The sequence below is a fragment of the Aptenodytes patagonicus genome, chromosome 12 (assembly GCF_965638725.1).
Source record: "Aptenodytes patagonicus chromosome 12, bAptPat1.pri.cur, whole genome shotgun sequence".
Classification (NCBI taxonomy): Eukaryota; Metazoa; Chordata; class Aves; order Sphenisciformes; family Spheniscidae; genus Aptenodytes; species Aptenodytes patagonicus.
In genome coordinates, this window is record NC_134960.1 from 7,700,756 (window position 1) to 7,772,844 (window position 72,089).

The 72,089-nt window shown below is 41.9% G+C and overlaps 1 protein-coding gene across 1 annotated transcript; it reads right to left on the reverse strand.

Moving 5' to 3' along the window:
• Positions 1–17,628: 17,628 nt before the first annotated feature.
• Positions 17,629–26,263, reverse strand: NMUR2 (neuromedin U receptor 2). Its single transcript, XM_076350222.1, has 4 exons — positions 25,544–26,263; positions 20,447–20,531; positions 18,988–19,113; positions 17,629–17,993 (listed from the first exon to the last, which is right to left on the reverse strand). Exons 1-4 carry the CDS (start codon positions 26,261–26,263, stop codon positions 17,734–17,736), a joined length of 1,191 nt encoding a protein of 396 aa, XP_076206337.1. The 3' UTR covers positions 17,629–17,733.
• Between the last annotated feature and the right edge of the window lie 45,826 nt (positions 26,264–72,089).

The window sequence follows — 72,089 nt, forward strand, 5'->3', positions numbered from 1 at the left end:
GGTAGGAACTGCAGAAGGAAGGGAGAGGGGGTAAGATGTGTGGAGCTCACTGAGGAGAGATTGACGCATAAGAAGAGACTGCAGAATTTAAGATTATACTGAAAACAACAGTGGTGAGATTGATCTCAGCTCACTTCAGGTCTCTAATCATCTGGTCTGATTTTTTACTTTAGGATAAGATGAATCATAGTCTAAAAACATCCGTTTCTCTTCACTGACTGTAGTCAGTGTCTAGTGCAGATGAAGTTGTCTGAACTGTAGCTATCTGTGTCTGTCGAGCTGAATCTGGCCCCATATGAGTGAGAGTAAATTTGCCTGTGCAAATTCCAGTTTGAGCACTTGGGTATTGCTTCCTCTTTTGGAGCAACCTGCCTGTATAGCTATTTCTACACTCCCAGCAGACTAATTATTACAAAAATTCTCTGTCATTGCTTTGCAACGGTCCATAGCTTAACTAATTTAAAAATGCAAATGAATGCTAAATTGCAGTTGAATCTGAACCATCTCCTTCTCCCTCTTTCTTTCTCTTTTTTTTTTTTTTCCTCTGCTGGGAAAAGAAAGGTACAGCAGACGTTAAATGCTGATGGTAAAAGTCAATCTTTCAGATTTGAGGTAATTTTGAATTAGGTCCCAGTGCCAGGGATAGTGACATCATCAGAGTTGCTCAATTGATCCATGATTTGAGGAGAAAGAGCTTGGACTTGATCCTCTCTTTGTCCTTACAGAGATAAATAAATGCTGCAGTCTTCAGCTCTTTTCAATGGGAAACTTTCATACTCAAATGATCTCAAATGTTAGGAAGACGCATTCAGGAAGAACATAAGAAAATGCTTGAGCTAAAACACATCCCCTTGTACTGCCATTGTCCTCACGCATTAAGCTAGAGCTCTGTTTTGCAATCAAGTGTGGGTGATGTGCCCAGGTGGTTATGAAGAATCAGCTGAAGGGGTGTTACCTCTTTAGCATCTGTAATTAGCTGGTTAACACTAGTTAAGCTGTTGGTACATTCAGACTCTACAACACCAGTCAAGATTGTCTCATCATCTCATGGTCCCCACTTGTCTTTACCTGCTGACACTAACTTTTCTCTGAGACAGTAATTCCGTTGAGGAAGAAGCTATACTATAGCTATGTATTTGAGGGGGACTTGAACAACATCTAGCACCATAATTTGTGGTCTTTAGCTGCAGGATCACATAGATAGTAGTAATAACCATTCATGGACAGTCTTGTTGCTTTCCTAATGCCAGCACTGCACTGTAACATCAACACTGAGATTGAATGCTCAGGAATGGGACTCAAGCATTTAGAGAGCCACTGATGGGCTCAAAGTTAGGTCTTGGAACTACTTCTCTCCATGGACAGTATATGGCATGAGAGTCTGGTAATCCAAACCGCTTACCACTCTCGACTGTAGATCCCCTTGTGGTGTAGCTGAGTTAGGTACCCGGAGAAGAATACCTGAAACAGAGACTCCTGTGCTTCAGGGTTAAGGATAATAGACCTTCTTCAGGGTTCATCCTCAGCTCATATCTTGATGATAGTCTTCATGATAAATGACATCTTGCTGAGAGAAACGTAGCAAATTACAAGAATCACCCCAGAGGGCAACTGTTGGCAGCTGTATACACAGGACTACATTGGTGTTCACAAAGCATTTCTCCTATTTTGCAAATTGATGCAAAGATGAAATTTCATGAGTGTTTGTTGACATTTGCATACAGCAGACAGATTTCTAAATGGGCTCTCCGTAGATTGAAATTCAAACTCCAATCCCCGCTGTGTCCATCGGTCTTGTATAATCCCATGACGTTTGCTGGGCTGATGTGCGATAGGAGGTAAACATGGTTCTTTGGAGCTGTGATCCCCCTTGTTGCCCCAAAGCAGATGCTCACAGACACACACATCTCCCCTCCTACATCCCAGATGAGCACAGTGTGTGTGGGAGGGACTGGGGCCAGATTCCTGGTTTTCAATTAGGATTCAAACATCACAATGATAGAGTCCTCCTAATCCTTCTACAAAGGTGCGTGTGGTTAATCAAACTGTAATGCCTCAGGCTCTGGGTAGTTTTGTTTACCATCAGCTTAGGGCTGCATCTCCTGGGACGACGTGTTCACTGGTTCAGGATGTGGAGCGTTCTGCCAGCCCTCGCGGGGCGGGGATGGCTGCTTTTGGCTTTAAGGCAGATGTAGCTGTTGCCTTGCTTAATGTGGCCTTTTACTAGCCACTGGGAGGAAGAGGACCCTTGACCTTCTCTTCAGTGCAGAAAAGCATTAAGCGTATTGGTCTGGGTGCAAACATGCTTGCGAGAAAGCACAGATGATTTTCTATGAGGACCAAATACATTCACAGAGGGAAGGAGGGGGAAAGGGGAACAAGAAAGAGTTTTTCTTTCCTGCATTTGCCCTGAGGGGGTTTCTTCTACCCTGGGTTACCCCAGGAGCTGTAGCTGAACATTAGCTGTGCCAGCCCGAGGTTTGCTGGCTCTCTGTTTTCTGGGAGTGTGGCAGCCCACGTTTACAAAGATGATTATCTAGTGGGTTTATGTTTTAGTGGTGCTCCATTATCCTGTCTTCCTGAGGGAGAGGAGAAATCATTGGTGGAAAAACTGGGTCTCTAGCAACAGGCTGGTGGTTTTTGTAAACCAAGCAAGAACCTTTTTGAGATTCTTCTGTATATGCCCATTAAACCCTCAAGAGTATCGTGGCAACTAGGGATCATCAGCACATAGTGAAGGCATGGCCTTGAGAATTTTCCCAAACGCTCCTCTCGCCTCATGTCTGGATGGAAGGTGACAGAGGAGCTGTTATCCAGGCTGCAGAAGTCCTAATGGCCAGTCATGGTTGTTGTAGTAGAGATTGCGTTATCAGAGATGCTTCCGTAGGAGCCTTTATAGCCATATTTGGCAGTTTTAATTTTGGATGCATGTACAAGGCCAAATCCTGATCTTGGTGACACCAATGTAAAACTGAAATTTATTATTATATTCATTTCAAAGTAAGCTCTAGGCTGTAGTAATGGGAACAGAATCTGACCAAAGATCCCCTTCTGGATGAAGGGAGAAAATATACCCTTTGCAGTGGAAGGGTATGAGGAGGAAAACCTTCTATCCTACCACAGTACCTTAGTGTATGGCGCAGAGTGCTGCAGGTCTGTGCGTGTCTTCTCCATGTATGCTTATGTTTGCACTTGCGAGAGACAGTCTGTCTCCATGAGTCACAGCAACTCCTCACTACATGCACAGCTCTGTCTCTTCAGTCTAGGTAGATAACTGCGCCTATAGCTGTGTGCGCATGCGCCTGTGTGTGTGGATCATAACAACCCATCAGCATGCACTGAATCCATCCCTTGAGCATAAAAGCTTATGCCTCAGAGTCTGTTTGGGGGAGAAAGACTGAAACTGAATCTCCTCTGTGGGTATGTGTCAGAATCCCATATATATGTGTGTGCATAAACACACACACACACACATATATATGTATTCTTGTGTTTCCATATTATCTGAGGGTGTTTTTTCTGTGATTCTGTGCTAGTAGGCACAAAAGCAGTATTGAAGATTAATTCCATTTAATTTTGGTGATAAAGAACATTGCAGTCACAAGAGGTTTGCCATCAATGTTGGAGGACATTAAGTATTTGGGGTTTTTTTAGTTGCAAGATAATAATGTTCTCGTGTAAATGTTTTATAATTATCTCATGAATTATTCACAGTTAACTCGATAACCCAACATTTTATGGGATATGGTCTCTAGAGTGCAAGAAGGTAGGGAAAATTTAAAAATAAATAAATGTGAAGACAGGACCCAGCTGCAACAATGAGAAAGCACTGAGGCCTCTGATTTATTTTCTGTCTGCACTGAAGGGTGGTTTCATTCTTTTATTTATATTTTTGTGGTGATGAGCCACAGAATGTAAGTAAGTGGATGAGGTTTTTTTTTATATATATATATAAGGAAAAGAAAAACTGGGAAAGAAATCAAACTCTCTTCACTGTTTTTTAATCTGAAAGTGGTGCTTGAATTATTTCACCTATTGTTCTGGAGCTCAGAGATTTTATTACTGTTGATACCATTTCCATCTGGTGAAGCGTTAGTGAAAACCCGTGTGGATTTTTCTTTATGCATATTTCTGGGCCTTTTTTCTCCCTTCCCCTTTCCTTCCTCTTGCCCTCATCCTCTCTTCTTTCATCCTTATTCTCATTCCAATTCTTTATTAATTTTCCTTCCCCCCCCCCCCCCCCCCCTTTCCTTTTCAGTTCCTGCCTCTGCTCCTCTGGGCTTGTCTTTTTTCCCCCCACCTCTCTCTGATTCTTTCACCACTTCTCATCTTTTAATGTTTTCCTTTGTCTACAATTCCCTCTTTGTATTCTCTATTGCTGACAGGATCTTAATGCTATCTGCTGAAGTCCATGAGCGTTAAGCCAAATCAGCTGAAGAAAGAATCAGACACAAAGAATAGTTCCTGCAATTTAATGAAACATGGTGACAGCTTCTGGAAGAAGAGTGTTGAAACTCACACCCGGACATCCCGTCTGAATGTCTATCAGGCCTTGATAACCAAAATGCACTGGAAAGAAATGCAGTAACTTCATTGCTATACCCCAGAGATCCACCGCACAAAATACCCAGCAAGGGACTGGAGATGTCTCCCAGTTTGCCAGATATCCATGAATCCAAATGGAAAAGAGACCATGGCAAATGGCACTTACTTAATCCCAGCATGAGCAAAGGCTGCCCTCGTACCCGGAGGAACAACTGATAGCTAATATAGGACTGAGACCTCCAGGGAGCTGTCCAGGAGCAATGTCTCCTCTATGGAAGGCAAAAGCTTGGGGCAAACTCCAAGGTCTTCTCTTTATGGGCAGTGGGAAGGGAACAGTATAATGTTTGGGATGCCTGGCCAGAAAGTCACCTGAGCTAGCTGGCATCCAGGTGCTTAGCTGTGTTAAGGTTTATTGCACTGGAGTTTCCATAAGCGTTTTCATCAATCAGGAATGCATGTACTTTTTCAAAGAAACTTTGGGGGTCTGCAGAGCCTGATGGATATGCTTATGAATTTCAAAGTGGCAATTTGAAGGGTAGCTGGCAAGACATGAGCCATTGTAGAAAGATGAATTCCCAGGCAGGACTTTTTAGAGAATGAATTTGAGAACGAAAGAGTGATTCCACTAACCTGCTTCATTCATTTATTTAAATTTATGCTATAAAATAAACAGCAGAGGAAAGCCAAAACTTGCACTGATGATTTTTCTTCTTTTTTCCAACCTTCTTTTATTTATTAAACTGCTCTGGATACACCTTTCAAAGGACTTTTTTTTTTGGCTCACTGTTTATTATAGCTTCATCAGCCTTGAAATGGGAGCTGCAGGCAGCTTGATAAATGGATTGAAAAGCTGCTTCTGCCAGAATCAAACTAACAAAACCCCCTCAATATCCATAAGTCCTTTTGTTTTAGCATTTCTAAAACAAGAACTATTTCCCTCAGAGCATCATTGAAGAGTGATGCACCAGTATCCCTCAGTGTTTCAGCAAAGGGATTTCTTTATCCAGTTATGCCCAGGGCAGAAGTTCGTCACTGGGTCATGAACAGGACTGCAGCATTGGAGAGCAAGGGCAGCTGGGGTATGGTAGAGGGGTAGAGAGAGAGGGAGGGTCCTAGGAAGACTGAGCAAATCTTGAGTCCAAAATGTGCTGGGCAGATCAATGGGATAAACGAGCCAAGATGTATGAAGTTGGGTCCTGCTCCCAGAGACTAGCAGCTGTCCTGCTTCCATACAGCTATTTTTTACCTAGATACTTTCTAAACTCTCCCTTTCCTTCCAATCCTTCTTTAAATATGGACAGCTAAAGATATCCCTGGTTCAAACCCTTTGTCTTCAGCACACTTACTAAGTTCCACAGTTGGTCCAGGGCTTTAGCTACTGTGGTATACTGATAGAGGTGTAAGTGGTTCAGTCCCATCTTTGAAGGTATGAAATGTTCATAAGAAAATAAATACCCCGTAAGAAAGTGGACCATCAGTTGCAAAGCTCCCAAACAGCCAGGTGAAGACGTTACATTTCCTGCTGTAGTAAATATCACAGATGTTGCAGCAAAGGATGGGGGGGGGGTGTGTGGACAAACAAACCCTAAAACAAACAAAAAAAAGAATGAAAATGTCTGACTTCCGAGAGGAAGGACCAGTGGTGGATCCTGAGGGCAAAATGACAGAGGTTTGTGTTCCTTTTCTCACTAACCTTGTTTCACCTCTACATGTAAAGCTGATTAATATGCAAAGCAAAGGATGTGAATGTCCCCTTGGCCTAAGCTCATTGGTATGTAATTTGCCAATATGGGTCATCCTGAGAACAGTGCATCCTACGCTCCTAACAGTTTCCAATATGCAGCAAGATGGCAGCACCCAAGGGCTGCTGCAAGGATGTCTGATATAAAAAATGGGCTTTGCCAAAGGCAACAGTCTTCTTGTCTGTGTTCCTACCCATTGCTTGCCTGGTTTCTGACCGTTTCGTCACTGGGCTGCCAAGCTCCTGGGCTGGTTAGGGTCACATCTTCCAAGTAATGACTCCAGTGCCATTGCCATACTGTGGGCTTGTTTCCAAATTATAGGGAGCCAATATTACTGAGTTACTGCAGTGGCCCCACCCTGTCTCTTTTTTTCCATCTGCTCCAGTCCCTCTTAAGAACTGTCTGGCTTCAGAAAGAACTTTGCTGTTCCTTGGAACAGGAGGTGAGTATGAGCGGAGAAGGACAGAGAGATGGAGACTGCCTTTCTCTTGCTGGAAAGATGTGGCGTGCACAAGGCCATGCAGACAGGAATACTAATGGGAATAAGAGATAAGAGATCAGAAGGTACCTTGACCCTTGGGATTCTCTGGTTGTTTAGAATGCATAATTACAGTTTGTTTAACACCAAAGGATAACTGATCATTCACAGGAAATAAGCCAATGGTGGGGGTCAATATTTCTATTGCTGTGCTAGAAAAACAGTGGAAAAAGAATGGCTCTTTATCTATTACAGCAAAGCAGAAGAAATACATGCTTAAGACATCTTGTAGAAGGGGCCAACAGAGGGTTTGTTCAATGCTGGCTGTCATTTCAGTCTTGAGCTTCAGTGAATGTGTGTGGATGATATGTATCCTGCACTTCAGATGTGGCCTGACTGGAGGCAGGGCAGAGGACAGCTCTGCCATCCTTGATCTAGAGAGAAAAATTAAGTCACCATGAAGGTGAAATAAGGAATATCTGGGCCACAGACTGATGTGTGGAACAGTAACCTGAGGAGATCACAACTGAGCACTTCAATCTCCATTTTCTATGTAGGCCATATTAATGCATATTTTTTATATAGACGCGTGAGTTACCAAGAGCAGACTTCACTTGATAGAGCCAGAGCTGAGTTTGCACTGGCACCTGTGGGATCCTGCAGAAAAGCATAGATTTTTTTTCAGGGGAAAAATTTGTTTTATCGAAACATTTAGCTGAAGGATTTTGTTTCCCATCAAATATTTGTTGACCCCTTCTTGGAGGGTCTCACAGAAGGGGTAGGAGAAGGTGACTCTTTGAATGTGGTTCAGTGTAGAAAATTTTAATTATTGGCACTGGCAAGGAATACGGCTCTCAGCTAGGTATATCTGGACTTGTACTTGTGTTGGTCGTGCATCAATATCCTGATCTCTCATCCACAGGGTGCAATCTGTATATAATTATAATGCTGCCCCCCTGTGAAACCAAACCAAAAGACTAAGAATTACCCTGAAACAAGAGTATTTTTCAGGTCAGCTTGGATGAGCAGGCCAAGTCTGACTCATCAGCTATGTGGTGCCACTGCACGCATTTGCTTGGACCTGAGGAGCACGCTGGTTTTCTGTGATCCTGCACTGCGCTGATTGAACAGCACATGCATCTCCCTTGCTGAGCTTATCCAGCAACAGACCACTGGATACTTTTGAGCAAGGAAAAAAAGAAACGAAAACATGAAAAATCTCTAAATCATAAATCAACACTGAGGGAGCTGGAACAGGTTCTCTCTTGGGGCACCGCACACGCAGGCTTAGAGTCAAAGGCTGCTGGAAATCACAGGGCACCTCGATGCCTCACTCCTCACACAGGTTTTCATGGCTCAAGACTGACCTCCAGTGGACACTAGTGTCGTTGGCCTGTAAATCTGGGGAAGATGTGTACAAATGATCTTTAGAGGCCACACGTTCAGATTTCAGGGCAGGTATTTGCTCCTTGGCTTCTTCAGGCCTTTCTGGCCTAAAAACAGACCTTAGGAACAGTCTCTTGCTGAGCTTATAAATGCAACGTGGTTACACTGAGATAGATAATTCTGAAAATGTCTTGGTGAAGCAGGGAGGAATTATCCTACCTCTGACCTCTCTCCCTACAGAGCAGAGAGGGACACAGCAAAGTGATGAGCAAGCAAGAGGCAACAGAGAAAGGGAAGAGCCTGAAGGTTTGGGGGCAGAAAGAGTTTCATTCTGAATGAGGCTTTATCCCTCAGAAAGTCCAGGGCTAATGGCAAGGACCTGACTGCAGTTCATGTGGTATAGTTTCCTCGCAGTAGCTTGTGTCATTCCCATTAACTGCATGGGTCAGTCACCAGAGCCTCAGGAAGGCTTGTCCTCTAGCTGCACTGCTACCAGTGTTCAAGTTAGTTACCTCCAGCATATGTGCATGATTTGCAACTCTACCTTTGTAGGATGAGGGGACACACATCCCAATTTAACCTGTGGTTCCACTTTCTACGGTAGCAAAGAACTGGGCAGAAGTGCTCAACTAAATGAGAAGAACCATCTGCATAAAGAATCACCGTGGCTTTCCTTCTTTCCCAGAGACCACAGGTGCCATCTTTTAACGGTAGAAATACAGCTCTCTGATTCCTCTCATAACTGCCACAAAACCCTCCCTGCCTTTTGTCGCTGGTAGGAGTTTCGTTCCCCCTCCCCTATGGCTTTAGATGGCTTCATAGTATTTCACATGCCCTCAACATAAGTCTGTTGGTTGCTGCTATCTCACAACTCTTTCCTCATTGTGTGACTACAGATCTCTCCTCATTCTTCTCAGAGCAGCATCCCTTCTACCAATGAGGAATCACTGATACCAGACAAAACTTGATGGACTTAGGAAGAGGTGTCCTGGCTGGGTAATAGTTACCTGACCTCCAGCAGAATGAAGAAGATATTTCCTCTGCCAGTGAAGAACTTTTGTGAATGGTAAGCCACAGCAGTGCAACCTTGCCTACTAGAAGGTGAGAAACCCATCAACTGCTAGAGGAAGATCCTGCTCCTTATTTCCCAAGGAAACCTGTTGTCACCAGCTAAGGAGAGGATGAGGTATGAGGGGCTGCCCTGGATCTAGTTCAGTTAGTGCATTTTTATCTCAGAGGGGATTTTCAAGGAGAGAGCTATCATCAATATATGACTTTTGGGCAACCAGACCTGCATTAATCAAGAGACATCTTTGGCCTACCAAATGTGCCAGTAATAGGAGGTCATCCTGGACTGAGTACATCCAATGTTCAGACTCAATATGACTCAAGTTTAGCTCAGATTTGCACCCAGGGCAGATTCCAATAGGCATAGACTTTGAACCTAGGCACTTTCCACCTATCTGAAGATGGTGGAAAGATTGCAGTGGCCTTGGCATCTACATAAGAGAAGCATTCACCTGGCAGTTTATAGAGATGTCTATTGTGGAGCTCAATGGTTGTGATGAACTTGGGTAGGCTGCAAAATGGATAGATGAAATGCCTCACTTAAAAGCAGCTCAAAGGTACGGCAGAAGCTATGAGCAGTTGGGAGAGGTCTCTGGAGGGAGCAGGACAGGCACAGCTGAGCTGCCTTTCCCAGAGCCTACTTAGCATAGGCCAAGGCCCTCATTTACTATTGACTGGAGGGATGTTTTACAAGTGCCCCTTCTGGTTTAGAGAGATATGAAATCTGTCTGTAATTAAGTTAATTTGGAGTTGAACATGGACAAAGATAATGAGCTGGAAATAACAAAAGAAGAGTAAGAAAGAGGGGAAGGAGTTGCTAAGAAACAGATCTATTGCACTAAATCCTCCCGCCCCAATCAAATACAACATTTTTAGGATGGCTGAGTGATGGGGCAGACAGAGCACAGGCATGGAAATGATTGCTATATCAAGAGCTCAAAAGAATGAAGGAGATAGGAGGGTTATGACTCGGAGAACAGAGAAAGGCAAAAAGGGAGAGGAGAATGATTTCTTTTGCAGGTGGCAGCTGTGGCCAGTACAGTTCAGTGGCAGAGCAGTGGCTTTGGGATCAGCAGGGTGGTGTCCTGTGCCTGACTTGCCTTCCGGCCTGAGGGAACCCCTCCAACGCTCTGAGCCTCCACTGGGAACGGCTCTGGGACTGGCTACCACCGTGTCTTGCTTATCAAAGATCAGCAAATAGCCCCTCTCAAAGCACAAGGCTTTTACCTTCTCCAGTATTTGACCCTGTTGAGAGTTCTCACTGGAGTCAAGCACCAGGTAAAGACTCAAGACTGTTTCTTTATAGCTTTTAGAAATGATATAAAAAAATAGCACGTTCAAGCCAAAAGGAGGATGGAAAAGAGGTCTGCAGAAAGGACCAGAATACTTAACAGTCAGCAAAGCATAAGTAAATAGACAAGTTATGATCAATGAATTTGTTTGAATTTGACAGAGCTTTCCTGCAAACATAGGGGAGGGAAGGGGGGTGAAACATTCCCCGCCAGTGTGAGCTGTAATAATGGACCTGCTGTTTTCTGATTCTCACTCTCTGTGAAAATTGAAAAGGTTAGCCAGGTAATTGAAATCGGGACTGGAATACAAATATGGTGTGAAAACCCTACAGCTGGCAAATCAAGTTGCAGGGAAAAGACTCAATCCTCAGTGGAATTTCTTAGAGGTGAAAGACAGGGGTGGACGGGGGGGAGAGATGATTCTTCAATATACCTGTTCCTCATGGGAGGGGAGATAGGGGAAGAAATGAGACCTGAAGCGACCAGATTGAGGCTAACGCTTACATGAGTGCTCCTTGCTGTCAATGCAAGAGACACTGTAAAAAAGTGGAGTGTGCTAAGGCTGAATCGCGTATGGCAGTCGTTGCTGCCTCTTGGAGTAATGTAGTAGGTTTACTGGGAATTGGTAGGTTGCCATGTCAGCCCCAACTTATGGACTATTTCTTGTTATATGCAGAGAGAGAGTGCTCCACGCGACTCAGCCCCTCGTCTTGGGGCTGAGATTCGTAAGCAAACTAGATGTGACTGGACCGATGTCAACTGCCTCTTCATCTTTGTTGTATGCAGGAGCACAAACTGATTTGCATTACTTTAGGCTAAGAGCACAGAGATAGAGGGTCACTGCAAAGCAGCTGAGGAACGGTTCCTTGTTACCCCACTGCGTGCTGTACGTGTCTAAGTCCCAGTGAAGGGTCCTGTCATTGTTACTGTAACGTAAATTTATACGTGTTGCTATATCTGTGGTCTGTTTTTCTGCAGGAGCAGGTAACGTGCTGGGAGGAAACAGTGGTGCAGGGCTTGGGGGAAGCGGAGGTTTGTGGTATTCGCCAAGTTTGTTCACATTCAAAAAAATCCTCTGCATGTAGTATTTCCTTAGCACCAAGCCAACTAACAGAAACTCCAGTCTGTATGTGGTTAAATAAACAATAACTGTACCTCCAAGTTCTTGCGTTGGTGTTTTATTTCTTTCCTTACAGAAAGGCTGGGGAGTTCTTCTATTTCCCAAAACCCTGATGCTTGTAGTTTTTTGCTGCAGTTGCTCAGTGCTGCCCGAACCACCTGCACTGTAGTCAACAGCAGCGTGAAGAGACTTCCCTTTGGAATCTTTTAATTGAGTTTAGGCAGCTATTTAGCATGTTCTGTGGCAGGACAGATATCTTTCCTGCCTTCACCAGCTCCTATAGAAGTAAGGGAAGGAAAACCACAAGCTTGCAAAGAAATGCTGCAAACCCTACAAGTGCTAGAGCTTTGTTTGAGTTTTCCCAGGTTGTGAGAGCATGGTCCAGGTGTCCCAGAGGCACCAGCCCCAGATCAATGAACAAAATGGTAGGTAAGCCTCTGAGGACGCTGTTCTCCCGGAGTTTTGCAGTGAGTTAGTTGTTAGCCATTTATTTCGCTCATTTGGAGCATGATTTTCCTAGTGAGTCATTTCTAAGGGGGTCTCTTGGGTTCTAAAGAAATGAAACAAATTGAAAGGGACTGACAAACATACCTGCTCTGAAACAAAGAACATACAGCATTTCAAGGTGACCTGTACCTAGCTGCCTAGCTTTGTTTTTCAGCTGTAGAAGATATGCATAAAAACTACCTGTAAAACACCTAAGGTAGGTGACTGAAATAGGTCAGATAAATTGATTTTAGTACAGCTTTTTTTTTTTTTCCTCCTTTGACTGTAAATGGAATCCAGATTTCCTCTGATGGAGCTCTTCATGTTGTAGACATCTGAGTCTGAGGGTCTTCTGGAAAACCCACTTCTAGCCAAAAAAAGCAAATAAAAGGCTGTTCCTCTGGGAAGGAATTTTGCTGCATTTCACAACATAGTATAAACTGAGGATGCATGAAAGAAAGTTATTTGGGCTTTTACAATGAAGACTTCAGTATTTCATTCATGAATTAGCTATCCTAGTGGGAAGCAAATTATTCCAACAGCTCCCATACTCCTAAAATTCTTTAAAAATGAAGTGGATTTAAGATAATTTGCTTTAAAAACAACAGATGCAATGTTTCAGGGTTTCACGAAGTCTAGACAGTAACAGAAAGTCTTCCACTTCTGGTGGCAAGCGAGCTTAGCTCTCTGCCTCTGTGTCTGGGGTATGACCAAAGCAGGCTGTTGACTAGCCAAAATGTGAAACGGAAAGAAATATGGAAGAAAACCAGCAACCCTTGACTCTCCAGGTGAGGTTCTTACACTGTAGTCCATGCTTATTTTATACATGGCAAATTCCTTTTTTCAAGTCAGGGGAACCAGTCCTGAATCATGCACAAGATGGTCACTGTCTTTTGGTGCATGAGCCCTTATGGCTTGTGATCTACCCTTATAATCTCAAAAGTGTTTATTTTCCTGGGCAGGGCAATCTGCAAGGCCCAAATTGGGCAATTGTCTGCAGAGTTTCTTTTCAAACTCTTTTATCCCCCAACCCCCTCTGAAGGACATTTGCCATCATTGCATCAGCTTGGACCAAATTCTAAAACCAACTTTTAATCCTTGCAAGAGTCCCTGGTTGTTTGATTTCTTGTCCTTTCCCCTTATTCCTCCTCAGTTTATTATAGAAAGAAAAAGTCCAGATTATTATTCTGCTTTCATTACCATATTTTTCCTTGCTTCAATATCCATTTGATATTGAAATGCTACAGCTCAGCAATTTGCTATAGATTTGCTAGTCTGTGGAACAAGAAACCTCAGTGGGGAAAAACATAGCAAGTGTCATAATGAACAGCAGAGAAAATGAAGGCAAATGACTGTAGAAAAACAGAGAGGGAGAGCAGACCTGGCTGTTGCACAGCCTGGGAAGCAGCACTTGTTGCTTTGGGACCTTCTCCTGGCTATGACAACTGTGCTGCCCAGTTTTTAACCTCCTCCCCTGAAGAAGCAGTCATGCAGAGCTCTTGGATGCAACAAACCACACTGGGATTAGTGCTGTATTTTCATGCATCTATACCAGCTGAAATAATCTGCATTTTTTTTAAAGTACTGTGATTTGTAGTAAGTCCTTAGTGTCTTGCACTTGGTGCTGGCTGAACATCCAGGGAATCTCCATCTTCTTCTCCTACTCATGTGAAATCAGAGGGAGAAACAAGAAGCACAAGGATTGCTGGAGGATGGACCAGACATAGGAAGAGATACTCTAGTATATTTATTTTCATGTTACACACAAATACATATAACCAGCTCTGCAGCTGAAATGTACATTTAGTTTTACTGACAAGCCATGGTTTAAACACTTCAAAACACAGTAGTGTCCAAAAAATCTTCATATAGACTTAACAGAATTGTCCACTTGCTGTCATGATGCTTTTTCCAGTGCTGAACCTGGCATTAGATCTAAGTATCATTCATTGGCAACGCAAGCAATTCTTCTCTCCTTTAAGTGCTTCCTTGCAGCGCATTTCGAACTGTCCATGTTTTGTTCACAGTGCTGGAGCGTTGCCCCTGCACTCCACACTTTTTGCTCACATAGTTGCATGTTTCCCAGAGGGAAACAGAAGCAGAGAAATAAATCAATAGACAGTTCTGTCTAGGAAGTCGTGCTTGATTTCAAATAAATATATTTTTATCACACTAGACCACTTTGGGGGAAAGTGAGTTTTTCTCAGCCAGTTGCCAACATTTTTCAGCACTTGGCTATGAGAGCTGCTAAATGTATAAATAAAGGAATATCATCGTCTTTCATGACATCTCTGTCTGTCTTCCCAGTGTTTTCATGTTTGGATCCAGCTTCCAAAATTCAGCCAGGTAAATATCAGAGCAGAGTGATAAATAACTCAAGCACCTACCTTTTGGGAAGAAAAGCCTCCAGTGGACATCGACTACTTTCTAGAGATCTGCCCTCAGGAACAAGGGCTGTGCTGTCACAGGGAACTTAACTCGGAGGACTCAACCTCAAGCCAGCCCACATTTTTTTCACTGCATTTATTTTATTTTTAGCAGAATTTAGAACAATTTTGACATGTCTCCCCCAATAATGCTTTCACAAAAGGTTTGGCTTGGTGCAAGACTACATGTTTTCATCTTTCCTTTTGGTATTTGGCCAAAAAAGCTCAGTAATTTTTGGTTACAGGTGTCACTTATTTTGACTGATACCAAATTAAATGTGCTAAAAAGTGCTTTTAGAACAACAAGAAAAGTTAGTTCAGAACAGGAGATGAGTTCCTGGTCATTTGCTTCTCACTATTTCTCTTCTAAAATTTCCCCATCCATGCACACTTCCTCCCCCCACCACTTCCCCTTCCTCACAAAGCCCTTTGTCTTCCCTAGGAACAAAAATTTGACCATTTTATTTAAGATCACACAAAATCTTCACCCTACAGTTTCACATCCCAGCCTTGACTGTGGGTCTGTGTGCTCATCTGCAAGTCAGAGATGCATTTAACAACCCTGAGCTTTGCAGCCAAGGTTGCAATTCTCCCATGAAGGGAGGAGAAGGGAGCAACATCACTCATGGATGGCTCTGTGCACCAACACAAGACGATGTCTGGTCCTAAATGCACAGGATGCATTCAAAGAGCCACAAAATCTTGCAGAAGAATGTCTCCATCATATGGTGGATGTGAGTGTATCAAACTATACTATCTCCTCACTCCTTTGGCTGGGTTTCTAGGACAGCGGAGAAGACACACACTCAGTGGTACACAGCTGGGATAAGGAGGATAACCCCTGGGCTCAGTGAAGGAGTTGCACAAGTGAGGCACAGGGTGAGGGAGGAAATCCCGCGCAGCCTCTGCCCAGGCAGTCCTCAGCCCGTTAGTGGGAGTACAGAGGTCAGTGCCCTGCACGGGGTGGGAGAACAGGGACCTGGGCAGCTCACAGGCAGCAGGGCACGACTGGCACAGCAAATCCAGAAGGAAAACACACTTTAATGTCTGGTGGAGGGAAAAATGATAATACAAAACTCATTAGAAATGTAAATGTCACTGATAAAACTCAAGTATCCACTTGGGGGTGGCAAAGTATTTCAGCTGTGTCTTCAGGGAGCAGGAATTGCCTTTCCTCTCCAGGGCCTTGTGTGTATCTGTTACCCTCTCCAAGGCTTGTTTCTCAAGATTGCAGCTGGTAAAATGGGTCTCACAGAAAACATGGGCTAAAATTCCCCTTGTGCTGCAGGAAAAGGTGACTCACCAGCTGCCATGAGCCCCCCCCAGGTCTCGCCTTGCCTAGGACTCCCACAGCGAGAGGCAAAACAGAAGACTTTGGGGCAAACAAGGTAAGAGCCCATTGTAGCGGGAGTATAACCCATTCCTCCTATGGTGGGAGATGTCATCTGGATCCCCAGTGACGAGACTGGAATAAGCTTTTATGCATACAGTGTATCATCTTTCAGGAACTAATGTTCTTATTCGTTATGACAACTCTGTGTACTCTGACTATGTAAGTAAGTCCCAGCCCCTTGATGACACACATCGGATGATTTTCCACATTCAGGCGTGCCAAGCCTGAGCCCAGTGTGGTGGCTAAACCTAGCCCTGCGTCATGATGCACAAGGGAGGCATTTCTCTGAAACACAAGCAGGCTTTGAAACTTGGGACACAGAGGTTTATAAAAATCTCTGTCATGTAACGGATTCACCCTGTCCTCCCCTTACAAAACTCCGTAGGGTTCTGACCTTGCAGTTAGTGGAGCTCAGGAACTCATCAACTTGGATGTAAATGTGCCACCTTCAGGATCTGTTTGCATGGCTGGGATATGGGAGAGTTTCCCAGACCTCATATTGTGCTTTGTGGCAAAAACTGAATTCAGTAGATGCAAAATCACTGCAAAACTCTCTTTTTTATTGCCTTTGTATCAGCTTCTCTGATCCTGCAGGTTTTTCCCAATTCCATTGTGAATGGTTTCCAGCCTGTTCCTGGTGGTTGTTAACCCCATGTAGAACTCTGACTTCTGCATTCCACCTGGTATGGGCAGGTGTGAAGTCTGCTGAAGTATGACCGCAGGGCTTCACTGGCAGAGACAACACATAAGTATCTGAAGTTCAAGCAATGATAAGAAGCTGTTGCAAACTGCAGGACATGGGGCATAGCAGGGACCTACCACAGTCCATTTGTACATGGTCAGGCTCAGTTCAGGCAGATGGGCAAAAATGAAGCTGTCCGATACACAGGATAAGCCTGCAAAGACTGCAGACATTTCACATTCCCTGGGCAGATACCCGCCACTAGCTGCATTTTGGGCAAAGGAGTCACACCAGGAACATCCTCAGGTCCTAGCAATGGCTATTTCCCAGGTAATGTAGATTAATTTGTGGCATGCACGTGCCATTTCAGCATCGTGTAGATATTGTCAGACATAGTATGAGGAGATATGGTAGTAACATTGAGACTTGTTAAAATTAACCCATTGAAGGGTAGGTTTTTTGACAAAGTGATTCAAGGCCTTAATCACCACTCCCCACCCAAATCTTCACCTAGCTCAGAAAGCAAAAGTTTGCTTTTCATAATTATTGGCTCCCTGGTTCTTCTGGCCCAGAAATAGCTACTGCTGGTGTCTGATGTTTATCAGCCCAGATCAGAGTTGTTGTTCATGCCTACTTGCTCATGTTGCCAAGAGCGGCTTGCAACAGCTACACCTTGAGATCGTAGGGGAGAGAAATGAGACTGGCCTGCCTAAAGCTAGAAGTGGGTAGGCAAGGCTTGTGCAGCAAGTTGCCCCATTTCAAACAAAATAAACTGATGTTTAGGCTGGTACACAAAAAGCCATTCGGTAAGACTTGGATAAGCTGTGCCTCCCTCCTGTGCTGGTAACTTTGGGAGTGTGTCTCATTTTTGTAAAGCAGCTCTTTGCTGGCATAGCTTGCAGCCAGTAAGCTGAGATTTCCAGCCTTCCTATTAGCCTGAGGGTAATATCATGCTTCTCGACCACCTGTTAAGTACAGTCTCCTTGTTCATTCATTCAAGACACGTCTGTGAGCTCTTCTTGCTGAAATCAGTCTTTTAGGGGGGTCTCTTCACTTTTTGTTTCTTAAAGTAATTTTCTTTAAATTCTCTCTCACCTGGATCACAAGATGGAAAGTCACAGACCAGTGGAGAGCTGAGAACTGCTGACAGATGTCCTGTGGGTGCCAGGGAGACTTGTGTCTTCAGCAGAGTCCACGAGATTGTGGTCCTCGACCACAAAGATGCTCTGCTGGGCAGGAATCCTGCTGGTGGGATGGTTAGGGGCCCAGTGCTTGCAGCAAGGAGAGATCACACTGAGGAAAGCCATTCTGAAGCGCTGGGACAACAGATTGTAAATGATGGGGTTCACGGCAGAGCTCAGATAGAATAAAACACCTAGGAGAACAAGGGTGGTGGAAAGGAGAGAGAGACCTCATTTTTGTGTGGAACGAACTCAGAAGAGGAAAATCTCTTCATTACCTATGCTGCTCCACCAAGCTTGGGTGCAAGGGTGGGGGCAGCGACAGCACGTCTCTGCCTGCTACCATCCAGGTAGAGGCGGAGGGATGTCTCGCCAAGGCCGGCTCAGGCACTGCAGCACACAGGGAAAGGAAAGTGGGAGAGAGTATCAACTGGAGCTCACTGTCTCCAGCTGTTCAGGAACCAGCTCTCTCTTGAGCTGTACTGACCTGCCTCCAGCACAGCCCTCATCCCCACAGCAGGATTTGCACAGCTGGTGCCCCCATCAGAGCTGTCAGAGGATAACTTCCAGCCGAGGGGAGCTAATTTCTTAAAACACATCAGGACAATTGCACGAGATTGGATTTGTCTGATCTGCCTAATGGCCACATTCAGTGTTTTCCCATGGCAGACTGAAAATAAAATTCCTTTTCGAAAAAGCTTTCATTTTATGGTTGGCAGGGCATAAACATTTGGTGATATCACCCGGTTCTGAGCAGTATGTAAGTCTTTTGTCTTGCCATTTGGTAACATTTGCTGTTTGCCTGAGAGACCCTCTGGAGGATGATGCCTACTGCTGTGTATTCATTAAAAGCAGCTGAATGACAGCAGACTTCATTTCTGAGCATTTCCAGAAGGAAAAGCAGCTGGTAATGATGTATGATATCCTATTTTTATTTTTGTTTTTTTAATTCTTTGTGAATATTCAGACAACTGTATTGGACAACATGCCCAGATCTTGAAAGTTGCAGAAATTTGCATGCTGTTTTTATTTAAGTCACGATTCTCGTCACTGTCTACCAGACCGCAAGAAGCTTTTCCATGCATGTCTCAAGTCACCTACAAAATAAATGACTACATATTTCAAGTAAACCACTCACAATTACTTTTTTTTTCCAGCCCCTGTGCAAATGGAAGAAGAAAGCTTTACCTGACACCACGTGAATTAAGTTGAATACATTAGCCAGAGGCTCAGTCCATTCCACAACAAAGCTGAAGAAGAGTCGATCTATATGGAATGGAGCCCAGCAGATAGCAAAAACCATCACGAGGACAACTAGCATGGAGAAAGGGGAGAAGAAAAACAAGTCAGTTATGGAAGGGTATGGTTCGCTAGCCTGCACAGAGCAGAGAGAGTTCAGAAAGCTGGATGAAAGACTAAATATACAAAATTTATTCATTGTTTCAAAACTTTTGCCATCCTTTCTGTCTTTCTGCAGTGGTCACCGAAAAACATTACCAGCTAAAAGAACAAACTTTCCACTGATTTCTGTGTTGGATAACTTAATGCATGTGCACACAATGACATTCAAACAGAGCAGGCAACAGCCTGGTAGTGTTGTGGCACGTACAGAGCCTAATGAAGAAACTGACAGCGAGACATCTGGATTCATCTGTGGTACCTGGGACACACTGACTCCGTTGTGCCTTGGAGTTAATTTCCTCTGTACGCTATTTGTACATGACATAGCAGCATAAGGCCATAGGAACCATCCGCTGATGATAAGTCTGTTTGGGTGCACTGTTCAGCATGAAAGAAAAAGAGTCTGCCTGCATGCGCAACTTGGCTTGTGCTGGCTCTAGTAAGGACTCTTGCAAACCCATTCCAGACTTGGGTCCTATGAACATCTGTGGTCACAGTCATGGGGCACAGAAAATCAGGCTGACTTCAAAGTACAATTTCCTACTTCAGAAGGTGACTTAAGCTGCCTAAAAGAGTAATGTTGTTGCAGGAAATATTGAAGGTGATTTATGTTTCCTGCATAAACACCATCTCAGGAGCAGGGTGATCTTTGCCTTAAAGACAGCCCTAAATCAGGAAGTGATGTGGGTGCTTTCAGGGTGGTTGGAGCACAAATTCTCCTGAATGCTATACAATGTGCAAGTCTGCCTAGGTCCTACTTTTTCTTGGGAAGGTCTAAGTAGTTAAGTCAGCAGTAGGTGATGTATGTGGCTTGGCAGGACCTTCCTGTTCATGAGCAGAGCTCGTGGTGTGACGCAAAACAGATGTACATCCTTCTTTAAAAATGTACAAGATAGATAGACTATTTTCACTGAAAAAGAGGGATCCTCCCTAGAGGGCTGCAAGAGCCAGGTATGGAGTGAGGGACATTAGAGAGTTGCCATGCAAGCATCTACCGCGTAGGTTTGCTCAACCTCTTCTTGTGCTGGGGAGGAAAATTTGCCTTCTGAGTCTTTTCATAGTTAGCCATGGTGTTTCATTCCCATGCCCTGTAAGTCCACATAAAACAGCAATAAGCCTTTTTTTTTTTTGATCACAGCTACTCATCATCACAATTCTCATATCCAGTGAATTTACTTGATACCCTGCAGGACCTGGTCACCCTCTTGTCCATGGTAAATAAAACACAAAAGGACTCTCTACTTACACAACATCTTGGTGACTGATTTCCTGGATGGTCTTTGAACATTCACAGCCATTTCCTCCACTTCCAAAGATTTGTCTCCTTTCAACTGGCAAAAGGAGGGAAACCAAAGGAGAGCTTAAACAGGAGATGACATCCCCACCAGACATAGCCTGTTTGCTATTTTGATAGCTGCAGTTTGAGAAGGCAAAATTTGGGGCAACTCAGGACTCACTGAAAAAAATCTACATTTAAATTTCAGTTTGTGTCTAGGGAAACACTGAAGCTTTAGGTTCAAAACAGCCTGCAGATTTTATGCATCCGAGACTACATATTTACAGCAAATTTGTATTTCAGTTCCCCACTTGTCCTTTCTCAATGAGTCAATATTTTGTTCACAGTTTGTGTTCGATTTCAACAGCATTTTGCTAGGCATTATTTTCTCCCCTAGCAAAATATTGTTTGTTTGTTTATTTTCCTAAAAGGGTTTCCCACAGTTAAGCACAAACCAATGATCAAAAAAATACCCAGAGAAGCCTCAGTGAAACACAGCTGTAATCACTGGAAAAATTCCTGTAGAATTCAAGGGAGTTCATTTCATGCCCTGAGTGTTTGGACTAATTGATATTCAATCCATCTAATGAACAAAATACATATACGCTCTCTTGCAGACAGCCGGTGTGCCTGATATGCACAGATTCAGCCACATACTGCTCAATTACAACAAGGTGTTTTTTTTTTTCTCCCGTAGTTTTTCCTGGACTTCTGAAAAATGGTCATAAAGAATAATAATCTGATCCTCCCTAAAATGCTTCTCCAATATGCTTACGGCGAGAGCACTGGTGCTCTGGTGATGAAAAGACCCGGGCTAGATAATCAGGACAATTGCTTTGATTATAAAAGAAATTCATCTATAGAGAGTGCATAATTGGACCCAGCTTCCTGAAGTGGGAACTTCTGATTAGCCAACAGATTTGGAGTGATGTTTTTTTCAACTGAGAGAAACTGGAAACAAAACTTTTAATTACATGGGAAAGAGTATCAGGAATGAGGGAAAAGACAAATCAATCTCGATTTGTAAAAATCTTGTGAAAACACGCTAGTTGTGCCATTTTCTTTTGCCTTTTACGCTGTGACTTTGCTTCCTGATTTTTGATTAACAATACTGTGCTGTAAGGATGATCAAATGAGACCTTCTTTCAATGTTCTATTTATTAATAAAACCCATAAAAGGGAAACATATGTAAATCAAATTATATTCAATTATAGTGCAATTCAGCCTCTCATGTTTTACATTATTCCCTTTGTAACTTTTAGTCATAGCCACAGTTGCTTAAGGAAGAGACTCAGTTGATTTGAAACACATCTAGCAATAAATGTCTGCTCAGATTGATTATAATCCCTAGTTTCCCTTCAGTGGTTTTCAGTCTCAACAGTAATCTATTCCAGGCATATTCCAAAGCCTCAGAGAATACAGTGCTCTGATGCTGTAATAAACCAGACACACATGTATCTTTGTTTTTCACCTTCCTCCTGTCATTTTCATGATGCTATAAGGCTCCTCTTTAGCCTCAAGTGATAATAGATGGAGGTGTAACTAGTCAGAATAACTCAGCAGTTGCAATTTAATAAAACAATGAGTTATGACAAAGTGGAAGGAAAAAAAAAAAAGAAACGAGTCCATGGCAAAGGTTGTAACTTGAGTTTATGCCAATGGTTTGATACAGGGAGAACTCCAGAGATGGTAGCGGTTACTTTTACATCACTGTGGATGTATAAGGCTATGTTGGGTTGTCTGGAGATGAATGTTACCCATTCCCTGTAAAAGAATTAAAAGTGTCTGGAGCAAGAAGCTGAAAATTGGATTTCCCCCCCACATCTTTATTAGTTACAGCATGCCATACTAGAAATCAAAAGGCAGAGTGAAATTAAGGCCTCACCTATCCCCAGGCAAACCTAGTGAGGCCACTCCGCGAAAGCAAGAGAACTGTTTTCTGCCTTGGCCTGTCTGACACAAGTGGTGACCAAACTTTCTCTCCAGCTGATGGAAAAATTGATATTTAAAAACCGCATGGCTTGCGCTAAAGCATGCAGTCCTGCCTATTTCAGTGATTTGGCTGAAGCAGTTGCCATGTGTCTGCTGAACTGCAGCCTGGGTGTACTCTTAGCTTACCCTCATTGCAAAGGAAAATGTGTTAGTGGGTGCAAGATTTGCTGAACAACCTCCATGGAAAGGGAACAAACTCTTCCAGGAGCGTGCTGGGCTCTGCAGAAATTAGCCAAAGACAGTCACTGTCCACAGATGATTCTGGTTTTAACAACTGGGCATTTAGGGGGCAAAATAGATTTTGATGATAAAATCTGGACCAGCTGTGCATTGGCAAGAATAAGTTGTCTCGATTCAAAGACAGCTGAAATAAAAATTACCAGTGTGTCCAATGTGTTACTGAGGGGAAGTGACACTAAAAGAAGTGTTGGACTCTTAACAGAAGAATCATCCTGCCTAGTTGAGGTCAATCTAGTCCCATCTGATCATCTAGATCCCCGCACAGATGTCTGAAGTAGGTGGGATAAATAAGTCTTTGGACTCTCCACTCTCTTCATTCACTGTCAAAAATCCTCGTTAAATAGAGTCTGACTTTTAGACAACCAGTGATAACCACCTATCCCTGTGTCCTTTTAGAGATCAGTTTGAAAGAAACGGACAGGGACGTTGCACTGAATCCCGCTGCAATGCAGACTTCTTCCCAAGCAACGCCACCCCATCTCTATCAGCGCTGTGGGGATTAGCTTCTACCAGCAGCCATTTCCCCATGTTCTCATTTTCTCCCTCTCCTCTTCCTCCTCAGCTTTTTGGTTATAGGTTGCAACCAGTTGCCCAACAGCTGAACTGGGTTTAAAGAAGAGCTTGGCTGATTTAGGGATTGGTCCTAAAGGCACCTGTGATGAGGACCCCATGAAAGAGGCAGCAGGAAGCTCCCACAATCACATCTAATGAGACTACAGTGTAATCATCAGTGTCCTCTTCTTTACACTACTGCTGGGACTATCTGTTGACCATAACATTGCAGTATTAAACCATCAAGCCTTAAAATTATTTCCAAGTAGATCATGAGGTAATTGATCATGAGGTAATCAACTGGCAGCTCTGTTAGCAATAAATTTCCCAGTGAAAAACACAAATGTATTTTTTCCTTTTTGCAAGGAATAAAATTAAAAATTAACTCAGCTACCGTATGACCCATGTTTGCTACCTTCTCACAGCTGCTTAATATGTCACGCGTTTCCTTCTATATTGCATCCTGAGGCTCTCCTGAGCACTGGCAAAGCCTGAGGAAGAAACTTTGGTGAGGAAATGGCCTTTCCACAAAGCCTGGACTTGGAAAGGTTATGTCTCTGTTTGCCGAATTGGAGCTCTTGTACAACCTTTGGATCAACTCTGAGCTTTTCCACTACAGTCTGTGAGCAATACCTGGCACTCAGGAGACTCTGGAGTGTTGCTGAAGGTTCACAGATGTCATCCTCTATGAGTAGATAAAAAGTTTCAACTCTTGAAAAATTATATATATATACACACACCTTTCTTCTGACATTTCTGTTGAAAAAAATGAAATTATCTTGCCTAGTGCAGTTTGGAGCGCAATGCAGATATACCCAGGACGGATGTTGTTTAAAATTTGGAAGTCTGAGTTGGATATACAGAAAAGCAGAGGCAGAAACAATGAACGCTGCAGCCCTTAGGAAAGACAGCTTGAACATATCTGTGAATACACAGAAGTCCTGGGGGAGCAGCCCTTGTCTGGTACTTAGCTTCTCTTCTGGGATGGGCATTAGGAATATCTGCTGCCACAAATAGAAGTTATTGCAGCCTTCAAGACTTCTTTTTATTAGTTTGGGGATTTCTCTTTTTATTTTGTAACAGCTATATTTTCAGCACTTTTTCCTCCCTTCAGGTCTTATTTTGCAAAATTTTTAGTGAAACTATGTAAAGACCCCACAACAGCCACTGGGCAGTGGGAATAATTTAACCCATCCATTGCTTCGAAGATCTGCTGTGTGCTATGGATTTCTGGCAGCTAATCCTTGTGGCTTTTCCTGGGTAAGGAAAAATTGCTTCTGTATAATTTCAGATAACAGTAAATATCAGCCAGCACAACAAAATGATATATACACCAGCAGAGATTTGGTTGAATTTCTTGCACATTTTTCGGTGAGTTCGTTCATCTCTACTAGCATATTGCATCCCTTTCTTCTGTACGATCAGACACAGCTTTTTAAACTTTAAGTTATATTCAGTGTGATGAGATAGGATTTATATTTTCAAAATATATGTAATGTATGAGAAGAAAAAAGTCATCAACTCGCTATGATTAGCACTGCATTTCAGCGTTGTGCTACATAGTTTCATAATACTGTGATACTGATTTTTTTATCCATGTATTTAAATGATGAATACTTGGTAAAACTAGTCTCACTTTCTGAAGAGAGAATGAATATGAAATCTAAGGTAGCCTTAATTGCTGGTGAAACTATGCCATAGTTATATAAAGAAACGATTGCTGAATTTGCTAGCTGCAGCAATAAGGTAGCATTTCAGTTTATGACAGCTTTGTAAGTTTTAACAACTGAATGTTATCACCATCTCCACGGAAGGAGAAAAATAAAGTAATGTAATGTAATGGAAATTCCACAGTCACAAGAAGAGGGAAAACAAATAATATACAAGATTCAATCACTAGCCTGCTCCTTTTTATTCTTTTTCACATTTTCCTTTTGGGCTATTTCTTTCTAGTCCCTGCTGCAAAGGTGCAAGTCTCTGAGAGGCTGGAATCAATCTACAGACTTGGATGTTTAAGTAACATTCAAATGTGAGCAGCAGTGATGGTAAGTTTTTAAAAAAAGATTGGGGTAAATTATTCCCCAACATAGCCATATTAATTTGAGAATGGGTTTACACCAAAGGAGGTGGAGCCACTGTTTTCAGAGGTTTGAAATACTTTTGCTTTTTTGGGGGAAAACAGATGGGCGAGAAAAAGGTGCAATCACTTAAAAGGCACATACAGACACAAACATACAATAATGAGCTAAGGAAACACTGAGCACAGTTGGAGTAGGACTTACTCTGAGCCCCATCAGATAGTACAGCACACTTATTACCCCCATAGGCAGCACATAGAAGAGAAAAGAAGTAATCTGGACAATACAGTTGTAGATCCACATGGGCATGACTACAGTGCAGGTAGCAGAGCCAGGGACCAGGGTGCCATTGGGGAAATACTGCAGCATGATGCCGTGGGTGCCCGTGTTGGGGAGGGAGAAGAGGACAGAGAGGACCCAGAGCATCACGATGGTCCTCAGGGCACGCTTGCGAGTGCTCTCCAGCTTGGCACGGAAAGGATGGAGGATGGCAATGTATCTCTCCACGCTGACTGTGGTCACGCTGAGGATGGAGGCAAAACACACCGTCTCAAAGAGCGCCGTCTTCAAATAGCAGCCAACGGGCCCAAACAAGAAGGGGTAGTTGCTCCACATCTCGTAGACTTCCAGTGGCATCCCGAAAAGCAGCACGAGCAGGTCTGAGATGGCGAGACTGAAGAGATAGTAGTTGGTTGGGGTCTTCATGTTCCGGTGCTTGAGGATTACCAGGCAAACTAAGAAGTTACCTACCACCCCAACAACGAAGATCAAGGTGTACACCAAAGCCATGGGCAAGAACAGATGGCTCCGTCTGGGCCCACATAGGAAGGCTAAGTAATCCTCAGTGCTGTTTAAGTACCCCCTGAAACGTTCTTCATGTAGAGCAAGGTGATTAAACCAGGAGATATTACTGATCCAGGCCATTACTGGATCTGCTGAAATGTTTCAGAACTGAGATCCGGTCTCCTTTAAGTTTCTCTGTGCTAGTTTGCTCACTTTTTGCAGAGAGAGGAAGAGAGAGGGGGAGTTGTCTTGCCAGACCTAGATGCACAAAGCCACTGAGAGATGTGAGTGAGTGTTGCCTGGCTTCGGTTAAGGTTTTGCCGTTGTAACAGCTGTTCCCCTGCAAGGAGTCCCTTAGCCAGAAAGCCCCTCCTTTCACACATATTCATTGGCTCGCTAAGTGCATTAGATTACAGAGTAAGAAAAGAGGTTCCAGCTACTTGTATCAGCTCCCATAGCAGATGCATTTACAGAATCAGAAATGTGGGATTTAGAGAGCTGGGAATCTGAAATATAGGATGTGAGACAAGCTGCAAGATGTTTGTATTTGTCAGAGGGTGGGACACCAGACAGAAAAAACAACCCTGAAAACTCAGTCAAAAAAGCTTTTACAAAATTTTATTGATGCTACATCCAGTTATGAGCCACAAGCAAAAAAAAAAAACAACCTGGCATGATTTTATTTTTCCGATCTCTGCTGATTTTTATTTTCTGCTGTCTACGGCAGCAAGTACTTGGAAACAGAGTTCAATCAGTAGAAAGCCAATCTGTTTTTGTAGTCATTCATGTGGAGTTAGGCTACTATAATGTTTCAGCCTTTTTTTAAGCACTGTATTTTTTTTTTCTCCTGAAATCCAATATCGGATTTTAATTGCTCTTCTTATTGATATAAAAATATTTTCCCACTTTCCTGGTATGCTGGAATCTGATCCCATATTCTTAGATAGCCTTTTTTGGGGAATCTTTCTGAGGACCATATTATTCCAAAGACATATTTATTGCCTCCGGGACTAAATTTACATGATTTTTTATAAACTCTTATTTCTTCCTGAATGACAACCACTCTGCAAACACCTTCTGAGACACAGAAGTGTATCCTGCAAGGATGATGGCTGTGTCAAAATAGACCATTTAGCTCCTTATGAATGCTTGATTCCTTACTGAATTTCTCTAAACCAAAAAAGCTTCAAATTGCATGGATGTCAACTTCTGAGATTCAGAAAAAGTTTAGCTGTTTGGAATCGAAGAGTTGCAAAAGCTGAGGGCTAGTTCAGGGGATTTTGTCAGCTTGATGTGCAATTTGTCTGCCCAGTACCTCTCACTAGCTCTCACTTTTAAGTACCTGCCCAGTCCCCCTCCTTGAAGCCATGTAGACTTTTTACATCCCTAACGTCCTTTGGCAAGGAGCTCCTTGGGTCTACTATCTATGTGTGAAGAACCATCTTCTTTTCTCTGTTTGAGCCTTTAGCTGAGTCTCCCTGGCTACTAACCTAAGACTGCATATTTCTAACCACCCAGGAGCAAAAGAAAAGCCCTTTTGGCTGGCATGTCCTCCGAAATCCTGACAAGAGCAAGTTTTCCAAGGAAGATGCAAACTACTCCACTATAAGTGTCTAGACAGTAAACTGATCCCACACAAAACCTGTTTTCTGACTCTTAAGAATTGAGGCTGTCTTAGATCCTGTTTTCTTTACTCCTTCCCTCTTTAACTTCTCCTGGTTTAGTAGTAGTCCAATAAACTTGCAAGAAAAAATACTGGAATAAGCACAGACTGCCTCAAAAAATAACAGCAGGAGGTAAAGAACCAAGGTTTGGTCCCACAGCGGCATATTTGATGTGTGGAGCCTGAGGATTACTGTGCATTCATTTAAAATGTTAGAGGCATGGAAGATACCACAACAACGATACTGAAAGACAGAAGCATGTCTCTTGTGATGACTTTCGGATCTGCTGAAGTTATCTCGCACATAAACTCTCTCCGGCAGAAAGACCCTACTCCTTTATTTTAGCATTGCACAGAGGTATTTCATTCACCAGATTGAAAGGTTTTATTGGATTGGTGAGCTACAAGTGTACTTTTTTGACCTATTTGTCCCTTTGTAAAGGATTCATCTTAAAGAGATTCCTTGTATTTGAACAATGTTGAAAGAATGTGAATTTGATTTTGATCTACTGTTGGTGTAAGAGGTAGGAACAGAGGAATCATTAGTAGGGTGCCTGGTCGAGACCAGGATTGACTGTTTCAGAGCACAGTAGGAGACAAGTATTTGAGAATTTGTGCAGGACTAAACACTTGCTGTACCTCTGCTTGACCTTCAGCGGTTTTTTCCCCCTTAATCTCTCAACAATATTTCATTTCTTTCCATTTCTTCTTCCCTCCCCAGTAAGTTCCACCGCTCTCTATACTGCATCATAACTGAGGTGAGTAAACACTTCTAAAGTAGCTACCAAACTGGTTTTCATTTTTCTTCTTACACATTAACGTCTGTAAAGAAACTGAAAAAGAAACTTGAGGTCTGTTCAGCTTGAACTCAATCTTACAGAAAAGGAAACCAAAATGGATTGAGTTATTTACTAAAAAGCCAACAGGGCAGCCATACCCATTACGATCTCTATGAGAGGAAAGCAATGGGCTGTAGAAACACATCAGGTCACTTGAAAGTGTGGATATGCCAGGCCCACCTGTGTCTACTTCCACTTGTTCTCCCTCCTGCATCCTTTCTGATCCTGCTGGGCTCTGGTGCTGACAAGCTGTAGGAATAGAAGTACAGAAGAAAAACTGGTCGATTTGTCTAGCAGGTAACCCCTGGAACCATGTCGCTATGACCACAATTAAGTGGCAGATGGAGATGACAAGGAGAGTGGAAAATATATTTCAGTTCATTTCTTGAAGCTTTATTCAGTGTTCTTTATCATATCTGTCTCAATAAGGGTAGGAGAGTGTGTCTAACCAAAGACTAGCTCTGTCTCTGTATGACTGGAAATATTTTATTTTTACAACTGAGACAGAAAATAAAAACAGATTTTCCTTTCGAAAGTAATATTAAAGCATTTGGTATTTTTCACTATAGAGCACACTTCATTGGTGCTTGCTGTAATACACTCAAAGGAAGATGGTGTGCTACATGCTGGCCTTAGAATTGTGGGGTTTTATGTAATAGTAATGCAATTAATGTAAAGTAATATTTACATTAATGTAACGTACACTATGTGATACATATTAAGGTAGTGTGATATTTGGCAACATTAACCCAGACAAGGGTTTTTGGCATGGTAAGTGTCACTACTAGTCAGAGCGTGGCATTATCTCCTTAGCACTGACTATGCCCTCATGCTGGTGATATCTCTTGTACTGCATTTACATTGTGGAATCTTTCCCTTAGCCAAAGTAATGTGCTACAGCACTGAGAGCGGGAAAGTGCACATTTAAGAAGAGGTAAATTCAAGTGCCTTCATGTTTCCCAAAGCTTTTGTAAGGGCACCCATTAGCAACTATATATTAGGTCAGTAAATGGTGAATAATTTTATATTTCAGGGAAAATTGGACACATTCATCAAAAGAGACAGAGAATGGTGGCTATAATTCAGAGTACAGCAAATGGATAAATCCTCTACAGGTCACGCTTACAGAGGGATGTACTTTGAAGAACTATGGCCTATTATGATAGTCTGCTCTGAATACTTGCTCATCTCAGAATGTAGAATTTTATTCATGCAAAACAAGCTTTTTTGAGTATCTATGTGGTGAGACAAGGAGGTTTGTCATCCAGCTTCATATGCTCTGGTTGTGGAACTGGAAGTAATACAGCTGTGCTAATGCCATGGTGTGCCATGCTAATTAATTCCATTGATTAGCTGAGAAACAATACTGCCCTGACACGTCCACTTGGCATCCAGAACTTGAGCTGACGTCTCTGAGCAACCCTGCATGGGATGTCGGTCAGGGTTTGCAAGTACTGTAATGCTTACTGTACACACAAATTCAGAAAGACATCCTATTTCATTGGAAGGGCTGGAAGAGGTATTGGGTTTGCCATAATTCTTGGCAAACAGGTGCACTAATTTTTATCTTCAGCAGTTACAACCTGGCCTTTCATTTCTAATTTCTAATTTTCATTTGCAGCCATCAGATTCTCTTGTTTCAGTGGTTTCACCCTTTCTCCAATTTGTAAATACTGAAGGTAGGTGCAAAATCCTTTAGAAATTCTGTGTGGGGGGACTGCTATCCAGCCTGTCTGAGCTTGCTTTCCCTACTCCTTTCATGGGGCCTTTCAGAGCTGCCCATGGAGCCACTCTGCTTTCTGAATTGCAGGTTCAAACCCACTGTTTTAATCCTTTGAGAACTTGGCAGTACCAAGTATCTCTGTCCCATAGGGATGCAAAGAAGAGGATGCAAATAAGAGGGTGCAGAGCTGGTAAGTAGAAATGTTAAGCCATACTACACTGAATATGTTAACACAATTGCTAGAAAGACATAGCCCCACTCCCCTTATAAATTACTGAGCTATAATTATAGATCATGGATTTGACTTTTTTTTTTCCCCTCCTTTGAAAGACTTGTTTGGTTGACTACAGTAGCTGGAATGTGAGTCCTTTTTTTTCTAAGTATATTCAGTACAACATTCAACATGCCATCAAATGCATAGATACATTTTGTATGTTTTTCTCTCCCTCCAGGCTGGAGGAGTGAGCTGCACTATAATAATAGCTGGATCTGCAGTAGCCTTTCCATGCCTTATTGTAAGTCATTTTGCAATTATCTTAGGCTCTTTGCAGACAGCTTTTCCATGGCTGTGCATGATATCTGAAGTCCCCAGGATATCAATCAACACACATAAGAAGTGGATTTAATGACTACAGTAAAAAATACCAAGAAGGGCACCTCTCTGCCTGGAGCAGCTGGCAATCTACACAGACAGTGCACACACAGGCCACTTCAAGAGTGGAACCCTTTTTGCTTAACTTTAGTCATTAAAACCAGCAAATGAGTCTATGCAGATTTTTCAGGCTTCTACTTTAGTCGATATGGAAAGAGGAGCCTCCAGAAAGGGATTTGTCCTAAACCATAGCACAAGGTAAGAGATATGAAATGGAGGAGCTTATTTTTTCCTATTGTCTGCAGAGGGAAAGTGGGTAATAAGGTTTAACAGCAAGCTTGTTAAACAGCTGAGATGAATTTAGACCCCAATTTTGTGCAGTCTTATCCATCCTCCTTTGAGAAGCTGTTGGGACAGCTGAAAACAGGGCCAGAGAGCCCGCCAGCAGGTGAAGAGTGAGGATAGTGCAGTGCTAAAAATCACTCCCTACACCTCTCTTATGTAGCAGGGTGGATGTACCTATTGACATGGCTTTCAGCGATGGATTGCTTTGTTAGTGTTGATTCTGGAAATTAGTGGGAATGATGTCCTTCCTTTTTAGTAAGTGTTTTGTGTGTTGTTTGTGTGTGTGCGTGCTCATGCTTTGAAGAGGCAGTGGGTGGCAGGCAGGGACATGGTTCAGGTTTGACATGCAGAGGAGCAGTGAAAAGAGCCGAAAAAGAACTGTGATGCAGAAAATCTTGTCATCCCGAATGTGTCCACCGTGACAAAGTGACTCAGATTTACATGGGGGAAGGTGAAAGGATTGTCATGGCAGAAAATGTATTGAATTCACAAGCACTGTACAGAATGAGTCAGATTGTCTGAGTCAGGAGGGATCTGGCACTACTGGACTCAGATTTATGCAGGAAGAATCAGATTATTCAGCATCTCTCTATGGCTTTCTGCATTTTATTACAGTATTGATACTCCACTGCAGTTTCTTCCTCTCCTTGTGGTGTATGTATTTCTTAGGAGAGCTCAACTCACTTGATTGTCTGACCCAAAAGAGACTTAACTACTTTCCCTGATATGACTCATCAGTATTAACTTTCAACTCACATCCATTTGGCTTCTGTTCCACACCTTGGGATTTGGGCAAGGATTTTTCTCCATTGGAAAAAAACCATCCATATCATAGAGTCTGCATAGTAGCACAGACACAGTAGTCTGCCTGGATATGTATTAGACATATGCACTGATGAGACAGAAGGAATCACAGTGATAAGTCTTAACTTATTCAAAGAAAGACAGTGATGCATTGTATTATTGGAGGTGGTAGAAAGTTAGCAATTTGTTACAGGAGAACTGAATCTGTCAATGAAAATGATAAATGGGGCACATGGAATTTATATAGCACGTATCATATATAAAGCTAACAGTAAAAGAAATGTTAAGAGAATCCCTTTTCTGAACATTTCTTTCTTTAAGGGTTGGTGTGGAGGTAACCTTGCTGTAAGAATACTAAAGCTTATTTGAAAAGTTTTGCTCCTATTGGAAAACTATATACACTCTCTATTTCCCCTAGAAATGCAGTGATGTGTTAGTTTATACTCTACAAAACAGTTTGTTCAGAGTTAGTTACATAATAATAATAATGAAATTTAAGAAACTGGAAATTAGGCAGCATTTTTTCCTCTTCTTCTAATTTCAGAAAAGGCTTGTTTAAATTATCTATGCATGTTTAAATTTTCTTGGCTCCAGTAAAAATATTATTCTACTGCTCATAAGGGTGACTCTTTGTCAAAAACACTTGTCAAGAGTTTCCATTCCCTCCTGCCTCAGCTGCTGTTCAGATTGCTTTGTAAGTTGGATTATAGTGATCACCTGTCTTCGTGTCACATTGAGAATCAATATTATTTGACTTGGAATTAATGAAACCATCTTTATGAAGAAGGATGTGCATAATTTGGAACATTAATATGCTGGCAGATGATGTTCTCTTCCTGCTCTTTTCCCCATTAGACTATCCCCAGGAGTCATATCTTGGTTCAGTTAAATGCAGCGAGGGATGGCACTGTTCTTTTGAATGTCTCCTGCTACAAGGTTAGAGAGAGAAAGAAAACTCTAGACAAAACAGTGCTGAAAAAGATACATGCCAGAGGGATAATTTACCATAGTTTTCAAATAACCTAATAGGCCTTAGACATGCAAACCAAACTGGATTAACTTACTAAAAAGCTTGTTTCAAATTGTGGTGTACACCTCAAAAACATTTTTGTGCTTTGCAGCCCACTCAGTAGTGAGATGATCCCAGGCAGAACTACAAAATAAAGTAAAATAACCCACCCATGCCCTCTAGAGCTGAGGAGCAGAACAAGGAAGAGTCCCTGCGCAATGAGAACAGCTCTCCTATGCAGGACTGGGGTGTGGGGTTAGGTGGCCTGAGCACTCCTGTGACCTGGTAATTCTGGATTCAGTGGCTTTACTAGGTCAGTTCTTCTCCACCAGGATTTAGATCAGTCTGCCAGTTTGGGAGCCTTATTCCCCTCGCTCAAACTGAAGATGAGTATGAGGCTCAGGAGCTTCCCACACAGACGCCTGCAAACAGACAAGGGAATGAAGGCTGTACCCTCTTCATTTCAGATGCAAAAAAATGCTATTTGAACATTTCCTTATACCATGGCCCACTGAGGCCACAGCTGCCGCAGTGCATCTCTCTTTATTCTTCCCCAGTGCTAATTGTACAGTGGCTGTACAAATTTGGCTTAGTCCACCTCTCTTTACTGGGAGCCCAGTTTAGCATCCAGACTGCTAGATGTTTTGCCTAGCCAAGACACCTTCATCATCTGCTCATTTGCAAACTCTGATCCGCTATTAGACCTGAGCTGACCCAGAACTCTATTGATTTGCTCTGATTGTACTAAATGCTAAACATATCTCTTATTGCTGAACATCCGAAAGTATTCCACAATACCTTTAATAAAAGAAATTTCTGCATCAGAGAGAAATGACTCAAATCTGAGTCAAGTTGTTGTTCTCAATACAGCAAGCTGTATTTAAATGGGTAGTAATATTAACTCTGAAATTATATCAGAAATAGATTAGGTAAAGAAAACGGAACTAGAAAGCCTGATGTTTTATTTTTCAATTCTATTTAAAGATCAATGGCTAAAGATTAATATTGCTTGAAACAAGAAAAACTTAATGATGGCTGGCAGGACAAAGGAGGGAAATAAAATGGAGGAGGAGAAGACCTAACAACCTTGAAACAATAACCTGTTAGGAAGATAAACAAAGAAAGACTGGGGATTGGAAGTGAAAAAGGACAAGATGAACTTTAGACAGGGAAATGAACAGAATACACCAAATGAAAAACATAAAGGCAAAGACAGAGAAGAGGAAGAAGGAAGACAGAAAAAAGGAAGCAACAAGTAACCTGTAAAGAAATAGGATTATAGGATCACAGGCTAATGCAGCCTGGAAGGGACCTCTGGAGGTCTTTAGTCCAACCTCCTCCTTAGAGCAGGGTCTGCTGCAGAGTCAGACCACGGAGGTGGACCATCGGGTGACCTACTCCTAGGTGCTGTGGAGGCTGATATGAGGTCCCCTGAAGCTGCCTCTTCCCCAGGTGAAACCAGACCAGTTCTCTCAGCAACTCTTCATAGGGCAAGTGCTCCAGCCCCAAACATCTTGGTGACCTCTCCTAAACTTGCTCCAGTTTATCAGTGTCATTCCCACATTGGGGGAGCCAGAATCAGATGCAATATTCTAGATATGAGCTAATGAGTCCTGATCTGGGGGGTTAAACACCTCTCTCAGTGTCCTGGTTGTGCTCCTATTAATACAGCCTGGGATGATGCTGCTGCCAGGCACATGGCTGGCTCACGTTCAGATTGCAATCTACCGACACCCCCAGGCCCTTTTCAACAGAGCTGCTCCCCATGCAGCTTTACTTTAGTATGCACTTGTCTGCCTTTCCAGCATTCCTCTGCATGGAAGCTGTTAGCACTAAAATTTGAGGAATGGCTCTTTGGCATTGCTATTTCCAAGACAACACTGTGTATAAACCCGATTAGTCCCACATTGTCATTCATTACTCTCTCTTCTGCTGTTTGAAATGATTCAATCATCCCAGAAGAGAAAGGAAACAGTATCAACGGTCCAGGTTTATGAGGTGTCTGGGAGCCTAATTCTCTCTGGTACTCATGAGACTTTGAATCTTAAAGGCTGTTCAGAGCCTTGGTTGCTAGCCTTATGTTACCAGTGACAGAAGAGAAAGACTATAGCACAAATTTTCCCAGCACTGAGAATGTCCTACTTAAGTATCTACCTTGCCATTTCCTTGGAGGATACAATGCATGATGAGCTGGTACTGGGTAGTCTGTTCGCACTAATAAGTGGCCGATAGAAAACATTCAAGACTTTTTCTCAAGGCATAAAAGAGTTCCAGGGTTAGAACTGAAGGTTTCCAGGCTCCTCACTCCAAGCCTCGTTGATTGCCCTTGCATTGCCACAGTGTTGGTCAGTAAGTGTCCTAAAACTTTGGGGTGTCCCGCAGCTGCCAAACCCTCCAACATCACTGTAGTGGCCCTTCATTTCATCGGAAGATGCTACGCTTGCTTTCTTTTGTTTGACAATCATCACCCTTTGAAATGCATGCTCTTACACAACGCCCATTTGAATAGAAGCCTCAGAGCTGACATGCAAGTGATTTAACACAAAACAGAAGTGAAAGGGAAGACATGCAGGTAGTACTTTGTGTGTCTCTCATGTTAGCTAATAATTTTATTGGGTCCCTAGAACAGCGAAGATGATCGGTCAGGTTGACAGTGCTGTATGTGCCTCCAAGCTAATGGAAAACCAGAGAATTTGCTCATATTTGTGAAGGTACAAGGTTTAAATGATACCTAATAGTCAGATAGAAAAGAAGCAGAAGATCCACTCTTACTGGCTAGGTGGAAAAAGGTTCAAACCAGAACACAGGGCAGTAATCTGCACATCTCCAGCCCCTTTTGAGAAACATTTATTCACAGACCTAAATGAGACTTCCTATGGTGAGTGAGCGGCTCACACTCTGGCTCTGTGCTAAATAGGTACTTTTCAGATGAAGCGTACAGGCCATGATTTTGTCTTCAGGATGTGAGAATCAAGGCCTATGCATTTTGCCAGTGATTTTTTCAAAAGCATTCTACAATGCAGTGTAGATGGTGCTTCGCAGTGTGAAAAAGACTGTGCTCAGTGGGGAAAAAGCTCATCTTCCTGAGCACATCTACCCTTGCATCACTATAAAATTTCCCATGAGATTTTCAAGTGCTTTATAGATACTAATAGCCCAGCCCTTCAAAGCAAGATTGTCCCTTTCTCTCAGAGAGATACAGAGGATGTATAAAGTTCTACAAAAATTGTAGTGATTTAAACTTTTTTGGCATGTGGCCCTGTGTTGTACCAGCAACCCGTTGGAGGAAGATCATGAGGAGTTTTTGCCTATTTCCAGAAGAAATGCTGTCTTCCCTTCCACCCTTTTGGGAGCATTATGTAGATTCTGCTTTGAGAGATGCCGTGTCCTTCTCTGACAACAATTGCAATAATGTCAAGGGCCCTGGAGTACTTTAAAGCCCATTTGAGTCTGCTGTATGATATTTTGAAAATTTTTAGATCGCTACCAGATTTTGTACACATTAACTTGAAGGCTTTTTCTTCAGACCTTATACATATTTATACTGAAGTGGGTGCTTTTTCTAACTGCTCTTGGCATTTTTAAATACCGGCATGGAAGGTGTTCTCTTACTGTATCTTCACATTAAAGAAAAGAGTGAAAATAGGAAAAGATGTAGTTTCCATGCAACAGCCATGCTGTTGTAGAAAAGAAGCTGATGTATTGTTCTGTTGCAGCTAGACTGCTGAGATCTGAAGTCAACTTTAAGATAAAAAGTGGGCCCAAAAGACCAGGCTGAAAATTAAATATGCTCTTTAATAAAAAAAGCTCATTTGAATAGTGCTCTATTTCACTGCAAAGAGGTATTACCTTGAGCATGTTAAAGTATATGCACAGCATCATTCAAATAGAAAGTGCCCAAATTTGAAGCACAAAAAGCTAAATATCATGGAGGCATGTGAAAGCACCTCCTGAAGAGCAGAATTAAAAAAAAAAAACCCACACCCAAATCCAAAGAACTGAACAGCTGAATGAGCTTTTGAGACCGCGTACATACATTAATTCTGGTGGATAGCTGTTTACCCAGTTAGTTGGGCAAAAAAATTGTTTCTACTTTTCCACTTCAATTGCAAAGATTTTCTACTGAGTTCAGAAGTGCTTTAATCTATGCTGGAACACTGAAGATAAAGAAAGCAACAAAGCCACCTCAAGCAGCTCAGACAAATGAACCTGCAGTATCACAAAAGAGCAGTAAAGACCCATTTCCCTCTCCCACTCTTGATGGAAAGGGGCCCCCAGGTATGGGGCATATGCTGCAACCCATCAGAGCTGTTTCCATTTCTAGCTTCAGCAGGACGAGAATGAGAGTCGACTGGGCACTGCCCCTTTTTGGTGAATAACATCAACCTCAGTGAATACAAGTCCAAATTGCTGGTGAACATGTCACCATGGGTTGCTGCATGTCTGTGTGAATCCTGAGCAGAACGACATCAAACACTGGTAATATTTCATCCTTTTTCAGTGTGATGGAGACATCTGCTTCTACCTGCTTTGTATTCTTCTGCTGTTCTCTTGCCAGACCTTCCTGGCAGCATGGAAACTCTGCTTCTGATCCTCTCCTTGGACAATTCATGGTGAACTAGTTGGTCCTGCCCTTTGTGACTCCATCATAAGCTCACAAATGGATGTATAGAAGTTAAAATAATTAAATTATTGGTAGGAACCAACTCTAGTTATAAGCTTGTGGTTAAAACAGCTTTCTTTTGGGAAATAATGTTTTGATGAAAACCAGGCGGTTTTGTGCCTCATGAGATCCTACTGATTTTGATGAAATTACTCCCCTCCAGAAAACGTCTGAAACTAAAATTTGATCTGCTTTAGAAATGTCAAAACAAAGGTTTTAATATCAAAAAATTGTTATGTCTTTTCATTTATATTAGTTTAAATATTCCTATATTATTTTGAGGTCTGTCATAAATATTACTTGATAGGCTTTGTTAAGAACATGTCAAGTTACAGTGTGAAATACAGCCAGACATAACATGACATTTGTGTATTTTCTAACCTTTTAAAATAAGTTTTAAGTACAGTTACTACTGAGTAGAGGTTGAACTGGAAAAGTAACACTAAGTCTTTCAGAGTGTTTCTCATTTAATCAAGAAGACAAGAGCAGCACTGAAATTACTACCCAGGGAATAGCTGCTTTCAATAACCTAGTGTTTATTGGAATAAATCTTCTAATATATATATAAAATTATATTCTTTTATAAAAACTATTGGACATTTTTCACTCAGCAAAAGATTTCAGGATTTCAGGTATTCCTCCTAATTCAGAAAGAAAACAAGTCTTCAAGCATCAGTGTTTCCAATGAACTCAAAATTCTGACAAACTTTAATAACCATCAATTTTCTTTTTCTCAGATTGGTTATGTGTGTATCTGACGTCTGAAAAGTTCCGCAATCACCTTTGCAAATAGGATCTGGAGACTTTAGGTAGGCAAGATCGCATTTACATACAGAGCAGACAAGCTTTTAAGGGGCGCATCATCAGACACTTCATTTTCATGCAAAACAGACAAGCTATGAGGCAAGACCTCAATCATACACAGAAGAGAGGGCAGGAAAGGCAGGGCTCGACTCAGACATAACCTGTTAAACTGTTAACAAGATAAATTAAGGACATTCTGGACTTCTATATGCGTGCGCTTAGATGTGTGTATATAGAGTCTTTATATAAAGGGTAGCTATGAAACTATATATATGGAGCGTTTTTGCTTTTATGTAGTTTATCCTAGCTCTAAACATAAGTCTTTAAATAAATGAAAAAATAAATATATAGATAACTTGACACTACTGCAAGAAATATTAGGCTATATTTAGAAAGACAAAGTATAACTCATGCTTCTGACGCTTGTTTTTAAAGCTTCTGTATTACTCTAAAAAGGTCAAGGTATTGGTGTTTTCTGAAAGCAAATCAATGCCTCTTATTCGCTTTCTGTATTTCCACTGCTTTTTTAAGTGTGTGAGAAGACATGTGAAGTTTTCTGGGGATTTATCTGCCCAGCTTTCATTGAATGCAACTAAACAATTCTAAGGATTTTGGGAATAGCATTTTAAACATAGTTTTTGTGGAGCTCATGATATCTACTGCTTAAGATTGCAGTCTTAAACCTATTTAGTGCAGGGGAAAAAAGCAATACTCCCTTACGCTATTTGAAGGCAGGTAAATACAAATACTTTCTTCCTTAGTGGAATTTTCCAGCTCAGTGGGATCCTGGCTGAAGATTTTGGAATAATTTTGCAGTTTTGTATAGATAATAACTGGGGACAGTATATCATAGTATCCCGAAGTAGTGAGAGGAAGGGAAGGGACACAGAATGCATTAGACTTAATTACATAATTTATTCAACTGGTAATTTTTTTCAGTAGAAAGAGAACTGTTATCAGAAAATGTCAAGTTGTTGAACTCAAAACCTTTCGTGTGAACGCACTCGTTTTAAACACTTATTAGGCAAAGATTGCTCTGCTTCAGGGTAGGTTTCTAAGAAGCACACTGAAGGACTTTGCTCCTTTCCAAGAAAAGTCAATAGCCCAGTGCCTTGGGTATTACCCCAGCATGTGTGACATCAGGTTCAATTCTCCTTTCCTACACATTTTTAAAATTAATTCCAAAGTAGCCAAAAGTCTGGCACTTAAACTCTTTCTGTTGTGAACAGATTCAGACATCTGATCTGGAGCTGTCAGAGCAGAGGTTTGAGCCTGACCTGGATTCACCATCATGCTGAGTGAGCCCCTACCTGTAGGCTAGTATTCACGTACGCTCTGGGTTTTCCCAAGGTAACATTCATATAGTCTTTGTTTTAACTCAAAATTGACCCCAAAGTATTAATGTGGTAGAGGAGGCATTTCTTCTGAAGATCTGAAATTTATTTCAGAAGATAGCTAAGATTCAGTGCAATTCTGGTACCCACCAAGCATGAGCAAATACAGAAAACAGAGATAGCTTTGAAATTTTTCCAAAGAACAAGTAAAAAAAATATTTTTTTCCTCCTTTCTTCTCCCTTATATGACAAACAAAGGCCATTAATAATGACAAATGAAATGTAAAAACTTCTGTGACTTGCCTAGGGCTGGAAAATGGGTCAGTAATTCAACTTCTATAAGAATGCAATGTTTATGGTTCCCAGATGCCTCTTTGCCTCCCTAGATTGTGTTATTTGTTTCCCTTATATGCTGAAAATGCCCTAAAGTATAAAGAGGAACTTTTAAGAACCACATGTGATTACATAATGACAAAAATGGGATTGTTTGGAATAATTTTGAAATTACTAACTGAGCTATAGATAAAAATTATCTCCTAATTTTGTTGAAAGAGTGTGATAGTTCAGAAATATACCTTCAGCAATGAAACCATTGCAGCTTGAAAAGGAAAAATGTAAACATTTTTGCAAAGCTAAAGTTAAGCAGTTTAAAGCAAATAAAAAAGCAGTGGCATCTAATTTACACCTGATTTACACACAAACAAACCAAAATGTTACATGCATTAAATTTTTTTTTGCATATTTAGAAATATGTTCTGGTAATTTTACTTGGAAATTTAGTTCAAGCAATTAAATATTGTATTAATACCTGGTATCTATATACTTTTCAGCACAGCTGCTCCCATTTTTAAAAGCAATCATCATCACAGCTTGAATGCGACAGGAAAATAAAAGCCCAATTCATGAAAATATACTTGCACATGTTTCAAGATGCTTACACGAAAGTCAGGCTCATATTTAAGACCCTCTTTGGACCAGATCTTTTCTATGTATGGTTCAGGATGCAGATTTCTAGAAGGAGAAAAAAAAAGTCTAGCAAGAGAAGCCCAGCAAAATGAAAGCGATAAATAACCAAACTTCTGCAGACATGACTCTGACTTGCTTAGGACAAATAAACATGTAAGGATGGGAAAATCAATGGTGGAAGAAGGCAGAGACAATAATTTGAAAAAGAGACCTGGCTAAACTACCTAAACTAACTGTATTCAGGAGCTGACTACTCCTGCCTTTCCTCTGGACTCAATGACAAGTACCTTGTTTTAATGAATCTATTTACCTGCTTATTATAGCAAAAATGTCAAAACCCAAACCCAAACAGGACTGCATTAATGAAATATCACATATTACTTAACTGTATTCTTAAAATGTTAGCCACAGGACTGCACATACAAAAGAGAGAGGAAGACTCATCAGAATGAAGAGTGCTGCACAGAGTATTAATAAATGCCCTGTTACAGAGATGCACTTAGGACAAATAAACATGTAAAGATGGGAAAATCAATGGTGGAAGAAGGCAGAGACAATAATTTGAAAGAGACCTGGCTAAACTACCTAAACTAAAACATCAGAAGTCAGAAACTTCTGATAGAAGAGGAGGAGGCAATCAGTTAGGAAAATTATTAAAATCTCAGCTTTACAGTATTTGAAGCAAGCAATATTAATCTGCTATGAAAGCTAGTTGTGATATAGAGGTTAAGTCAAAAGGCACTCTTGCTTTTGTGTGTGTGTGTTGAAGAGGACAGTAATTGGGTTTTTCACTAGCCACAGGTAACCAGAAATATTACAGGAAACTGCCCTCCTAATGGAGTCATAGATCTGCAAAAAGAATATCATTACATCTTCCTTCCACTCTTCTGTGCATATGCTGTACACCTCTAGCATCATTTGGCTCCCTAAGTGAACCTACTGACTCTTTTCCTTGTTCATGTCCTGATTTCCTTTTCCTGCCAGTCTTTCATTCTCTGGACCAAAATAGAAATCTTACTAAGATCCTACCAACATAACGTGCGTCCATACTTCCACGTCTCAGTACAGGATATCCAACATCATGGCAGGACAGGGAAGAAATGTATGGAAAGCTCTTCCTGCACTGCAGGGAGACGAGGACGGCTGGGTTTCGCCTGTACTGCTGTACCGCTGCACCGCTGCAGTCCTTTGCAGCGTTCCAGTTGCTGAAATCTGCAGCACTGGAATCTTACCACTCTGAAGTTATCCATTCCTATGTTAACTTTTTCCTGAATGTGTGCTTGACATTTGCACAGCCTCTCTGTCTCAGGTGTTGCTAGGAATCAAATAACACCTGCCATGCAAAGTGTATTAAGTCCATTTGCTATACTAACATTGATACCCATCTCCCATTAGCCTTGCCTGACGCGTGTGTGTGTAAACATGCTATAAACCCAAGGGGATTAGAACTAACAATTTATGTATTATGATATATTATGACACCAAGAAAGTGGAGCTTAAGGAATACAGATGCTGATCCATCATTGCTAAAAAATAGTTTTCCAACCCTTCTTCCCCCTCCTCAGCTTCTGAGCATTCATCTCTCACTTGCTTATTTTTGAGCAGATGTCTTCCGTCATTTAATACCTTTGACAGAAGAATACATGTAGCGTTTATTATCGATGTGTCTTGGCAATGCAGATCAGCATGCCCAGAGCAGAAGTAGTTTGTTTACTACTTAATGGCAAAGTGGTTGAATTCTAAAAAAGGGCACTGATATTATTTAAAGACAAGCAGAAAGCAGGCAGCAAAGAGAAACAACGTGTTCGAAATGCCGCACTGCCTACAAGATAGTAATAACCTTCTGCCATGGTAGAGAAATAGAGGTAATTAATGCCTTTAAACTCCAGTTAGAAACAGCATCCATTTCTTTCCACTCCTGCCGCTGTGTAATACCACAAGGCAATATCCGAGCAGGGAGAATGGCACGTCCTGGGACAATTTCCCAGGAAAGGTGGTGGAATTGCTGTGATGAAGTTCTGAAGAGGCAAAACAAATGTCTGTGGTAGCAAAATGCCAACCCATCCTGAGTCCACATTGGCTAATTTAGTCGTTCCTCAGATTTGTGTAAAGAAAGGACCTGACTTTTCTGGGGAAAAAAAGAAAAAAAATTAATCATGCAGCACATACAGCGATGAGGAAATGTGAGAGCTTTTTGGAAATTAAATCTTTGCAAACACTTTGCCTGCAAAATCTATTAGTTTCTTATTGCAGAAAATACTCTTAGGAACAGTGCCTCAATTTCATATAATCCTATAAATAAGGACCATTACTGTTCAGTGAATTTCTCCCTCTGGTGGAGAAAATGTGATAAACAAAAGATAATATTTCTATCAGAAGATAATCTTTCTATAGCCATAAAACTAAGGCCTGGAAAATCCCATTGCTCAGACATGAATTTCTCTGAATGAGCTACCCAGCGTGAGGCTGTATGCTTTGTAACTTGGGGGCAGAGAGCTCTACAGCCTCTGTGTGAGCAAACATTGCAAATATTTCCTTTCCTAACTATCTCCAAGAATGTAGGTCTCACTTTCCCACCCTAATCAGTGCCAAAAAAGAGAATGTCTTTCTTCTCAGAACCAAAAAAAAAAGGAACAATGCCACAGTTTCTCTTTCTTCAAGTTTTCTTTAATATTGTCTGAACGGAGTGATATTTTACTTGGGTTTTGGGGCACAACTTCAATTCTACCACCTTGTGACCATTTAAACTGCAAGAAGGAGCAATGCACGGACTGATGATAATCTGAAGAGTATAGCACAAAGGCAACCATGCCTAGGAGTCCAGTTAGTCCTAGGAACCACATGCTTCTTCAGGACCATTTTCTTTTACATGGAGCAAGGGTGCCGGCTCTGCTACACTTCGTGGGATGTGTTTCAAAGTTGTCAATTGCTTGGCAGGATACATAGCTGCTATTTGGGCCATTTAGCAGACAGCTCATCATCCAGGATTTCAAAATGGGGCCATTTTGCAGGAGGCATTTGTGAAATAGCACATTTGTGCAATCAGAAGGAAATGGGGCTCATTTCAAACATCCCCACAATTCTCAATACAGCACTCATCAGCATAGCATCAGAGCAACTTGCAGCCTCTGAGGCCACTAGGCAGGCATGTAGATTTTCCTGCTGAGGTATACCAGAGGACATGCTACAGCATCTCAGGTGCCTTTGGCTAGCTACTTTTATCTGCACATGCCCACATGTTGATGTTTCACAGGAATGAAGTTTTTTACTGCACATGCACAGATTGAACAACCTCACGGCACATGCTGCTGGCAGAGGATTTGCTTTGCTGGTGATAACTGCCTCCCACCAAGAAAGGAGCAGGGGTTTTCAGGACTGACATTCTGGATATTGGTGCACATTTTCAATATGTCCCTAAGTGACACATCCAGTGCACATCCCTATAAATAGCAGGACGTTGGAAGTGATTTCTTGACCAATATAAAACGACTTTTCATATAAAACCTCCAAAAAAAAATTCATGACTACCAGTTGTCATTACAAATATTATTTAACTCCCGCCCCAAAATTACACCTAATTATAAAGACAAGGAAAAGGGAAAAGAAGCAAAAATAAAGATTACAGTTTGGTAAGAAAAGTATTCCAGCAATTTTTAGAAGTGGCATTAGAAAAGACAGGAAATAAGGGTGTTAATTACACACTTTGGCTCTCTTTGAATTTTCTGTCTAGGTGAGGTTAAGTAATCAACTCTCACGACATTCATAAAATCTCTGGGAATGAATTTCAGCCTTGTGAATTCATACCCTGAGAAAAGCACATAAACAAAGTTCCAGAATAATGATTTGTTTCCACAGAGGGCCAGACCATGGGGAAATGTCATAAAATGAGATGAAGACAGGGCCCGAACTCTAACAGGCAGATAATTCTCCCAAATTGGCTCTTTGTGCCATCAAACAACAACTTCAGATGCTGTTTAAATATGACAGTATTGATCTGGCCGGTGCTAATCCCCCAAATCCCTTCTTCAATTGTATATTGCTTGACAGCTTAGTGGCTCCAAGTCATTTCTCGACAAGGGACTCTCAGCAAATGACTGTTTCATTGCAGCAAGGTAAAAGATATTGAATTATTCATGGGTTAGTTTACCTGAAGCCAGCACGGCTGTGTCAGTCACAGAGTGTCTGTGAGGCTGTCCTGTCGCCCATGTCTTCCCTTTCACCCACGTGCCTCTTCCCCAGTGCCAGGCTAATAGGCCAGTCCCTGCTGTGGCAGGTTTGAGGAATGTTTTCATAGTTTACCAGTAAACCCTGTGAGTGGAGCATACCTTTATGTGTAAGGGAAGGTACAGAAAGTTGGCTCCGAGGTTCACCCACTCCTCCCCAGCTGGATGGGCACAGGGGAGCCTCCTGTAAAAAGGACCAAGGGTCTTCACACACTGCTTCATGCAGAGCAAAGAGAGCACTGGGAGAGGGAGTGTGAAAGAAGCCCAGATAAATGTTTTATAACCTTTCACATGCAGCAAAAGGAGCAGTGCAGGCTCAAACTGAGACAAACCCCTATCCTCCTTCCATGACTGACTGACTTCCCGATACATAGATTTTTGTCCTTATTTACTCTGGAGGTTGGTACTTTCTTTGCTTGCAAAGCTTTCCATTGCCCGATCAGTAAATGTATAAAAAACCCTTGTTGCATTCTGACTTCCTAGAAAACAAAGATTATTTCTGATACTTATTTAACAACACACTGTCTTGGGGCATATAGAACTTCACTGGGACAGTTGCACACACTATCTCCTCTTCCTTCTTCAGCACTCGCCAAGTTTTGTAAGATGAATGAGCACATGGGTACTGTTGAGGGAGGAGGCACTGACTGCCTGCTCCCCTGTATCCCAGCCAGGCGGTGAAGATGAGTGTGCCCAGACTGAGGTGACAGATCGAGCCCACCGGGATCGTTCCAGATGACCATCCTGAAAGCATTCTCTTTTTTTCCTACCATTAGAGGACCAGGGATGGAAATCGAGTCAAGCATTGGTATTCTAGTGTTTGAATGCTGTTAACACATTGAATAATTATACAGTTGCATATTTTAGCCTGGATTCAATAAGGAAATTAATTTCCTTATATTCCTATAAGGAAATTCCTATTCCTATAGACAGTCACTGACTGTCTATTCCTACCCCAGTAAATTTTAGTTCATTGATTTCAGCCACGTTTCAAAGTCTGCAAAAGTAATTGAGATCTCACATGTTTGAGAGAATTAGCAGCTGAACAGAAGAGAGTCAAGTTATTGGTCCCACTGAAGGAAGAAGCACATGGCTTTTGTTGCCCATTTTGCTGTCCACGAGCACATTGCCTCCTGACCGATCGGCTCAGACAGAGCTCCAGTACACAGCTGGCTCACAGAGGTTATTCCTGGCAGGATTCATGGGAAGAGCTGGGGTTACCATCACATGAATGCGGAATCGGGGGGGGAAAGGACACAGATCTATTGGAGTGCAGCTTTCATTAAGTATGTTTTTCTTGGAGCTACCCTTTTTGGATGGAATACCAGTTTTTTGGGTTTGTTGATTATCACTTTTATGAGGGGAAATAATTTTTTGCATGCTCCTGAAAAGTTGTTCATGAGATGTTCAAGCTACATTAAACAAATTCATAGTGTTTGTTGTGGTTTTACCCGAGCTGGCAACTAAGCCCCACCCAGCCACTCGCTCACTCCCCCCTGGTGGGATGGGGGAGAGAATCAGAAGAGGAACAGTGAGAAAACTCGTGGGTTGAGATAAAGACAGTTTAATAGGTAAAGCAAAAGCTGCGCATGCAAGCAAAGCAAAACAAGGAATTCATTCACTCCTTCCCATGGGGAGGCAGGTGTTCAGCCATCTCCAGGAAAGCAGGGCTCCATCACGCGTAACGGTGACTTGGGAAGACAAACGCCATCACTCCGAACGTCTCCCCCCTTCCTCCTTCTTCCCCCAGCTTTATATGCTGAGCATGACACCATGTGCTGTGGAATATCCCTGTGGCCAGTTTGGGTCAGCTGTCCCGGCTGTGTCCCCTCCCAGCTCCTTGTGCCCCCCCAGCCTGCTCGCTGGTGGGGTGGGGTGAGAAGCAGAAAAGGCCTTGACTCTGTGTCAGCACTGCTCAGCAGTAACGAAACCATCCCTGTGTTATCAGCACTGTTTTCAGCACAAATCCAAAACACAGCCCCATACTAACTACTATGGAGAAAATTAACTCTACCCCAGCCATAACCAGCACAGTATTGCAATTCTGTAGTTAAAGTTGAATCATAGTTTATCATCCAGACAGCTGTAAGCAATAAAAACCTGTTTTGGTGACTTTTACTTCAGGGTGGGTCATTTGTACTTCTGTATTTCATAAGAACATTTCATAAAAGATCCTGTTTGCATGCATGACAAATTGGAATGATCTGCAGTGCTGGATCTTTCATTCAAGGAGATTTTCACCTTCATGTGGTGTCCAATAATTACTGGAGGGAGAAGAGATTTAAAAATAGGGTTTTAGAAGTTGTTCTTTTATTTCTGATTCAATAGGCACACGATTTCATATTCACTTCATGGGTTAGCTGTAGATTTATTTATTGAGACTAGTTGCTCTGAAGTGATTGCACAATCAGATTATCTTAACATGACAGCCAGGGGCTCTTCCAATGAATTTGTATCCCACACACCATAGAAAGTCAAGGCTTTTCTAGGAATATTTACTCCACTTCATTTGATTTGCTTAAGCGCATTTCAATGGCATTTCATTTCACTTAGCCTCACTCTATTATCAGTGTGTTAAACTCTTTTCAAATACAGCACTTAACCTCTTTGGGGTAGGTTTTAATTGGTCCGTTTCAAGAAAATCAACATTGACCTTCTCCTTCTGTAGTGACCGCTGTAGTGGGAGTTGGTATGATTCAGTTCATTGGTTTTATGTAAAAGCTAGCCTGGATAAGTTAGAGTTCAGGTTACAGAGGGAATATATAGCATAATAATTCAAGCACAAAACCCACTTAAACAATATGGTCTGCAAAATGCCAGTTAGTTCTGATGCTTTATTCCATACACAAACTTATAATATTTAAATATAGCAAGACCTAACTGCTATCTCTGAACTAGAGGTGGGTGGGAAAGAGGTAGTCCATCTTACAAATAAGCAATGTTTGCCTAATACTTATTTCCCAAATATTTCTCAGCTTTCAGACCTGTTCCTATTCTACAGGGAGAGAAATGCAAAGTCTCAAGAAGAAAGTGAAAGTGAATTCTAGAGCAAAAGTGTGTACCTTGTTTTTGGGAAATGCAGGCTCAATTCCTTTGCTCTTTCCCCACGTGCCACAAAGGTGACATACACACCATCTTCTGATGTGAGATGTGACACGACTGACAAACTGTCAAGACCTGGGCATCCTCAGAGGACTGGAGAGCACAAATCTTCACAAGTTTTTGGCTGTGATCATGGTCAGACAACAGGCTATGCGAGTAGGAAGGCTCTATTGCCAAGCATTGGTTAACTAATATGGAAAAAGTAGAAGACGGACAATAATTTCAGCTGACAACATAATTCGCTTGCTTCTACAGGGTACGTTCTCTATGGCTCTTCATTCTGACAGCAAATGTTTTCATTTAAAAATGTTTAAATGAAAAAAAAATGCCAGCGCAAATGAAGCTGCATCAGTAGCTCCACTTTGCAGGAAGGTATAAAGGAGCTGGCAGTTCATGTGAGGGATCCTGCACAACTACAGTGACTGCCACCTTCACTCTGCGGATAAACAGAGAAGATCAGAAATGAAGGTCATTGGTTTGATATCTTTCAGCAAAGCTAATTTCCTAGAAAAACGTCAATCTTGTTGCCTTGGTGAATTGTCCAGTGTATTAAATTTCATAAATCCTTTATCATTTCAAATCTTTGCGATTTGCTGCTTGCTCAGCCACCTACCAGAGAGATTTCGTTTCCCTCTTCAAAAGCTCTCTTCAAAAGCTCTGCTACAGCTGCCAGGTCTGTTTTGCACTGAAACACAATTACACATTGTCACAAGCCCTGTGAAGAAGTCTGGGATTCATCTGCACTGCCCATGTCCTTGCTAGAGGGCAGAATTTTCTTTTCCTCTCAGATTCCTGTGTTACTAGATCTCAAGACAGCAATTTGAGTGAGCACATTAAGCCAAAAGCAATAAAAATATTTCTTTATTAAATCCAAGAAGGCAATACTGTATAAAGAGCTCTATAGAGATATAGCTGTCCAGAAAAAAATGAAGCAAAGAATTTACCTAGCACTTAGACTGACGTTATTAATCTAAATAGTTCAGCCCATCAATTGGCAGGTCCTTTGCAGGCTTCCTTCAACAGGTGTCTAGTCCTCAGGCATCCTTTATTAAAGACATGTTTTCACAGAAGGCAATCTTGCCTTACAAGACTCTTTTCTCTTCTGATGTGGGCACCCCTCTAGACATCTATTCCAGGACATCACTCCTCTGAGGGCTTGACTTATCTCAGTTCAGCCTAAATTTATTTGTATCCTACAACAGACACATAGGCTTGCAAAGGGGCCTCAAAATATGGCTTAGTCTCTCCCACCAACCTAAAGCATAACCAGGAATAGCTATCAGGAATAACAGGAACATTTAATTATTCTTCAAAACCTCCAATGCTGAAGAATCCCAGATGTCCCATGACATTGTCTAAAGCTTGACTTTCCTTAGTCAGATATTTTTTCTTAATATCTCAGTTAAATCTTTTTGGCTTCAGATTGGGTTCCATATTTGTGAACATGGAGAAGCACAGATCACTGCCCATGTAAAGACAACCTCTCATGCAGTTGGAGGCTTATTAGACTTTCCCTATCACTTTCCTTTTGTAGAAGAAACAAATTAATTTCTTTCAACTTTATATCGTAGCTTGTCTTTCCCAAAACTCTATCATTTTCATAGCCTTTAGCTGTTAATAGCTTTTCTAAGGTTATTGCAATGTAGAAACTGCTCCCTGGTAATCACCCCCTGATGTATTAATAGAGGGCAGTTATATACACTCTCAATTAAAATTTTAATAATATTTCAGAAGACCTTCTGTGGACAGCAATATCAGAGTAGAAGAGGTTGTAATTTCAGTCATGGATTTTTTTTTAAATGGTTTATGAATCTACTTTCATGTCTAAATACTAACTATGGTATGGTATGACTTTGATATGTTATATAGCTAACAAGTTAAGGGATTCTGAGCTTAATAGCAACATTTTCTGAAACAGAAAAGGTCTGGGAAAAGCATCGATATGATCTCCTTGTGTTGAAATGACAATTTTACCACGCAACTGATTTATCTTGGAATTTCTAGATTGCTGGAAAGTTTGAAAAGTGTCGGCTTCAAACAGAAAAAGAAAGAAAAATATAATAGTTCCTTTTATTGATCTGATCTAGTTACAGCCCCTCATAACCTTGGGACGTTAAGTGTTCTCTCTCACTTGATGTTGACTTCATTTGGTAGGAGAGCAAACAAAGCAACTCAATTCCAAGTGATCTGAAAAACCCTGGACAAAAAAGATCAGCAGTCCCAGGGATAGTCTTGTTATTTTTGTCTGATTTTTACTCAGATGGCTCTATTCAGCTCATTCATCAAACACTGCTGAAAGTCCTGAGGAGTAAAGGACTGGCTCTACAGTCATAACAGAATGACGAGGACCCTTGTCCTTGGAGAGGTAATGAGCTATAGGCTTTTCTGTACAGCTGTTTATTACCATGGAAAACCCAGGAAGAAAGATCCTTTTGTGATGGCAATGACTAAGGTATAGGATTCAGTAGGAAATTGTTGTTTGCCCAGTAAGTACGTAGATAAGACTGTCCACTTTCACAGTCTGCTCAGAGATCATGGGATGGAGTGGGCACAGAGGATGTCTACCCTCCTGTTCATCCTTTCCCTGGGCAGAAAGTGGACACACCAGTGAGGATTTGGCTATGTCCTCATTTTCATCTGTGATGCAAATGAACAGAGTTTCTTTCAATCTCTGTATCCAGGCACTATACTCCAGAGAAGCAAGAAGTATCCCAAGATACCTGGGGCCCTAATAAAAGCACTGGCAAATTTTTCTGTTCTTTTACAAATCTTACTTGGTTCCCAAGAGCCTGTCCAACTTCAGAATAAATAAAAAACCAAATGAAGGAACAAAAAAAAAAATGCAGAAAAGTTGGGAAACACCAGCCATCTTCAGAGCTGAAAACATTTGCAAATTCCTGCATAGGTCTGCTATCAAAATCTTTAGGCAAGACATCATTCCTGGAGCCGTGCTGCCTCAGTCTTTGGTCGTACTCTACTGACCTTTCTATGTCTTAAGTTCCCCTGAGAACTGAAGTTCTCCAGGACGAATGGCAGAAAAAAATATGTGAGTGTTCCCTGACTGTCTTCAGATGAAAATAAAATGTGCCTTATGTTGCAGCTAAATTAATTCTTTTAAAAAAAAATCAAAGCTTGATGCTGGCAAAAACTACAGAAAGAAAAAGTTCAGCCAATGACTCAGCCCTGATGAGTGGGGCTGGTAGGGATCGTGCTGGGGGTCCACGGTCCAGCACACTCACGCACCGTCAGCCGCGCTGGGGACTGACTGCATCACTGCTGCTGGAATTACATCGGAGCAAGCCTTGGGCAAGTGAAGGAGAAATTAAGTGTTAATGAGCAGACTGCCCTGAATCGCTCTGGTTCAAACAGACTGTAAATCTGGCCACCTGAGGCTTCCCAGATGCACACAGCGATTGCTCTCAGCAGGGGAAGAAAGAGCGAGACAGAGATGCTTGTGGTGCAGAGAGGAACACGGCTGTAACAGATTTTAGGGTACCCTTTCCATCCTGGAAGGCACCATGTGATTTAAAATGCATTGGACCAATTTTAAGAAAGGAAATTGTATTTTTAAAAAAAAGTTAAATATTCCAGGCAAGGAGTTATTTTGGAATATATCTGCTAATTGTGTAACTACTGTGAAATGGGTGTTTCCAGATGAGACAGTGTCCTACAGCCAACACAATGAGTCTCTTTATAGTGCAACAGCGTTTTCAGGAAACACTAGCTGGGCTGCTGCTGTGAAGTTCAGACTTTTTTATCAGCAAATCATTTTCTCCCTGTAGTTTGCTGTTGTGCCAAATTGCGGTACTGAATCCAAAGAAAACTCTCCTGGCACTACATGTATGAACTGGAAAGTCAAAGCTTCCAGTCTCAGTAATTTCTTGTTCAATCTGTGGTGCTTCTGGCAGAATGAAAACAGGATATCATAAAGCCGTGGTGATTCAGAGTCGGTACAAAGTGAGCACAATTTCTTTTTCAAGTACAGCAACCCCAGACTTACCCATGCAACATAGGGCAGGTTATTGCCTGTATTGCTAATAAACATTGCCCTATCACAAAGATGAATATCTACCATCAGAGCTAAATCATATAGTGTATATCTCACTGAAAGTGTAATTGCATTAATCTAGCTACTCTTCTCACCGTTACTGGACATGCAAACTGACAGGCTAACAATTATCCAGGGATCACTGCTTTAAAAGTTGGGACAAGTATGATTTTGTTTGATTCAAACTGAAATATATATTTCTTTCTCACTAGAAACAACAACAAAATAGGTTTTTCATATTTTCTAATTTTAGAGATTTAGAAAACAAACAGTGGGAACTAAAAGATAGATATCAGCTCCATCTCAAATCCAGCAGGAGAAGCTCTTCTTTTCTTCAAGTCAATAGCCCAACAGAGAGGACATTTTCTTAGCCCAGTTCGATTCCCACGTCTTCCTGAGACAGTCTGACCCTATCCTCCTGCTTCCATAGCCTGTGAAATATTCCTTAATGAGCCTTTTCCAGTCTAACCTGCTAAACAACTCCCATTTTCCATAGACTATTGCAACATTATTTATAGCAGGAGCAGGTGCTCTCAACAACATCTCTCTGTCGAGCAGATGTCTTCTTTCTTTGACTATATAGGCAAAAGCACTTTTAAAAGGGGAAAAAAATAAATGTCTCTTTAAAGTAATAATTTAGAGAACAACCCATGTTTTTTAGATCATCAAAATGGATATAAACATCTCAGTTTGCCACAAAACAAACAAAAAAATTTCACATCTTCTTTTCCTTTCCAGAAAGAAGAAAAACAAACTTTGGAGTAATAGAGGTGGACTTCTTGGCAGATCTAGTCCACTGTCAGGGATCAGGTAATAATGGACCCATTCCTGAGTGTCTAAGGCCACACATCCCCTTCCCTTTCCCCACTTTATTGTCACATCCATACAGAGGTTCATTTGCTTTTTCAGAGCCTTCAGCCAGGCTGTTATTTTGCTCTTCTAAAGCTGAAAATTTGGGCCATAGAGGTGCTGCTTCGTGATCATCTCAGACCTGAACACAATCAGACTTTTCCCTTGCTCAGGAACCTTACAGGTTTTTTTCCCGTATTTATTTGATAACAAATAGACATTTGGCCTTAAAGCTAACTTCTCCTAGCTCAGGTCTTTCTTAGCTAGGCAATATTAGCACATAGTGACAACTGTATTAGCAGCAAAGTAAACTCTGTGTTTCTTAGAAGAAATATCTTCTTTTTAAAGTTTTCCCCAAAGACACAAAAGTTGCTAATGGAGACATATTTGAAGTATTTTGTCCTAGGAAAATGGAAATGGAAATTATTCAATGTCTTCACAAGTCATAAACCCAAGACTGCAGTGGGGCCGTTCACAACTTCTCAGCAAACCTCCCACCCACATCTTAGGACTGTGAATTAATTTCAGATTGCTGCTGAACATGAGAAGATAGCTAGGAAGAGTGATGCAGAAAGGGCTGGAAGATGGTGCCCAGGTTTTGTGCAGGCAAGTGTTGAGTTCAGGTATTGCATTGACAAAGTAGCTGAAATAAACCTCCATTTTCCACAAAACCTGGTTTAGCTGATTGCAGAGGGTGAATGACCACACCGGGTAGCTCAGCTGCTCTAGCTTGGCTCAACATAAGCACGGAAAAGTATAAGTAAATTCAACCCACAGGGGAGAAAATCATTGCCTGGACTGGTTGGGGCTACTTCTGGCTTTTCTTTCTCTTGGTCTAGTGTGTTGTCTGTGTTTTCTGATTGTTTCTCACCATTCTTGCTAAAACCTTTGACTCTTACTCACTTCTTTTTGGACTTCATTTGAAAAGTAGTAGAATGGCTTTTTAAAAATGTGTTTCAAGCAATTGACTTTCTGGAAGGCTGAGAACAGCAAGGCTATTGTGCAACGGCAGCACCAGGGAGCAGATGGTGACACTGATGCTAGTTACTGAGAGGGATGAAGCTCTCAGTAACTGATATCTGTGGAGATGAGTGATTTTACATATGAAACATCTCCATATACATTCTGTTACTCTTCTGCATACTCATTTAATTCTATCCAATATCCAACCCTTTATCCTGCAGCTTCCTGAATCATTTTGCCGTTATAAAAAATTCATTTATTGTCTTGTGTCTGTCACTCATATCTGTATGCAGCTGGCTGGTGGAAGAAAACAAACTAAAAGTGCAGCACAAAGTATTTCAGCAGCACTGACATAAACGGTGCACAAGTGCCAGGGGTTCTGATTTAGGAAGGGTGTTGAAGTCACATCTGCCCTAACACACTGTCAGAAACTGCTGCCATGGTACAAAGTGCTGCAGAAGTGAACATGTGCTAATCCCTCAGCTGCCACAAACCCTCTCCAGAGGAAGGTTGGAGCTAGTAGTGCAATCTGATGAGCCAAATGTGTGGAGGTGACACACATCTGGCTCTGCCATCTCTCCTAGAGAGACGTAAGCTCTGGCAGAGGGAGAGGTGGGCTGCTGGAGGGGGGAAAACTGCTATAAGGTGGTCGGGCTCAGCTGTCAGAACCCTAATCCTGCTCTTGGTCTCTTTGCACCTCAGGAAGTGAAATGCCACACATGAGAAACTACCTGCGAGACAAGTGGAGCCAGATGAACACCACACTTTCCAATCAATTTGGTTTCAAGTCATACATTTTCTTCAAGAGGAGAGGACAGGCAAGTTCAATAAAGCCAACTCCCTTTCAAGACAAATGTAAACACGCTCTAATCAAATTTTAGATCAATAAAAAAGTTTTCACTGGACTGGAAAGGAAATATTTCATTTCAAGTCGCTTAACCTTCTAATTAGGTCAAATTTGAATGGAGGACACAGCTTTGGAACAAGATTTTTTAAAAAGCACAAGAAAACAAAGCTCACAGTTTTTGATGTTGAAACAAAACACTGTGGTATTTGCCAGTGAAACACCCTAGTGCTCCGCTCTCCGACCAGCAGACAGCCGGCAGAGCTGGGTTATGGCATCTGATGCACGATGGTGCAAGATGTTCACACATTTAGGATGTTAAGCCATGAAAGAAATGAGTTCAGATCCTGATACCTCAGTGGCAAGAAACAACTGCAAATAAAGAAGACAAAACATTAAAGTTAAGTATATAAAGATACGAAGATCTTGTGATACTAAGCAGTGAACCCACAGTGCATCCTGAGTAGCCAGGGTTTTCAGCAGAGATCATGGATGTACTTTCAGAGCCAGTAATGAGAAGAAACAGTAGGTTAAGGAATACAAAGATATTAAGAAATTATTTTTGATGTGAATGTCAACAAGGCATAGAGTTTTAACCATGTGTGATTGTCCTGGTTTCGGCAGGGATAGAGTTAATTTCCTTTCTAGTAGCTGGTACAGTGTTTTGGATTTAGGATGAGAACAAAGTTGATAACGCACCGATGTTTTAGTTGTTGCTAGGTAATGCTTACACTAGCCAAGGACTTTTCAGCTTCCCATGCTCTACTGACTGAGAAGGCTGGAGGTGCACAAGAAGCTGGGAGGGGGCACAGCCAAACTGGCCAAAGGGACATTCCATACCATGGGACGTCATGCTCAGTACATAAACTGGGGAAAGCTGGCCGGGGGGGGCCGCTGCTCGGGGACTGGCTGGGCATCGGTCGGCGGGTGGTGAGCAATTGTACTGTGCATCACTTGCTTTGTGTATTATGATTATTATCATATTATTATTATCATTTTATTTCAATTATTAAACTGTTTTTATCTCAACCCACGAGTTTTTCTCACTTGTGCTCTTCCAATTCTCTCCCCCATCCCACCGGGTGGGGGGGTAGTGAGCGAGCGGCTGTGTGGTGCCTAGTTGCCGACTGAAATTAAACCACGACAGTGATCCTCATGGGCTGACTCTGGGCTTTATCTCAGGGGGAAGAATAAGAAAGTACATAATTGCTGGTCCCTGCAGGGAAGCAAAGGGAAAAGAGCTGTAGCAGCAGCAGAGCTATAGGGGTCCCAAAGGTATGAGCTACTGTGCGTATACCTTCTCTGGGGGGAGCCTGCACAGTCCTAGAGCATGAACAGCAACAGCTGTTTGTATCCTCGTCCTGCTCTGGGTGAGGGGGAGGTTTTACTTCTAGGAGAAATGTTGAAAAGTGTATATACCCCATTTTTTTTTCCCAGAAGTTTCCAAGTTTTTAATAGGCCACAGGGAAAAAAAATAACCAAAACAACACAATTCTGTTTAGGCTTTTATAAAGACACATATTTTACAAACCCCTCCAGGTCTTTTGTAAAATTTTGAAGTGAAGAAAAACATTTTATAGAAAACAAAAGCCAGTACTAAGCCATCAGTACTTACCAGCATTAACCAGTGAAGTTCCAAACCAGAAACCTATGAGTATCTAGTGAGAAGATATCACAGTGAAGAATTTAGTTTGAAGTCAAATTAAAACAATATTCAGTTTTAATCATTAATAATGTTGGGCTTGAATATGCTGAGTATGAGACAGAAATCCAGCCCAGGATAGCTGGACTTTACAACCGAGACCTTTATAGACCAAACTCAGCAGTTCTCTGGTATTTTCCCCAAGAAGCAATGCAGTATTTGGCATTGATAGGTGCCAGGGCTTAATTGTTACCTTGCCCACACTACTTTAATATGGACCAAAGTCTGTGAAATTTATTTGTGTTACTCCATCCACACTGCAGCCACTGTATGCTCACAGTTTCCTTTTCAGATGTCTGTTTTGTGAAATCAATTTTAAAACTCCATGTCTTGCTGCTGTCTGTGAATGTTTTCCCTTGGGCAACTCCCCCTTGTGCTATTGACCCGGCATCTCATTGAACAGGACAGCAATTGTCCCGTGCAGCCTGTCCAGTACAAACAACCCCAAAAGGGTAAAACCCACGAAAAAGGAGTGCTGAGTTGCCTGCAACTTTCTGAAAGAAGCCGCTGGTGGTGAGATTTTGTGAGGACAAAATGCCTTGGGTTCCACCTGGTGGCCAGGAGATCACCTGTGATAGCCGCAGGCTCCGAAGTGTCCACCTCGATGGCCACAAGGACTTGCACAAGCATCCAAAGACCGCAGGATCTTTGGATCCTCTGGCCACGAAGATCTGAGAGGCACTGAGGAGGCAAGGGGAGGCACTCAGGTCTGCCCCACAGACTGTCTCTGATTAGGTGAGTGCTGGGCATTGCCAACACCTGAGCGGGCAGCTTGCTGCAGCCAGGAGCAGGGTCGCAGTATTCTCCAGTCAGTACATGGTCAGTGACCAGCTCCAGGAAAGAGACAACTGAGGGTCATTTGTACCTTCTCTGTCTTCTGGGGCTTTGTCGTGGGCTGTCTAGGGGAGAGAATCAGTCTTTGGAGACTCCCCACTGCTGCTGTTGCATGGCTTACAAGCCCGGGGATCACTCTCTGCAGAGCACTCAGCACCCCAACACAGCGATGCTCAGTGGCTGCAACAGAGACATGCACCCACTCCTGAGTGTGCTCATAACCTCTGCTGCCAAAATGGGTATGCGGATGCTCTGATCTCTGACAAATCACAGCATATTCTTAGGCTGAAGAGGGGCTGCTCTCAGAATGAACCAGTGCATCTTCCAGATGCAGCAATGGCTTCTCTGCTGGATACTTTCCCATCAAATCATTTCCAACAAGACAATTAGCCACAGTGACTGGCCCCAAGGAGGGACTGTGTGCTGTTTATTAACTGAAAAAGTGTTCAATCTTGTTAATACATTTGCACTTCCCCCCAAAAGTAGAACCACAGCAAATTATTGCCATGGGAAGATTCACCCTCAGGAAACTCTTGGCAGGATACTTCTGCAAGAACTTCCTGTCAAAGAAAAACCACCACCAGATGTCATTGTAGGATAAATTGTTTAAAAAATTGCTATTCAGAGCACAAAACAAGCTCAGATTGTTTCACTGGTTCTCCAGCAACTTCATGCAGGGCATCACTGGGGCCATACGTCCTGTTTTCCTTCACTCATAATGAGAGGAACTGGGGAACTTGGATCCAAGTTACAGACTGGATTTTGCAGTAAGTTAAGTTCAGATCAACTAGCCACACGCTGTACTTAGTTCGAACTGTATTGTGTCTTTGTCAGTATAACTTCTTTTAATTTGCTTTTTTCCACTTGTATCAGTTGATCTATTAAATGTTACCCCTGTGTGTAGACATTTTGTTTCATATCGTGATACTGCCATATTTTCAGCACTACTGTCACTCTCAGAAAAATGTTCCACTGTCTTATCAGCTCACAGGATGGGTGATGTTCACTTGGTAAGCAGCTGTTCCGTATTTTGTTTTCTCTCCATTTTTCAGTATGTTGCCCTGTGTATTATTTATTGCAATGCATTGCTAACTTGTTCTGAGATGATTATTCCTTTTTTGCCTGAGATCACACAGGGGAAGGACACCTAGAAATCAAACAACACTCTCCTCCTTCCCTACCTTCCTTCTAAAGCGAATAACCTAACAACTTTACTTCCCTGCTGTGAGACTGCACTTTCTCATGTCTCCCAAAATTGTTTCATTATTGCCTTATCTGCATATGTCTCTATCTATATCTTGTCTCCTGGTTCAGACTGTAAATGTTTTGGGATGAAATACCCTTGTGCTTTGAGCTTGCCAAAACCAAGTAATTCTTCAGCAACCTTTGATGCTTATAGTTTTCTCTGCTAACAAGTATTTTGTCTTCCCCCTTCCAGGACATTCTTGAGGCTTTCCAGTGAGCTTAGAGGAGCATAGAGTTGTCAGCAGGGTATTACAGTGAAAGACGATTTAGAAAACTCCAAGGCCGATTATTTTTAACGGAGTCACGCTAAGGTGCAGCAGGCATGGGGAGCCCATATCATTCCGGCATCAAACAGAATTCCTCAAAGACACCATCACAGAGATCAGAATCCAGAACTGGTACTGTTTCCATCTTTTCCCGTCTCTGATTCCTGCAATCATTATGTTTATCCAAATGGATTGCCCAAACTGGAAATAAAATAAAAAAACAAACCCCCCAAATCCCCCCCAAAACCACAATAACAACAAACCCCCCTATCCTCCTGTGGATAAGGAAGGTTGGGGAACAGAGATAATAAGCAGCTAGACTATCCTGTAGCTCCTGTCTGTAGGGACACATTCACATGAAGTTGCTGGCGCAAACTAATTGCCTGTGCTGACTCATTCACAGAATCATGCAGGCCACAGACTGTAATTATCATGTCATAATTATCACTTTAATAGCACAAAGAGTGCACTCTTATCTGATATGATAAAATAGTTCAATTAATTTTAAACAGAGGGAAACACTAGTACATCCTTATAGCCTGGCCACAGAGACAAAGCAAGCTGTCAGAATTAGATTATTGATTTCATGTTCTCTTCTGGCTTTATTAATTTTCATTCATGCATTACAGTCACCATTTTTCATGCACTTAGGAGATTTTAATTCTGTGTAATACAGAAGAAAAAGAGTTAGATTAGATATAAATTCAGGAAAGGGACAGACATAATGGAAAGAGAGGTAAACTATGGGTAATATTTACAGTGGAGGTACCGGTGATTTCAGCAAGCAGGAATCCATTCCCACTGGGAGCAAAAGGTGGCAAGGTGAAAAGAGGAGAGGAATTGCTTATTGTTGTCAGCAGTAGGGTTTCTGTTTCTCTTTACAAATCAAAACAGATTGCTGCAAAATTAAAACTTATATCCGAAGCAAGGGAATTCTACAATGGAATAGAACAAAAGTACCCTTCAATGACGATACTTCCAATTTTTCCAGCTCGATAGCGTTCATAAGCAGTTTCCTTTGGGCTTGTTCCCCCCGTATGCTCCAGGGCCAAATGCTGTGTAGCATGTCAGAGTGATTCTCTGCAATGTTACCTGATCAGCCAATGAGTTCTGTGCTTTTAAACAACACGGTGAGCCTGGGAATCTCATAGGAAACCTAATGTACAAGGTTGTGGTAAACTAATTCTTTTAGTATCAGAAAACTTTCCAATGAGTGCATTGCGTTACCATGGTTGCAAGACATTTCACTATTCAAGAACTATCGCCTGTCAGCACGGCTCAAAAAATAATAGAAAAGTCTGAAATAAATAGTTCAGAAAGAAATTGGGGTTAAAGAATTAAGATTAGGGTTAAATTTAGGGTCAGTGATTCTCCTGTTTTCTAATAAGAAAGGCAGAAAAAGCCTTGTAAGAAGAAAGCTGTATTTAAGAACCACAGCAACCAGAAGATCCCAGGATATATCTGCAGTGCAGATCTTGCCAGCTCCAGGAGGGAAAAACCGTGCAGCTGCATAGCGGTCTGCTCATGCCCGCGCTGTGCTGACACCGGGGCTGCAGTCGCCTCGCTGGGCTCCAGGACTCCTGGCAGCACAGAAAGTGAGAACTTGTGGGAAGGTGGCAGAGGATTGCTATCTCCCCAGCCTCAGATGCTACAACTGGGACTACATAACAGCATGTATCCACCCTGCGGGGTTAGCCTCTGTTACTGCAAAACCCAAGCTATGGCTGCACGCCTTTGCTAGGCTGGAAGGCTAGACTTCAAGGGTGGATGAAAAGCTTGTTTATAGGGTAGGTATGAGACTTTAGATGTATAATCCAAGGAAATTTCTGTGGTGACTGCACCCACCGGAGGACTTCCAACTGAGCGTAGCCAAATTATATGAGGAACAAGGGTAAATTAGTTTTGGTTACAAAACCAGAAGTTAGGTTGTACCCTGAGTCTGCAGTTTCTTTTCTGAGGTATCTCAGAAGATGAGCCAAACCCATCCGAATGCCTGTGGCAAGCTCTGCTAATCAGGGTCTCAGCAGGTCTTGGTACAACGAACTCCAGGAACTCCAGCATTTCTTTCGGAGCATAATGAACTTTGCAGTGGCTTGTCTTCCCTCAACACCCTCACTTTCCACCCCAGTGCCTCACAATCTTTATTGCAATTATCCTCATAGCATACCTTAGGTGGGCTAAACCTTGTTTTCACAGGCTTCTTCCTATCCACAGGTTGTCGAGAGCACATACAGCAATTAGGCTCCTTAGATACCCTAGTTAAACATCTAAAGTTTTCTGGGACAGGAGCCAGGTCTGAATGACCTAACAGAGCATACCTGAACTTCTGTGATACAGAGTCTTTAATTGAATTTCCCAAAGCTCTAGTAGTTTACTATCATCTCTGACCTAGAGGTTTACCTAGAGATCTGGTGCTGTTCAAAAATACATAGATAAGGTATACATTTCCTTTTGAAATCTGAACTGAACTTCAGGATGATGCAGTCAACGAAGTAAAGATTTATCTGAGATACCAGCCCCAGCTCTTTCTGCTGATGGAGAGTCATGTCCTGCAATATTACACATGTTGGCAGTAATTTCTCATCACTCTTCCCTTGAGGGGGAAGCTGACGAACAGCAAGGCCAAGAGCTGCCTTCAGCTAGAACACAAGCACGTGGTTTGAGGCTGCCACGGATGCCTGCCAGGCGTATAGCCAATGGCACTGAAATTCATCGTGGCTGATTCACAGCTCATAAGAATTCTGGGTTGCCAGTAGGGCAAAAATACCCCAGTGCTTTTCAGTTTGTACTGGGACTTCTCCAAATTTAGACTATAAGGCAATATCTAGAAAGATTCAGGAAAACACATGATTCCAAAACCAGGTTAGAGCACTTTGGCCACCACAACAGCCAGGCTTTGCATCCAGTAGCTGGCTTCATGTGCAAACCCTTTCCTTGGAATACAAGCTCTGAAAAACTGAGCTCTGCCCTCTACCAGTTGACATTTTTTTGTACAGCATATCCTGTATTAGAGGCAAAGAACAGAGGTTATATGTTGTAACATAGCAAAACAGGACTGAATGTAGCTCTTGAAGGCAAAAAGAGTCAGTAGTGTTTGCCGTCATCCAGATTGAAGTCAAATAGTTATCCCCAAAGGAATCCTATAAGGCCTTTGTAAACAGCATGAAGAGGCAGATATTGATTGTATCTTTCTTTGTCCAGCTGGAGAATCAGATAGGTGCTACAGAAAACTGGGGATACATATCCAGATAAGAGGACACTAAAGCTATCAGTCAATCAGACCATAGAGCAATTTGCCCTCACAAAGTTTCTGGATAGTCAGAGAGGACCCAGCTAGATCCCAGTCCTTCCTAGTGTTCTCCACTGTATGACACACTGCTTCCAGGTCCCTTTCACATGGTGCAACACCTCTGGGACCAGTGAGTCTCCTCATTTGGTAGTGGCCAGGCAATTACCAGTGAATATTGCTGTGGGAACCCAAGATGTAGGAAATTCAACACCACAAACTACTTCATCCCAGTTCTCCTCTTGTGCCAACTACTCACTCCAAGGGTAAGAGGAAGTGCAGCCTCCATGGAGATGCTCCATTGTTAAAGCAGGTACAAGGGAGCACTGATCGCTGCCCAGGAGGTTATGGCATTCAGTTCATCTGTAGTATCTTGTTCAGTGGATGTAACTCAACAATATTAACTGGGTGTCCATATTCAGGAAGAAAGCAATACTGACTTCTGCTACTCTTTTTCCCCTTCTGGTCCACACAATATAGAATGCATTGTTTATTTTCTCCACGTAGATCTCGCACACCATGTGGTACCTGATTATCTCATACTCTGCAAAGTGGGCGATTCTTGCTGCAAGTTTTGATTACTGAGATTACCGGCTTCTCAAAGATGACATCAAAACGTAGCAGAAAAATCTAAATCATGCTGCCAATTCGATCTAATTCTCTTAGGGAAAACCTAGTAGCTAAAAGCAGCAAGCAGAGATAATAATCATTGTTTCTGCCTAGGTGTAAGAGTCCACCCAATCAATTACTCCTTGGTACATCGCTGCCTAAGAGTGAACATCACTTAATTAATATAGCAAGTACAGTTACAAGGGTAGTTATATATTCATGGAAAAATGACATTTTTTCTGAAAGTAGGGATGTAAAATGCATTAATGTATTTATGCACGCCTCACATAAAAAGAGCTTCACGTACTAGTTGATGTTAATAGCAAGCTTCCAGTGACTACATCGATGCATAAATTTTTGACACATATGCACAGGTCAGGTAATGTATTTGCATACTAAGCAGGGAGTTTGAGTTCTAGCTTGCTTTAGCAGAAACCGCTTTTAATCGTGTGTGATGCATAGCACAGGGAGGTTGACAGTGCTAATCGGAAGTTAACAGGCAGGAAGGATTTGTTCTTTAAAAGCTGAAATTTCCAAGTAATCCTTTACATCTAATCCAGCTTGAGCTAAGGAGTGGGAGAAGAATTGCAACTGGACTTTTGTGATCTCTTCAAAAGATTGTCAGTTGAGTTTCTGCTCTTCCAGAGAGACAGACATAGTTCTGGCCTGGTCAGGGGAATAAACAAGGGAAAAAAATATTGCACAAAAGCAAACTGGGAAAAAAGTTTCATCGCATTTCTCTAAGTTGACATTTTTTGTTGAGTGACTGCCAGATGCATGCCAATGCTTCTCTGCATATTGTTTGGGATTTGCCGGTTTCAGCACTAAAATGAACAGCAATGGAAGCTTTCAGTGTGTTTGAAGATTAATTTCACATAACCGCAACAAAGCTGAAGTCAACAAGCTGAATTTAATTACTACCCTGACAGCTGGGAGGCAATTAATGCCCTTAAACTTTCAAGCGCTCTCTCACTTGTATTTTTCCCCTTGCCTTATTCCTACTAATTAGAAACATGCTTCAGGGTAAAGCTGACCATGGTGTTAATTGACACCTTGTCATCAGAACCATAGAAACTTCCCAGCTAGACATCAACTCTTTCACCAGAACAAGAATCAAGGCCATCTCTACATGGAATGAGCTGCAGAGTACTGCTAACATGTCTCTGTCTTACGGTATCAAGTCCCACTATATTCATCCTCTGGGGTGTATAACTAAAGGAATATCCCACATTCACCGGGGCAGGAATTTTTTATCACCTTATAACCTTTCAGATTTCTGTATTGGGTAATAAAGTGTAAGACAAGCTTTGCAAAAGGACATTAGTGTGCCAGCAATTTAGTTAGGAATTTAAAGAATCATCTCCTATGAAGCTTAATATACCCCATCTTGCATCTGAAAGGAATGGGGTTGCATATCTCCAGGGAAAGTAAGCACTAAAAAATCCCCTGTTGTAATGGCATCTTTAGGAGCGAGATCTACACCACATGCAGCATCAGGACCATTACACTTTACTCCAAAACTGGAACAAATCTGCTGATTCAGCAGAGTACAATTTGGAATTTCGTCCCTAGATAAAATTCCATTGTTTAGGTTCATTGTGAATCAGGCAAAAAAAAATTCTCACAGGATCAGAGATTTTTGTGGATGTTTTGGCATTTTCGCTATTCCAAAATTTCAATGTTTTATTTTGCTTTGCTGGACTGATGTAAACATCTTTTATTTCTCTCAACATTAAAGTGCATTTTCCTATTCCAGCAGCTTCCCCAATGCATTTATACTTGTCTATCTGCTGACGAGCAAGACATCGTGTTGCCAACCACAGAGTTCATAACATACAGCTATATATGCACGGGGCACTCTCCATTAGAGAGCCCAAAGAGGACTCAGAACTATGTACAAAATGACACAATATGACAATGCAGTTTATCACTTTATTGAAGAGGTTACTTCAGTCAAATGAAGTATTTTGGTTTGGTTTTCCATATGGAAAAATGATACTTGCCAAAAGTTACATTTGTAAAATCCTTGGACAGTGCAAAACATGCATTTTTAAGGGTTCAGAGCAGAATACATTTGGCTTTTTTCAGAAACTACCTTCATTGTACCAAGAGGTCAGTGGAGTACTGCTGGGATTGGAAACCTCTGTGGCTTCCTTCTCCATTGGGTTCAGTGGAGAGCTAAGCCTTTCTACTAGCAAATCACAGCTATTTCTGTGTGTGCTCAGTCTTACTGCCGTCAGCAGAACAGAATCTGGAAAAGAAACTGCCCAATAGTTTTGCTTTATGTCTACATTTCAGCGAGTACCGGCAATTAATGATCTGTTGGCAAATTAACATTGCACATGGCAATTGACTGTGGTAATGAAGTTATAGAGTCTTCTTTATGGTTTATTAGTACAATAATAAACCACACTCAGCACGTAATAACGGCACACAGTTAAACTAAAGAGTTGCTGATGCCTTATAAACCATTTTGAAAAACATTCTTGCAGCAATCGGTAATAGTCCTCCCCGTGAGCACAGGCAGGCTTTGCTCTGTATTCTGCAGATACAGTTCTGTCAATATATGTTTTCTATTACTCTTGCATTACTAACAAAGCAGGTCGGATAGTGGAAAAACAAATTGACTGGAACATTTACTTCAAGTTGAACTAATTTTTAAGCACTTTGGGTGAAAAATAAGTCTTGGCTTCTTCAGACTGCATCTATTTCTTCTGTTATGAGGAAATATAACACTAGAGTTGTTCACCACTTTCCTCTCAGACAGAGCCACCAGCTGAATTTTACAGTGTTTCTCAACACTTTGCAACTTAAATTGACAATACAGCTTTTTAAAAATTAACAGAGGCTAAATCTATCCTCCCAAGTCAGACAGGTGAAATGTACCGTTGTGACTCAAGTTTTACAATGAGTTTCCCTTCATGTGTGTGACCAAGATACTCTCCCTTTAGAGATGAGGCCTTATTTCAGACTCCCTGCCCGTTCACTATTTGATCCTAAAAGTGGAGAGGTGTTCACAGTGAGCCAGAGCTCTGTGCCTGTGCACCTACTAAGCTCAAACCACCCAGAGAAGCCTAGCACCAAAGTACTTTCACATCTGCTTTACAGCCCCTTCTGTAATGTAGGAGCATTATTTCTCTCCTCTTCTTGCAAGAATGGCAAGTACTTTGCTTTATTCAGTGTTGCAATACAGGATTCATGCTGTGAATGATCAGGCTCTTAGAGGGGCATGTAATGCCAACTGTATGCTGAATTTAACAACAGACAAAAATATCTGGAACTCTCCAGACTTCTCTCTGTAGGAAGCCAAAGCAATGCTTAGGGAAGCTATTATCTGCCTCTTTCCAGAAAAGCTGCATTTCTTTCCTCCAGCTCCCACTGTACCGTGCTGGCCACTAAAAGACATCCCAGACCTCACCAACTGCTGGCCCCATTCACAAAAGCCATGCTGACACCAACGTCCTAGTCTCCCTCAGTCCGATATTAGAGTTGATGGGTTTTTAGGTCAGTCAAGGTTTTCTTTTTTCTGTCTGACGGAATGAATATAGTAATACGAAGGAAAAGCAGTCCTTTTCCTACCCTTTATCTGTCTTGTCTGCTTAAACTGAAAACTCATTAGGCAATGGCTGTCTGGTGTGAGGTTTGATTGCAGGCTTAGGTATTACCCATGTGCCTGATTTGAGATTTTCTCTTAGACAAAATACTGAGATGATGCTGTAGTCAGTGTATATAACACACTGCCCCAACCAGAGCAGAGTCCATAATAGAGGAGAGCTCTTAAATCAGCATTTGAGATGTTTGCTTGCAGTTCAAGAAGATGCCAGGTCACAATCCTGAGCTGAACAAGGGTAGTCTTCATTGTGCTGATACAGGCATGCTTACAGGGGCCTCACAGGGAAATGTGCGTCTTCCACCTATGTTCATGAAATCTGTGATTCCAAAATGAGAGACAAAGGGAATGAGTCCATCAGAAACCCCTGAAACTTCTAAATTTTCCTTTTATAAAAGCTAGACTACAAACACGAACAAGGTGACCACTGCCTAGCAGTCATCTAAGGAGGTGGCCAACCCATAAGAGTATGAGATGACTTTGGCAGATGTGCATAAAACTTCACGTTAGCCAGTGCAAGGAGGCTCAACAGGGGCTCTGAGGAGCTCTCAGAATTTCTCTCCATTGACTGCAGTGGGACACTCGTATTCCTAAACCAAGGCTGAGGATACGTCACTCTACTCCCAGCCCAGAGCGGTGTTTAGTGCATCTTTTTTGTGCCATTTCCTTTGTGATAGGCACCTATAAATCCTACACCACCTCCTGCTCACCAGCATTTGCAGATTCTCCACCAGGGCATAGTGGTTTGCAGTAGGTCCATTTTGTTGCCAACTCTCCCTTTGTTTTATCCCTCAGAAGAGTTTACTCAGCGTTATGTAAGTTCCATGCAGCAGAAGGCTTTTCTCCTTGTGAACACTTTTATAATATTACCCTCTTTAAGACTGCTCCCGTTAAGGAACTTAAAATCTTCTTGAGGTCTCCAGGCTAACACAGTCTTAAGACTGACAGTGTTTTCTAGCAACCTCTGACACTGCCATTTCCATGAATTGCCAAATTCCCCTCTCTCCCCTGTTCTTACAGGCACTACAAGGAGTTTCTGAAGCAATTTAAAGAATACCTGACAGATTCTGCCGAAGCTGAGTATCTTCCCAGGGGAATGGAGAAGTCAGTGGGGAAATGGAGCGCATGCAGCTGCGTCCTGCTGTCGCGAGGCAGTCTGGTTTAATTTTCATTCAGCTGCTCCTAGCTGGTCACTTCCATGCTCAGCTTCAAATTCTAATCCAGAGCTTCTCATTAATTAATGAGCTTTGCCCAGTGGGAATCTGCTTACTGGGGGATATCTGTGCCTGAGATAAGCAGCTTCTCTAGAAGTTTAATATCCTCAGCAGGAGATGCTCAGTAAACTCAAATGCCTGCATATGCACTAATTAATATGTAATAAATACACCTAGTAATGCCAGTGTTTAAAGACTGGCTCATAAATGCTGACTGGACTCAAGGAGCTGTAACAATTCTTAATGAGCAATTATGAGCGATGACTTTCTTCTTCTTTAGTGCTTTGGAAAATGTCTATCTAGTGACAGTGTGAAATAAAGACTTGCAGGAACAAATGGAGCAGCTCAAACTATGGCTCCTGTCCAGCAGCCACCCTATAAAGGGAATGATTTCTGTTGTAGCCAATTTCACTAGTGCTTTTTGTGTCTTGTCCTTGCCTTGGTCCCACTGATGCTAATGGGACGATATTTCATAGGCCAGTTAGTCACCACTAGGTAGCAACATCCTTCCTTCTTTTGCAGTATGGGAAGAATTTCAGCTGCATTATATTATGGTTCAAATCATACTCTCACTGCCCTAAGAGGTAGTCTAAGCTCTTTCACTAAATTGCTGTAGGAACATGTCACACTCTCTCTGACCTTTATAAGGACAAGAGGTTACTGATAATATTCTCTGTTCACTTCAGAAGAACCCAAACACTCATACTAAAATAACCTAGAAAGCACCTGTTCCCCCTTATTCTTAGATCAGAGCCCTTGAGGTGTTCAGTGACATCAAACTGGTGAGCTTTGCAATGTCTGCTCAGAAGACGGAATGCAGTCTGTGTGCCAGGGCAGGCGGATGGGTTAGACGATCTCTTGAGATCCTTTTAAGTATGACTCTATCAGGCCATGGCCAGAGCAGATCTGAGTATTGGCAGGGTGTGAATTTAGCAGGTGTTTAGGGTCAGGAATGCAGATTGCATATATTTGTAACACACTGCTTTGGAGATTATCTGTAAGGATTAAGTCTGGGACATTCAGATTTCAAAGCACATCTCTTTTGTTCTAGAAAAACAGACATTGAAGGCAGAAGGTAACCAGCCTCGCTTTCTTAACACAAGTTGTACAGTGGACTGGAGACAGCTCAAATCTGATTTCAGAACTACCCTTATGTTTTAGATGAAGTTATCTGAGAAGCCACCAAGTTTTCTGATTATTGATTGCCGTGCTTAAAATACAGTGACAGATGCTCTGTGCTGAGACCTATCCCTACTAATGAGATGGAATGAAAAAAAAATATTTGGATGATAGAAGGGTAACATCAGCAGCACCAACCCCTCTGAGAGATCTCAAATCCCAGACTGCAACTGCCTATCACTTTGCAAAACTTTGATCTGAAGCAGCTTGGACAATAAGTTAAAACACTGACTTACTTTCACTGATTACATGCCAATAAATACTCCCCCTGTCATCTTTGGACAATTTAATCTCCATTGTTCGTTTCTCTCTCAAACTGCCTAGACATCTTCATTGGTCACACAATTTCTGAAAAACTAACACATAACTGCATTTTGCTAGTGTTTTTGCAGATTGCAATAATTTTTCTGAAAAGATAATTTAACTAGACAGGACTCTTCCTGAAACTTTAGTATAGAGTTGGTTGTGGATTTACAACTCCATTTACCAATGAAAACGTTTGAATGATCTGGCTGCCAAATGAAACCTCATCAGCACTTTATGTTATGTTATGTTATGTTATGTTATGTTATGTTATGTTATGTTATATTATATTATATTATACTATACTAAAGGGGGATAGATTTAGACGAGAGATAAGGAAGAAATTTTTTACGCTGAGGGTGGTGAAACACTGGCCCAGGTTGCCCAGAGAGGTGGTGGATGCCCCATCCCTGGAAATATTCCAGGTCAGGTTGGACGGGGCTCTGAGCAACCTGATGTAGTTGCAGATGTCCCTGCCCACGGCAGGGGGGTTGGACTAGATGACTTTTAGAGGTCCCTTCCAACCCAAACTATTCTATGATTCTATTCTATGATGATTCTATACTATATTATACTATATAATACTATTTTATGCTTTATCTTATTTTATTTATTTCATTTTTTAGCTCCATTGGAATGTGTTTTTCCACTCTTCTAGTAGCAGTGTGATCAAATGACAATAAACAATATATCCTTAACAGTTTTAGGTCCTGGTGTTCTGCCTAACTAAGAATAGTTATTCACTGACTCACCCCAGAAGCCAGACTATATAACGGTTGTTAGCTCTAGTGCAGAACAGACCCGGACTGAAGTACCACAGAGATCTTTCTGAGAGCAGTGGAGGAATCAGCTATGTTCAGGAGAAAGGTGTATGAAGGACTTTAATCTTGGATTCTGCTCCAGTTGCATTAGAAACAAGGGGCGAAACCCAGCTTCAGGAGGGATTTTGATATGCCTTGGCTCTCTGCCAAGAGAACTGCTCCATTCTGTTGCTGGCCAGGGGCTATGGTGTAGATGAGAAGTGACTGACATGGCAGACACATGGATGAATTTGCTCTTCCCTAATACTGCTAACACCAGCTGTCCAGGAAAGCTTTTCTGTTAGAGGAAGAGCAGCTGTAAGCATTATGCCTAGCGAAATCCAGAAAATAAAACTACCTCCCGTGGTCCCTTATGTCTTCATTACAATCAAACTCTTCCGAGTCCTTTTGCAGAAGGGAATGAAACCACGTTTTCTTCTGTCCAGCCTAATTCACTATAGCAGCTCACATTTAATTGGATACGAATGAATGAAATGCATGCTGTGTTCAAGACACCAAATATCCATTTCTGCTGTCTACAAAGGAAACATCTGGAAGGACACTTTCAGTTGATCTAACACCACCTTTCTTATTTCCCTGAAGTACGCTTCCCTTGTCTCACCATAATAGAAACAAAGAGTGTGAATATACAGTGTGAAAGGTTGGGCTCCAAACTTCAGCTTCATCTTCATCGAGAAGGCATGGTCAAGTAACCTGAGCTCTCTGAGGTTCTCAGCGATCATTCCAGCCACAGGGATTTTTAGACTTTGGGTAATGGTGCAAAGAGGTTTTTTTTTTCCATGAAGGGGTTTTCCCAGCTCTTGATACCAGTCGGAAGTCACTGACTAGGTCAACTACTTGCAGTCTGACGGCAAACCCTCATAAAGTGGGACTTCTGTAAAGTTTCATCTCAGAAGCATTACATAGGTTTATTCTGCAGTAAGAAAGATTCAGGTATGTACTAGTGAGGTGGTGTTGGTCTGTTCCTAGCCAACTTCTAAAGGAGAAAGAACAAATTAACAGCTTGGAAGTCACTTCTCATCTCCAACCAACTGAGACTCCAATAATGACAGCTAGGCTTAGCTCAGACTGCAAATCGATTCTTGATTACCATATCCAGTGAGAGCATTACTATTCAGGTTACTGATGGTGATGAAGTAGGTCATTAACAATGAGCCAGGACAAAGCAAGTGATTTTAATAGTTGAAATGTTATCCTCTCTAAAGAAGTCATAATAATAATACAATATTATTGAGTCTTTCCAGTCTGAGGGCATCTGTCATCTGTCTGCCTAAAACTGATAGGGTAGAGTGCATTTGAATTTCTTCTGCAGGAAAGAAATGATAAAGCTTTATCACTGCTCTCTTTTTTCCCCTTCTTTGCTGCCTGAACATGCCAATAACTGCATTTTGTCCCTTTTCTTCTTTTGTTGCTATTTTTTTTAATCTTGCTACACACGGGAACTCATTGCTACACAGGACAATACTGACCTTTTACTATGGATTTACTGGCTAAGTTGACACAAATGGAGGGTGACTATGATTATACACAGATATTCTCATATTGGAAGTAATGAAAGAAGTAGTTTTCGTAAAGGCAAATCTTTTTATTCCTGCTTTGTGCTTCCTATTCATTTGCCTGTGAGAAATCCACACCAGAAAGTCCTATTCCCGATGTGTATGAAGGTGTTAAGTGTTCCTACTGACAACCGCTCAGAGATGAGTGATCCGTGATGAAAGTGCCAGAAGCACCTCCTTTCCTTTGCAAGGGTGCCGAAGACAGGCAGCTTCCATAGATTTCAGTAGGATCCCTGAATGTTCAGCATGTCAGAAACAGTACAGAAAACACTGGCAAATAGTACTTATGCATATGGGTTACCTAATAGCACCTGAGCCGGCACAACAGGTTTTCATAACGCTAGGACCTGAAATGACACTGCAAGATTTGATAACCCATGCTCTGAAGCACAGCAGCACTGATACTAATACAGTACTCAGATACACACAGGGTTTGGATGACTCAGGAGGCTGAACATGTCTAACGTCTAGGTCATTTGATTTAGATCTCAATGACTCCTGAATCTGATAGCAACACAAAATGTAGATCTAACTGTCCCATGCATGTTGATTTAGAAGGGACAACCTGCCT

Bases quoted from the DNA above. Each gene is read 5' to 3' on its own strand.
- NMUR2 (XM_076350222.1), bottom strand. From the start codon at position 26,263: ATGGCCTGGATCAGTAATATCTCCTGGTTTAATCACCTTGCTCTACAT. The intron at 20,532-25,543 runs GTAAGTCCTACT...TCCTTTTGCCAG, and splicing joins ACTATCTGATGGGGCTCAGA to TTGAAAGGAGACAAATCTTT. The intron at 17,994-18,987 runs GTAAAGCTTTCT...TTGTTCTCCTAG, and splicing joins CTTAATTCACGTGGTGTCAG to GTGTTTTATTCTATCTGAGC.